The sequence below is a fragment of the Armigeres subalbatus genome, chromosome 2 (assembly GCF_024139115.2).
Source record: "Armigeres subalbatus isolate Guangzhou_Male chromosome 2, GZ_Asu_2, whole genome shotgun sequence".
NCBI lineage: Eukaryota > Metazoa > Arthropoda > Insecta > Diptera > Culicidae > Armigeres > Armigeres subalbatus.
Genome location: NC_085140.1, coordinates 253,927,365 through 253,999,453, shown reverse-complemented (window position 1 = coordinate 253,999,453; position 72,089 = coordinate 253,927,365). Strand labels below are relative to the sequence as shown.

The 72,089-nt window shown below is 39.2% G+C and overlaps 4 protein-coding genes across 6 annotated transcripts in view; 2 read left to right on the top strand and 2 right to left on the bottom strand.

Moving 5' to 3' along the window:
• The window catches only part of LOC134212089 (glycosyltransferase-like domain-containing protein 1-like), a 6,096-nt gene extending 3,818 nt beyond the window's left edge, over positions 1–2,278 (bottom strand). Inside the window, exons 1-3 of one of the 2 annotated variants that reach the window (XM_062689609.1) lie at positions 2,121–2,278; positions 1,955–2,046; positions 1,420–1,897 (exon numbers count right to left, since the gene is read on the bottom strand). In XM_062689609.1, the coding sequence (XP_062545593.1) occupies positions 1,420–1,897; positions 1,955–2,027 (551 nt within the window). In that variant the 5' untranslated portion in view covers positions 2,028–2,046; positions 2,121–2,278. Of the gene's footprint in view, positions 1–1,419; positions 1,898–1,954 lie in introns of both variants that reach the window. The other variant, XM_062689608.1, reaches the window with a different exon arrangement.
• A 12,886-nt stretch (positions 2,279–15,164) lies between these two features.
• LOC134216192 (RNA-binding protein with serine-rich domain 1-A-like) lies at positions 15,165–16,706 on the top strand. Its single transcript, XM_062695145.1, has 3 exons — positions 15,165–15,323; positions 15,378–15,494; positions 15,655–16,706. Coding segments are annotated over exons 1-3 (924 nt in total). The 5' UTR covers positions 15,165–15,321; the 3' UTR covers positions 16,460–16,706.
• A 9,626-nt stretch (positions 16,707–26,332) lies between these two features.
• Positions 26,333–49,088, bottom strand: LOC134212088 (importin-13). The gene is made up of 8 exons (XM_062689607.1): positions 48,543–49,088; positions 39,924–40,403; positions 38,159–39,670; positions 38,002–38,094; positions 27,317–27,455; positions 27,081–27,236; positions 26,842–27,013; positions 26,333–26,774 (listed from the first exon to the last, which is right to left on the bottom strand). The coding sequence occupies exons 1-8, from the start codon at positions 48,855–48,857 to the stop codon at positions 26,675–26,677; spliced, it is 2,967 nt and encodes a 988-aa protein (XP_062545591.1). The 5' UTR covers positions 48,858–49,088; the 3' UTR covers positions 26,333–26,674.
• Positions 49,089–49,718: 630 nt separating this feature from the next.
• Positions 49,719–60,732, top strand: LOC134212087 (syntenin-1-like). Of its 2 annotated transcripts, none has more exons than XM_062689606.1 (3): positions 49,719–49,997; positions 57,854–58,281; positions 59,873–60,732. In XM_062689606.1, exons 2-3 carry the CDS (start codon positions 57,862–57,864, stop codon positions 60,425–60,427), a joined length of 975 nt encoding a protein of 324 aa, XP_062545590.1. In that variant the 5' UTR covers positions 49,719–49,997; positions 57,854–57,861; the 3' UTR covers positions 60,428–60,732. The 2 variants fall into 2 exon arrangements, with proteins under 2 accessions (XP_062545590.1, XP_062545589.1); XM_062689605.1 differs by having other exon boundaries at positions 49,720–49,997; positions 57,850–58,281.
• Positions 60,733–72,089: the final 11,357 nt, after the last annotated feature.

Genomic DNA, 72,089 nt, shown 5'->3' with positions numbered 1-72,089 from the left:
CTGAACTGGAACGCGGTCTCGGCCGCTACCACTCAGATTGCCAGCATCTTGCAGCGCAATTGGCGCGCCGAGCAGCAGTCGGATAGCGCCGACTAGTGGGTAGCTAGTCTCGAGGGTGAGGTGCGGGTAGTAAGTTAAGTAGTAGAGGAACTAGTGGGTAGCTAGTTACGAGGTAGAGGAACTAGTGGGTAGCTAGTATGTGGGCGTGCGTAGTCGCACGGACCCCTCCCAGAAATAATGCCGCAAGACTGTTCCGGGGAGACTTAGGGTCTGTAAACAGGGTGGTTTGAGCGGGTCGGCAGTAGCTAAACCCCGTTCGCTGGTAGCCCACCGGTGTCTGGATGCAGATTTTCACCCTACCGAAAAAAACCTTGCTAGACGCTTGAAAAATTCACATTAATACACCTAGTGACAATGCCTTTCTCGATTCAATCCCTTGGTTTTGCTTTAGTGTGATACATATCATAAATAATTGCGTACATTACGGCTCTTGCATCTTGTTGCGAGCAAATCGGTTAAGAATTACTATATGAAAAAGTGGCTGAAGTTTTTCGGTTTTCGTGTGCACACACACACATACACACGGACAGACAGAAATTTGTTCAGCTCGACGACACTTCTATAAAAAGTTTGATTTTGGAGTGAAATGATAGCCTTTCGGTACAACTTTGTTGACGAGAGAGGCAAAAATGATAGGTGGGCATCGATGCCCACGTAGCGTCTTTTCGACGCGAAGTGCACGCGGCGGTAAAACGACGCATCGGGAAAAAGCGATAACGCTGTGTCGCCGCACCAATACACACGTGCGTTATTTTAACGCGGAGTGCACGTGACGTTGAAGAAACGCTGTGTGGGCATCGACCCTAAGGGCCGATGCCCACCTAGCGTTTTTTCAAGCTGCGTGCACGCCGCGTCCACGCAAGGTACCCAGCATCAAATGTAGTCGTGCACACGTTTACGTGTGCATTGCTCCATTTGATGCTGGGTACCTTGCGTGAACGCGGCGTGCACGTAGCGTAAAAAACCGCTACGTGGACATCGGCCCTAAGTAATAAGGAAAATAACGCGAATTAACACGGCTACGACTGGTTCACATCTGCTCAACAAAGCATCGTCTATTCGAGACAAACCGTCCCGAATCTGCAACAGATGCAATATAGGATTAATTCAGTACACCCCTATTAATTGGATGCCAACAATATGCTTCCCAAAGGCGTTAACTTTCTGATGATCTAAACAGCATGTTGAAAAATGAACTTCTGAAAAATGAATGTGAAATGTGCAACAAAATCATAACTAACGTTGTATACATATTATAATTTTCTAGGAAATATTTGATTAGAGATAAATATTTTTAAAGGTAAAATCTCTTGAAATAAAAAAAATAAAAAATACCTACAGTCTCATTAACCCACTTACTCGTTTTTGGTGAACACACGCTTTGGGATAGAGTGAAACGGTATCGGGAAGTAAAGAACTTCGCAGCGAGGCTCAAGCTTCTCCTTCAAGTTCTTCAGCTTCAAATCCGGTGCAATGTTTAGGAAGCTCTTAATATTATCCAAGAACGATATCTTATTGTACTGCGAGTTGAACACAATTTGGTCCGCACTCAGGCAGGTCATGATTTGATTCAAACCATATTGGCAATCTCTCTCCTTGATTTCACGCACCGGATAGTTTAGCTGGTTCTCGTGAAAATAGACTATCTTTCGACAGATGGCCAAATCCGGACGCAGGCCAATCAGCTCAGCCAGATTCAGCACGGAGCTGGTGAAGAGCGTTTTATATTGGTGTTCCCTGGGAATGGTCTCGGAGAAATAGAGTGCCCCGATACGGGAACGCCAATGCCACTTTTTGGCCGTCAATGTGAACAAATCATACTCCGCTGGGTGGAACTCTGTAAGGAAGGGCGCTTGAAACGATGTAATATAAAGTACGTTAAATTTTAGCTTACGTTGAAGAAATGTGTCGAGCAACTGTTTGTGCGAGCCTCCGAAGAAAGGTTCAATAATTAGCACCTTAGCCATTGATTACCTATTAGCGTTACTAATTAAATCACGATACACAAGTATTTACAAATCATTCGGTTTAACTTCCAATTCTTCTAAATAACTACTCACATTAACTAGTAGATTTGTGCAGGATTATAATAGATTTTGGAATAGATTCCAAGGAATCTACGTGCACCTCAAAAGAGCTTCCGTTTTTGCAACAGAAAATAATATTTTGACAACCCGATCCGGTGCGGGGCTGACAGCGATGATGACGATGACTGTTTCCCTTCCCATCATTACCATCTGTGAAAATTTTTTTTATTCAGATCTGTCTCAATTGGATAATTAAACTCAAATTAAACTAAAAAGTGACAGTTCAATAATTATCGAATAACCCTGCTGGATGAGCAGGATTACTTTTGACAGATCTCGCGTAACATTTGAAAAGGGCCTACAGCCAAAACGTAAACATTGAGAAAATGCTGTTCGAAAAAATGCATCACAATTTCTATTCCTATTTCCCAGGTTTATGTTATTTTAAGCAGCAAAAACTCCCAAAAGCACATAATAAACACTATCTATCCATCCATAACCTTAATTACATCGAAAACATGCAAAAATGTGTCGAAATCGTTAAAATAAAATTTTAAGTCTATTTTTATATTTTTCTCCGGAATAGGCCCTCTTGATAAGTCATTCTGCATTTGCTTGTCATTCATAGACCCTTTGTTTATGGCATTTTTTGAAAGTAAACACGGGATAAGGCTTTTCGGGAGGAAATGTTCTCTCTCCGAGGTCGGGCCGATGACGGTTCGGAAAAATACCCGTTATCGGCCCGAAATTGGAGAAGGCTTATCCCAGACAGAAAAAACGAGTAGCTTGGTTGTTTTTAGGGTGGACCTACACATATTTTGAAAATAACACGTTGTAGGCCAAATCAAAAATTAGTTTTTTCTAAGTAATTTAATTGAAGATGCGGAATATTCTTATACTATTAGTAGCTATTAGAGGATACTATCGAAGGGTGTTAAAATTGAATTTGTTTACTTTTCATTGTAGGCCCTAATCAATTGTTAAGCGAGAGATATCGAATCATTTTCCATCGATGTCTTATTGGAATTGCTGGGTAGCACGCAGCCATTCTTATGGCCGGGTGATTTTAAAATTTTTGAACTGTCAGTTTTAAGTAAAATTAAATTTAATTCGGGAAATGAGACAGAGCCTCAATAAGAAAAATAATCATCATATAGGGCACTGCACGGAAGAATCTCTTTCTCTTTCGTTCTTCATGAAATTTGACGTTTACTGGCCTTGTTGGTTTCAGATTTCTTTGCAGCGAAAAAGAGACAAAGCAGTCCGTGCAGTGCCCTATCCAGTATTTTACGTGCGGTAATGGCCGCCACAATTTAACTCACATTTTGGTAGGATGCATTCGATTTGACGTTTGGCTTGTGTCGTATGACACCGCAGCGATCATCATCATCATGAATTCATCATTAAGATGATGAAAATTTATCGTTTTGTGTCATACGACACAAGCCAAACTTCAAACTGTTTCCACCCTACCAAAAACTGAGTTGGATTGTGGCGGCCATTAGCGCTCGTAAAATGCTGGATAGGGCACTGCACATAAACATTACACTAATAAAACGCGACGCGAGACAAGACATAACACTTATCGTTTTTACACTCGTTGTTCCGAGTGTAAAAACGATAAGTGTTATGTCTTGTCTCGCGTCGCGTTTTATTAGTGTCGTGTTGTTTTTACGTTATATGTTTATACGCTATAGCATAGACCAGAGACGTTGTTTATAGATAGAGACCCGCAAACAGTGAAGCCGAAAGTACCAAACGAACCGTCAAATGCGGTACCAAACGAGCAAAGTAAACAAACATTACCAATCGGTACTAAATGCAAGATAGGTATTGTAATCAACATTATAGAAATTATGAAAAAGTTTGAAAAGTTCAGTAAATGAAGCTGTTTTCAGAGTTCTTATAGCAAATTTATATATGGTATTTAATTATATTTATTGATGAATATAAGGAAATGGTGCTAAAGAACACAAAATATGTAGTTGGAGCAAACGAAATAACTGCTCACACTGAGAGTCACTTCAAGTTCTCACATTTTTTTATGTTGCCGATCGCACAGATTTTTTTTGTCTGCTGGCCGTGAAGCCAGAATTGCTTTTATTCTCTCCGCGTGTCTCTATATAATACCATCGTCTCTGGCATAAACCATAAAAACCAAAAGCACATAAACATCCCTTGCTCTTTCGTTCTTCATAAGTTTTGACGTTTACTGGCCTTGTTGTTTTCTAATTTCTTTGTAGTGAGAAAGAGACAAAGCAGTCCGTGCAGTGCCCTATAGGGTGGCGCTTTTTCCCGTCAAACATTCACTGCCAAAAATATATATCCAGCTTTCCACGTTCGGTAATGGCGGCTTGTCGGTGTATAAAAATCAACCGTTCACTGTACTGTTTGACACTAGCTGGAGGAAAGCTCACTGGCGTTCGTGGGTGAGGGGAAGGGAAAAAAGGCCTCTTCGCCAGTGAGTTTTCCTCCAGCTAGTGTCAAATAGTACAGTGACCGATTGATTTTTAACCACCGACAAGCCGCCATTACCGAGCGTGGAAAGCTGGATATATATTGACGATTAAAGGTTGCATGAAGAAGAAGAAGCCGAAGGATGATATTTGAAAAATATTGCGTGGGGAAGCATACGGGAAGGTTTTTAAAACTCTTCTCAAAAATTCTAGGAGCAATTTAATTAAAAACGGTTAGCAGTACGGGGTTGGACTTTCCTTCTACTGCATAATAAACGCAATTTTTCGATTTCAAATTTTATTTTATGATATCATACTTGATACACAGTAAAAGAAAAGTCCAACCGCGTACTGCTTTCCGTTTTTAATTAAATCGCTTCTAGAATTTTTGAGAAGAGTTTTAAAAAATGTTCCGTATGCTTCCCCGTGCAATATTTTTCTAATATCATCCTTCGACTTCTTCTTCTTCATGCAACCTTTAATCGCCAATATATATGTATATATATATATATACTAGAGTATACTCTATTAAGCTGAAAACCGGAATACGGGACTAGCGAAGTTGGATTTTTCTCGCAATCCGTACGTTAAACCTAACTCTGTTGTCACAAGGCTGCCGCCTCTTCTACGCAGACGATTCAAAAATCTATTACGTTATAAAAAACCTGACAGACTGCAATGAACTGCAAAATATGTTGTTTATTTTTGGGGACTGGTGCTCAAGAAATCTCAAGGACTTAAGTATTGAAAAATGCAACATCATTTCATATCACCGGAAAACGCACCAATCATCTTCGACTATGTCCTGTCTGGATGATCGCTCACTCGCGTTCAGCACATTAAGGATCTTGGCGTTATCCTGGATAGCGGACTTACATACAGACCTCACTACGATGACATCCCGCATAATTATGAACCATAATTAGACCATCTCCAATATCATTCCTGACCATAAATAACGATACTTCTACTGTTTAGATTGCTATTTATAAGTATGATAAACTGACCACATCATAAATGGTTCATACAGTATGTTATATTGTGTTTTACTAATGACACACTGATGGTATTCGTACCATGGTACAAGTTGTACCACAGGTGTGTCGCCTTGTACCATGCTGGTACAACGTGGAAAACCATGGTACAATATGTACTAGGGTATATAACCGTGGTATACCACGGTCCTTGTACCACCAGTGTGTCTTTAGTATTTGGTTAATCAACCATGTGGGTAATGGGCGGTTAAGTATCTGCAAATAAATTTCACGTAGCATTTACCTGAAAAGACACGTAGATATTTTCCACCTATTTTTTCAGGTGAATTCTACGTGAATCAGAATGTCAATCTCAATTTATATGACGCAGGTAAAATGTACCTGATTTTCACGTAACATTTATGGAACATTACCAAGGTAGATTTTACGTGATTTTCAGGTGAATTAGATTGAATAGTCTAGTAGATTTAAATACAATTCATGACTTTCTTGGACTCTTTAATGCTTAATTTGCATTTATTTAAATAAAAACATTTTCCAAGCATTAATAACTACAGAGAACGCAATGCACAACATTTTTACAAAATATTTCAAGTTTAATTAGTTTTAATAAAGATCTAACTGTAGTCTTCACTGCTTGGATCAAGGCTAGGATACTGCTTACATAATTATATTGATGTTGTATATTCACTTTTATTGACTAATTTCAAGCGTAATCCTGGAAAAAATATATCGGCATTTCTTTGTTCTTCATAACGATGGTTGCGTCATTTCCTCTGCGAAAATCTATTTGGGTGAAATCCTCGGTGCGATGAACTCATATAAATTGCCTTTCTCCATTCTGAAATAATGTTTTATTTATAGCAATAATTCCACAAAACATTAATTCCTATGATTAAATTTTACTTACATGAGCAGAACGATATTGTGCAAGAGTAAATACCAAGTCGCCTGGCAATATTTAAACTGATGTCGCCATATTGTATCATACACGGGTCTTGGCAGGTCGTGGCCAAGGTGGTGACAATGATTTTATTTACCATCATGTCAAATATAATTCACCAAAATTTCACGTAGATTTCACCTGAAATTATGGTAGAGGTCACCTTTATATTGGTGAACTCTACGTTCATCACATGATGTCTATCATATACATGTGCTCAAGAGTTTACCTGAATAATCAGGTAGAATGTACGTACACGATCGGTTCAGTGATATAATCACTGTACGAAAAAGGGCATTTTCCAATACATTTTTATCGCTGCACAATATGTAATATGGTCCAGCTACAATCTTTTTTCTCAATCTCTTTCTCCAATAAAACAGTATGGTATGTAATGTGGATATGCACGGAAGCTTGAGAATACCCATTTAATGGGGTTCATTGACCCATTTTTTTAAATTGTTCTGATATGTCAGAAAATGGGTATTTTTTCGAATCCAGAAAAAGGGTGTTTTATCCCCAATAATTAAGATTGCGCGTCGACCTTTATAATGGGTAAATGGTACCCGCAGAACTATTTGGTTAGCATAGTCGCAATTTTTGTTTTCTCTCGGTTTCTTCTTTCTAATCGGAAGATTTAAGTTTTTTTTCAATTCTTCTTCTCATCTTCTTCTCATTGGCATTACATCCCCACACTGGGACAGAGCCGCCTCGCAGCTTAGTGTTCATTAAGCACTTCCACAGTTATTAACTGCGAGGTTTCTAAGCCAAGTTACCATTTTTGCATTCGTATATCATGAGGCTAACACGATGATACTTTTATGCCCAGGGAAGTCGAGACAATTTCCAATCCGAAAATTGCCTAGACCGGCACCGGGAATCGAACCCAGCCACCCTCAGCATGGTCTTGCTTTGTAGCCGCGCGTCTTACCGCACGGCTAAGGAGGGCCCACAATTACCCACAATTTTTCAATTATCGATGGAAAAACAAAGCATTTCAGATAGAAATTTATTGAAAAAATAAGATTTCTATCACCAATAGCAACGATGCGTCATATTCACGTATACGAAACGAGGTAAGTTCCAGATATTTGTAATCCGAAATAACCTATTATTTGTGATGTAATGTGAATGTAATTTATGTTCCTTCTGATCTTGTTTTCAAATAGTGAACGGATTCACGGACCGACTGTGACGGAAGCAGCAGAAACCGTCGGAAGCAGCAGCTTTCAGATTACACTAATAGTTTCTGTAATGCTTTCCAGACATCGTAACAGTGCTTCCCGCTGCTGCCGTTCCACAAGATGGAATATAACCACAAAAGGGAAGAATTCGGTGCGAAGCCGGTGTATATTGATCATCCCATTCAAATAAATTTAGACGATTTCATCAGTGGCTGGTGCTTGGATGAAGAAAAAATGTACACGAGGATCTTCGAAGCGACCAACTTTTCGTTCCTCGGGACCAATCATTTTTGCATGATTTGGAAGCGGGTGTAGAATGTGTTTTCGTTTTTCAAAAAACGGTGGAAATTAGTATAATAAATACATGTAATAATTTATGATAAGAGACTCTTTATTCGATTTTGATTTAATTAATGCTTTTTTCCTAAATTTATTTTTTTGTTTATAATCAATGAGGATTTTTTACCCATTTTCAATCAAAATACCAGGAGTGAAAATTACCCATTATGTGAAGTTCGAAGAGTTTACCCATTAATGGGTAAACGCGATTTACCCATTAAATGAGTTATGCCGCTTTTCTTTGAAATGGGTACGAAAATACCCATTAATGGGTACTTGAAGATGTCCGTGTGGTAGAATGATACATGAAAAAAATCGACGGGCCGTTTCTCTTATCTTCAATTGCCAAAAACAGCTAGCGATATTTTTTCAGTAATTTAATGAAAACACGACAAATATGTTGCATGATAATTATGTTTTATTAGGAAAATCATATGTATAAATCATAGTACTTTTCTCGACTTTTCCCAAGACACTTTTTAAATTATTTCCGTGTTTTTATTTGGAAATGAACGATAGCAACAGTTGTCCTATAGGTTGCCGGAAGTTCAAAATCTGGTTTCCACGGTGGAAGACGCGGCAGTTTTCTCGGTATACTTGGACAGCACCGCTCGCCATCCGAAGATACAGCGGCCCGGAATATTCAGGCACTTTGACGGGGTAATATCCGCGTCCACCAAATTCGTTCAACGACAACTTTTTGCGGCAAACTTGCAAAACTTTACTGACCTGGTTGCCCGCGTAGTTGCCACGCACGACCAGCACTTGGAGGTTGCCTCCAATCAGACGGGGCAATTCTTAATCAGTTCCTTGGAAAAAACCTCAACATCAGCTTACTGCCGCTTGCGGAATTTGCGACGTTAAGGTATACCATTTTGGTACCTGGAGAACGCATCCATTCCATCCCTGTAAAAAAAACAAGCAAAGAACATCAAGATCAACAATTTTTATACATAAACATTTAATTTATACTGCATGGATGAATTTGATTATATACTTACCATTTGGTGATGCAACAAATAAAATAAAATATTACACAACAGATCACTATCGTAGAGACTGTCTGGTTAAGGCAACCCGCAATCTTCAGTACTAAACAAAACATGACCGTGGTACCTACGTCTGTCCATATCACACAAAAAAAAATCGTTGGTAAAATTAAAAGAAACGTTGGTAAAATTGATAAAATGAGCTAGTGATTTTCAGTAGAAAGTATAAGACTGTTGAATCCACAATTGCAAAAGTGTCACTTATGCAGGAGCTTTAACAAGAGCCGAACTCTCAAAATAACATATTTCTCTCAAAACTAAATGTGTACCAAACTTTCCAAACAACATTTTCCTCTCAAAGCTAAATGTACATTCTACATTAGAAATAACTAGTGTACTGTCAAAACAGCAAGCTGTGTTCATTCTCAATTTTACGAGTATATTTACAATTTTAATTTCCCACAATAATTTAAAAACAAATAAAATTGTTTTTTTTTCATTTATTTTATTCATCACTTTATATTTTGCTTATTTATTGGATGGGTTAATGGTTCCTGGCTATGGTCAAGCTGTTCAAGCATTGTTTGATGCTGTTTGCGATCATCCGTTCAAGCTTTTGTATTCGATCCGCAGACGAAAATCCTGAGGAATAAAATTAGCATAATTTAACAAAATGAACACAAAAATTCAAACAAGTAAGCCTTACCGCTTTTATCGTCGGATCCATTTTATATTTGCGCCGAGTGACCGCAGTTGACCCGAGCTCAAACCAACGTGCATTTCCACTGTACATGGGATTCATTCTATACCAGCAGGAACATTCTCCGACGTACCTACACTTCAACATTTCGGCTGCCTTCTTGTGATGCAGCAGTAATAATATTGAGCCCGTCCTTCCACTTCGAATGCAGACATGACCGGTCGTTGGTCCGATTCCACAGGAATCTCCGTATCCCTGTCATCGTGTATTCCGCCATAAAGTTACACTTCTCGTACAATATAGAATAAAAAATGGCGGTACCCCGTTTGGCATAATGCCATATGGCATAATGCCGTTTGGCATAACGCCGTTTGGTTTAATGGTCATTTGGCATAATGGCCGTTCGGCATAATGGCCATTTGGCATAATTTGTATGCGGTGTCAAATTGAGGGCCGTTTTGCATAATGGTCATTTGGCATAAGGGGAGATCCATAAAGTACGTCACGCAAGAATCGGCTGGTCACAGATGAATTGCAGTAACCTATGTGAAACATGTGCTGCTAGGGTTTTCAAGGGACCATCGCAGTAATCCATAGCATATTTTATAATATGGCATAACTTATCGTTATCGAGTCAGAACATCGTCTCTTGAAGGGTTCAGTGTATATCCCGCTGAAGATTATTCACTTCAACACCTTATCATTCTCATTTCCTATAATTTACCCTTCTTTGAAACGCGAGCAGTTCTTTGTTTATTTCAATGGAATTCATGAACTGACCATTTCTTGAAAGCCTTGATAGAAAAACTTTCATTCACTTTTTCTGTAATTTACCCTTCTTTATTGCGTATGAATTGTTGCAAACGGCAATTATTTTGGAACCGTATATAAATTATGCCAAATGACCTTTATGCCAAACGGCCCTCATTTTGACACCGCATACACATTATGCCAAATGGTCGTTATGTCAAACGGCCCTTATGCGAAATGGCCATTATGCCAAATGGCCTTCAATTTGACACCGCATATATATTATGCCAAATGGCCATTATGCCAAACGGCCCTTATGTCAAATGGCCATTATGCCAAACGGCGTTATGCCAAACGGCATTATGCCATATGGCATTATGCCAAACGGGGTACCGCCTAAAAAATAACATCCGCCAAATTCAAACGGTGTGAGAAATCGATTCACTCGCGTTTCTTCGACAGTTCTTACCGGTTGCCAACCAATAATAATCAGCTATCTCACAGATAACAGACATTGAAGCTAGAACAAATTTTATTGAAAATCCTGTGTAAACTTTTAAATTGATATACGTTGGCCCACTACTACCATCTACTCAACTGATTGCGGCAGTACCTAAGGATGCAGCTGAATTACAACCGTCGAACGCAGCCAATGCATTTGACAGCCGCAATCGGGCTGCGTTTTCAATAACAATGATCCTTGCGCCATCTCCAATCGATTGCCAAACGCGGTCCCAATTTAAAATACATTTGAACTAACGGTTGCGAATGTTTACACACGTATGGGATGCCAGCCTCAACATCTGTTATCTGTGGTATCTGAAATCATGTTGCCAGAAGCCTTTGTATATGTAATAAAATATTGAGGTAAATGACTAAATTGTTGTTGTTTAGTTTAACTACATGCACTGTGAAAATCAAAGTTTTAAATTCTGGAAATATAATTCAGATTTACCATTTGTCTTTCAAGCTTAATGTTTTCGCATTCAAAATTACCAAAACTTGGCTGTTGTCGAAATAAAAGTCGAAAATATTTAAATGCACAATTTTATTTCTCTCTGTGTATGAACTATAACCACAGATGTGCTATAACTAGATACGTAATAGCCTATTCAGATTACGCCATTAATGACATAATAATTGGCGTTTCAGGGTAAATACGCTTTATGATGTCATTATTTACGTAATATTCCATACATTTTGCGCTGTCAAAAGATACCCGCTAAAAAGAGTCATGAAGAATTTATTACGAACAATTATTACGAGAGAGCTTTCGTTCGGAGAAATTCGGAGAAATTCAACAAAACAAAAATGGCAAGCGTCACGTTCTCTTTGCCAGAGAGAAAATTCTCTCTGTTTTCATTTCGTTTCGTAGTTGACAGTCATGCTCTTTCTGTCGCAGCAGGGTCGAATGCATGTTCGATGGAAATCTTCTGAGCGCTGAAGAATAACTCGGATTGTGATGGTTTTGTGGAAAGCATTTTATATGATGAAAAATAATGATGATAATTATTTATTCTCCACTTATTCAACATGAATTGTTTAAAAAACAGATGCTCACTAGAATTAACATGAAGTATTTAACTTAAACCTAGATTTAATAGAACAAATCGAATAAATTTTCAAAGTTCAAGGGCCAATGCGGAAGACAATTTAAAACGTAGGAATGGTTGTAAAACGAATATATGTGATGAATAAACATGATCTCATAAATTGTTTTAATTCTGCTCCTTGAATGGCTTAATATACTTTGGATTTCAACATTTTTCACGTGGGACAACTGTACGATTTGAATGGGATGTATATATAAAGTAGAATAACCTTAAATAAAACATGCATTGGTAATGCATTAATTCATCCAAAATCCAGTTTAAATTATATCACATTCACACGATTCGATTTTGTTAGAAGCTGTATCATTGATTGTCGAGTAGAACGCAATGGTTCAGTTTCCATTTTTGAAAAAAAATTAAATTGCTGAGTTGCCCTTCATACATGGAGATACTGGTGGAAATACATTTTAGTTCGATAATATTTCTTGAAAATTGGTCCAATCGTCCATTTTTTATTTATTTGTGAGAATTCCCAAAAGTATCTAAATTTTTCTATCAAATCTCCGTTCGATCATAGTACAGAATCAAAATACTTTTTAAACTTAAAAATAAATTGAGGAATAGTCTGATTCCCCGAAGAACGGCGCACCCAACTAATGAATGAAGCTTCGCTCATTATCCTTAATGAGAGCTTCAAATATTCTTCGAAAATTCCTTTTCATATTTTTTTTTATATTTTTTTTTCGTAGAAACTTTGTTCAGAAAAATGTTCAATTGTCGCCACACAAATGCTTGATTTCGCAAATTAAATTTTAAAACTCTCCTTGAATTCAACCCTGTATTAGCGTGCAAATGAGGAAAAATGGAAACGTCAAGATATATTATCTTGCTGCAGTCTGAACACCTCGTAATAATTGGATACCCTCTCACTTAACAAAGTCATAAATAGCCCAATCTGAATAGGCTATAAGAGTAAAATCAGCAGTGATTCAAATCGTTCGGGGCTGTCAGTTTGAATATGAATCTGAAACATTGAATTTCTCAGAGTAAAATCAGCAGTGATTCAAATCGTTCGGGGCTGTCAGTTTGAATATGAATCTGAAACATTGAATTTCTCAGCAGCTGTTCTAGATTCAGTTTTTATACCAGTCAACTGTCAAAAAAATAAAACTGGTATAACGCTCCGTTCTATTTTCTGCAGATTTGAACCACGATTGAATCACGAGATTCAAATATTTTTCAATTGTTTTGGTGTATGGATGCGTCATTTTATCTATGGATCAATCCACTTTGCAATTCCGACGCCTTTCTTGGCAGTAACATAATGATTTCAATTAATTGAAAATTTGAAAAACATTAATAGAACACTGCTGGGGAAACCAGCGAGTTTGTTCTATTTTGCTCCAGATGCAAACTAGAATAGTGGTCGAAAATTTAGAATCAAACTGAATCACTCCTGATTTCACCCTAAATTTTCCCAGCAGCTGTTCTAGATTCAGTTTTTATACCAGTCAACTGTCAAAAAAATAAAACTGGTATAACGCTCCGTTCTATTTTCTGCAGATTTGAACCACGATTGAATCACGAGATTCAAATATTTTTCAATTGTTTTGGTGTATGGATGCGTCATTTTATCTATGGATCAATCCACTTTGCAATTCCGACGCCTTTCTTGGCAGTAACATAATGATTTCAATTAATTGAAAATTTGAAAAACATTAATAGAACACTGCTGGGGAAACCAGCGAGTTTGTTCTATTTTGCTCCAGATGCAAACTAGAATAGTGGTCGAAAATTTAGAATCAAACTGAATCACTCTTGATTTCACCCTAACTATCTCAAGTTACGCACACTTAATACAAGAAAAGAACGCTTGCTTTAATTTTATCATTCAACCATATGGTTTTTAAGTGTATGTGTGGAATCACAATTATAATAAATTAGCTTCAAAGGATACAGGTTTATATCATAGCTACATTTAGTATTGTTACTATATCTGTTGATGACTAATCACAATTGATTATCATTTTCTTTCTAAATAAAATCAAACATGGATTATAAGAAAATGTAAAGAAACAATATGTTGAGAAATTATTGTATATGGTGTTGCAGATTTAAAATGGAGTATGGTATTGGTTCTAGACAAAGTTACAATCACATGTTGAGTCGATTATTATATAGTAACCATATAGCTTGATTCATATGAATAATAATTACAGTAATGCGGATGGTTTTTATTTATGCGGGAATGCATTCTAATGTATTTCTATGGTTTCATTTACAATATAATCTATTGCCAATTTAATGTTATCAATAGTAGTGTTACAATAAATTGTATTGTTATTCTACTATATTTTTTATTCGGGATTACCTTCGTATTCGCGAATTGGAATATAGCAGCCCCGTGGCAAGAGATGCTTCTCAGCGTAGCGAACATCTTTATGAATATGTCCAGCATACATTTTGAAAAGCACTTCTCCCGAATCGTTCCTTTATAACCAACTGGATTTTATTCAAAATATTGTTGGCTACACTTTTTCAATTTGTTCAAAAATAATACCGGCATGAAAATATAACCCTAAAACATCTTTCAGCACACCATTTATTTCATTTCAATTTCACTAATGAATGTTGTTCGATTTGTATCCCCGGACCGTTTCAACTGTGATGCCCAACACAGTATAAACAATAATAATATATTTTGTTTGATTCGGAGCGGGAGAACAAGTTACGAAAAATGATTTCGTGTAGCGCTTGATTTCACCTGTAGATTCTCTCCAATTCGTAAGTTTATTATATTTTATCATCAAATAACATAATTGCTATGGTCAAAGATGTAAATCTTGCAAATTATTTTGAAAACAATTTTTAGATTTAACCAAAACAAATAGTAAACAAAACACATGATGTTTATTTTCGTACAATAACAACGGACGGTAATGAGCTACCGTCCGTGGACATGGTGGCTATTGTCAAACCCCTTGTGATAGTATAGGACGCCAGGGGGTGGAATATAGTTTTAGCACATCAGACTTTAATCTTTTTATCATTTTGATTTTTATCCGTGTAAAAATCATGGCAGGTTTTGAAATGTTTGTCTAGAAATATAGTTTTCATGAACGGGTGTATACAAGGCTGCGTACTTTATTCAGCGTCCATCAACGAAAGAAAACGAAAAGAGAACGAATCTGACGTTGTTTGACAACCGCAAGAAATCGAAGTGTGAGCATTTTTTCCTATTTTCCACCATTGCCGGAAAATTTTCCTCTAATTTGCAGAAAAAGGCGTAGAATTTTGCATTCTTAGCAATTCTCAATAAGTGAAAATGTAAGTAACTGTGGTAGCTTTACAATTCCGATAACAAAACGATATTTTCCGCAGGGCTCGCTCGAAGAATCGATCCGAATCAGCCGACTCGGACAAGGCTGAGAAAAAACAGCGCGGCCGCGAAAAGGAACGTAAGAAGCGTAATTCGAGCAGCAGCGACAGCAGTGGAAGGTAAAACAAGCGGGTGTTTGATTTTTTAAATGTTACTAAACATTTTTAACAAAGCTAGAGTAATCCGTATTCGTATATCTACCTAGAGTTAAAATGTTTTTCGCTTAAGTTGTAGATATCCAATAAGTGTTTTCTTCCATACCTTGTTATGTTTTTTTAGTTCCTCGGACAGTAGCTCATCTCGCAGCAGTTCGGGATCCCGGTCGAGCTCATCGAGCAGCAGTTCTTCGTCGTCAAGCTCCTCATCTTCATCGAGCAGTGGAGCCGAGCGGTCCCGCGCCAAGCGCAAAACCGTGAGCAGATCTCGTTCACGTAGTGCCAGTCCGGCAAAGGAAACTGCCAAGGAAGTGAAGGCACCCAGACCGAAATCCAAGGAACGTAATGATCGTCGCAGCACGGAACGCGACAATGACAAAGAGAACAAACAAGCAAAGGCAACATCCCCGGAAAGAGGTGCTGTCAAGGACGGACGCAGTCGTAGATCTCGTTCGGGATCATCTAAAAGGCGAAGGAAGGAACGCTCGGTAACACCGAAAGCCACGAGAATACACGTGGGCCGATTGACGAGGAACGTTACGAAGGATCATGTTACGGAAATCTTCGGCACTTTCGGAGAGATACGCTCTGTAGATTTCCCGGTGGATCGTTTCCAGTTATTTGGGCGCGGTTTCTGTTACATTGATTATGCCAACTCGGACGGGGCAGAGAATGCCATTAAGCATATGGCCGGAGGACAAATCGATGGCCAAGAAGTTACGGCCACTGCTATTCTGGTCCCAAAAAGTCGTCCCCCAATGCGGCGTCCGTCGCCGATAATGCGGAACAATCGACCGCCACCGCGTTGGCGTGGATCACCCAGACGCTATCAGCGTAGATCTCCGATAAGGCGCAGCCCAAGACGCAGACGCTCTCGCAGCCCGGTCAGGCGACGCCGCCACAGTAACAGTTCTGATAGTTCCCGTTAGAGGCGTCTTGGGATGCGGATTATTTACCGGAATCATTGTGTGAGCACAGTCTGGTTTGTGAGTGTGTTGAAATCACTAACGTGAGAAAATAATTGAACTTTCTTAGATGGGTAAGCGATCCAACAAAATATGTCACTAAAGCAGGAGAAAAATCTGTCACACATTTGTAGTAATTCTATTGATTTAAGAACACATTAATGTATGGAAACATTTGATTTAATAAAGAATACTTAAATTCAAGCTAAAACCTTCATTGCTGAATACCTATTAGAGGTTAATTCATTTTGTTAAGGGGAACATTCCTAACGCAAAAGGCCCTCCTGGTTATGCCTTTTTGTATAAAGTCTGAACATTCATATGCAACGTCTTTTAGACACTGTCCGCTCCTTGGAATTCTCTCCGATGCGAACAAAGTGTGCTATCTCAAGGTCACCGAAGGTTGGTGCATTGGCGGATAGCGGATTCAGAACAGAACGATGCCACTTTCTGGTAATGTTGGTTATTGAGCTGTGAAAAAAAAGAAGAAGACGTAAGCTCGAATCGATGCAGCTCTTCGCACTGGGGACTTGGTGGTGTTAAGGATTTTACGACTGTGTTGAGCAGCGACGTCATCAATTCGGGAAAAATGCCTGTTCTTCAACTTCAGCATAATCAACGTACATAGCCCATACACTGGAAGCACTGATGATGATAAGGATGCATTCTACGCGCAGCTCGAACGTGAGTACGACAGTTGCCCAAGCCACGACGTTACAATCATCATAGGAGATTTGAAAGCTCAGGTTGGCCAGGAGGAGTTCAGACCGACTATTGGAATGTTCAGCGCCCACCGAATGACAAACTAAAACATGAGTAGCACCTACTTCCAACACAGACTCTAGTTATGGTACACTTGGAGATCAAAACACGAATCACAAATCGACCACGCTTTGATGGATGGACGGCACTTCTCCGACATTATCGACGTCAGGAACCATTGTGGCGCTAACATCGATTACGATCACTCTCTAGCGATGATTAAACTGTGCCCGAAGCTATCCACCATCAACAATTTATTTGTTTATTTGTTTACAGCATCAACAGGCTCTGTGTGGCCCCAATGATGGTCTTAAAATATAAAGTACATTTAGAAATCACAATCAATTCATAAGTCACAGAAGTAAAATTGCTATCTAGGAGTGTTAAAAAAAGTCAAAAACCTCCGACGTAACATATTACGCGATAAATGGAAGTCAAACAATGTTGCAACTCTGTTGAATACGCGTTGCAAGCCACTGATTGCCCCATGTAGTCCGTAATTCGTCCTTTGCAGTGGTGGTCCAAGCATTCCGCTATTGCGGAGTGTCCTTGGTCGAACATTCAAATCTATCTGCTCCAGAAAACCTTTGCAGTCGATTCGTCTCTGTATTATATCGGCGATCGTCATCGCCAGGGTGGTATCTCTCTTAGCACGAAGAAGTTCCAGATCGATCAACTGGCATCGACTCTCATAGCTCGGTAGGCAAAACGGATGAAGGGCAACTTCCGAAGTGCAAATCGCAGGAACGGAGACGAGCCAGCCTCGGGCTGAAAGTCTCCTTAATAAAGACACAAAAAAAATCGCAGGAACCGACGTTGGACCGATTCGATACGTTCAGCGCCATTGTTGTACCAAACTGCAGAGCAGTACTCTAGGGTGCAACGCACAAGAGAACAGTAGATGGCTTTCAATAAATGTCGGAAAAATTCTTGGCAATCCTAAATATTAGTCCCAATGTCTTAGAAGCTTTATTGACAGCGTACGAGATGTGCTGCTTAAGGTCACTCCTCACGGAATCTAAGTTTCAAAGTGCTCGCGTTTTCGATGACTAGATGGCTTTCGATGACTAGATGGACGTCATTGAAGTAGAGCAGGAATATTAGTGGCCCAAGATGGCTTCCTTGCGGTATTCCAGATGTTGCTTGGAAATTATTCGATTCGCAGTCAGTCGCCATCATTTGTCGGCCAGTCAAGTATGAGCGGAACTAGCACAATGAATCACTACCGATGCCGTACCTATATGACAGCGAGTTCGAACAGCTTAGAAACGGCGCTTTATGACGTGATTCCTCGGTAATTGTCTACGTTACGTTTGCTACCTTTCTTGAGCACCGGGAACATGTGAGCGATTTTCCAGCAAGATGGAAATATTCCACTAGACAGTGACAAATGAAAAATATCATGAAGAGGGCCAAGCAAACAAGAAATTTTGTTTTTTGAGGAAAGCAGACAGAATACCGTCAGGTCCTGGATTATAGGACGACTTGAGTTTTGTTGCGGCTCTAGATATAGCTTAAACGTCGACATCTAACACGCCTAATGTTTGGTTGCTTAATGGAACGTTGCTAGCTGCGAGTCTAACTTGGTCAGCACTAATACGCTCATCGCTGAAGACACTGGCAAATTTTTCAGCGAATAGCCCACAGAGCTCCGATGGGGTAGACGCTGTTTCACCGTTGTACTGCATTGAAGATGGCAGACCAGATTCTTTGCGCTGTTTGTTGATGTAACTCCAAAAAGATTTCGGCCGCTGCTTGAACTTACGCTCAATACTGTGCTGGTAACGCAAAAAGTTCTGACGTTTGACACGCTGGTATTCATGGATGAGCCTCAAGTACTGATCTCGCAGTGGTAATGTTCGATATTTGGTGAATTGCCTCGGAGCAGCTCTCTTAACTATCTTCAGTTTTCGTAATCCGCTTGTCTGCCAGGGAGGTCGCGAAATGTTATTCAGAATTCTCTTTGGAACGTGCCTATCGATGACGTACAACATGACATGTGAGTAGGCTAGAGCAGCTTCATCCACATCATGCGTATTCAGAACGTTTTCCCAATCGATACTCGATAATACATCTGTAATACTTAAGTGATCGGCTTTCTTAAAATCGTATGACACGGGCCCAGTACATTCGATGAAGTCGTGTACATGACTGTACTCGATGCTGATAAGTAGTGGAGTGTGATGAGCAGCATTTTAGACCAGTGCGCACACACTTAATTTTTTTTACCGGGATCTCAGCAAAAATCAGCAAATAATTTGCCGAAAATCAGCTAACAAACGCTATTTTTGCCGGAATATCAGTTATTTATTTTGCTGGCGCACGGCTGTGCGGATTTTTGCCGAGTTGCAGAAATAAAAACTGAATGTGCAAGGTGCTGGCAAGATGAGCGGTGCATTGTCCTGTCTGCTTACAAAGCATAGGTCCAAAGTGCGACCATTTCCATTCACAATGTCGTTAATTTGGCTAAGGGTGGATGAGCTGTAGTTATCCAAAAGGCTGACAGTGCCAACATGCAGGATCGAATGTTCTGGATCAGGGTAAAGGAAACCGCTGTGGGACTGCTTCCAAAAGACACCAGTCATGTTGAAATCGCTCAGGACAAGCACTTCGTCAGTCGGAGTGGCCGTTTCTAAGGCGGCGAAGACTGACTCGCAGTGAGTATCGATGAGTTGTATGTCACGGACCAGATCAGAAGGGATATATAACGAGCACAGGAACAGTCTTCGGTCACCCATGTTCGAGACTCCTCCAAGAATCGCTTTCAACTGGTTTTGCTTTGATTCCGGAACGCACGGCAATCAAGACACCGCCACCAGTAGACTTCCTGCTGTTGTGTTGATTCCGATCGCAACGAAATACTTCGTAATCGTGACCAAACATTTGGCTGGAAACCGGAGTCGAGCCATGTCTCTGTTATTGATAGAAATGTAACGTCTAAACAGGTACAGTGATTAGCAACGAATGAGTTTATTAATGTACAAAAATACAAAGCTCACTGAGTTGGTATTTGTATAACACCTAAAATCTTCCGGTCTTCATTCAGTTTCGGTCCAGGTAACGCTTTCGTCAGGATATCTGCTGCTTGTAGATTGGAAGCCACATGTTCTAGTTTTATCGCCTTCAATTCAATTTGTTCACGAACGAAATGGTGTCTGATATCGATGTGCTTTGTTCTCGCCGAATAACCCATCTCTTTCTCAGCCAAACAGATCGAGCTTTTGTTATCACACTTTATGACCAAGGCATCGTCGATGTTGTACAGCTCACGAAGAAATCCTCTCCACCAGACGGCTTCTTGAGTAATTGTTGAAAGAGCCATGTACTCTGCTTCAGTGGTCGATAGAGCCACCGTGGCTTGTCTCTTGGAACTCCATGAAACAGCTCCGCCACTTTGGAGAAGCACATATCCGCTTACCGACCGTCTCGTTTCTGGATCGTTTGCCCAATCAGCATCGCTGTATCCGAAAAACGTCGAATCTGCCTCCCGTCTGTACGTTAGCTTGCACTGTTTGGTACCTCGGAGATATCGTAAAATTCTTTTGGCTGCTGTCCAATGCGGAAGCCCTGGATCACTGCAAAACGAACTGATGAACTGCAAACGTGACTGATATCCGGCCTGGTGTACTGTGTGATAAGTTGAAGACGTTCAATCAGCCCACAAAATGGTACCCGCTTTATCTTCTCTCTCTCTCCCTTATTTTGAGGGCTCATCGTCTTCAGTAATCGCTGGTTCACATCCAGCGGAGTCGATACCGGGTTGCAATCACTCATATTAAACTTCTCGAGTAGCTCATCGATGTATCGTTCTTGATCGATCGAAATTGTGCAATTTGCCATGGTGACTCGCAACCCCAGAATCTGCTTTGCTGGCCCTAAGTCCTTCATCTGGAATTCGGCACACAACTGACGCTTCACATCGTCGACCAACCCTTGGTCGATGGAGAACAAAAGAAAGTCGTCGACGTATACTGCTATGATGATGATTTTATTGTTGGTCACCTTGTGGTATACACACGTATCGAACGTTGAACGCATCATTCCCATTTGTTCAGTTTCTTATCCAGTTTGATATTCCAAACTCTGCTTGCCTGCTTAAGCCCGTACAAAGCTTTCTTCAATCGGCAAACTTTCTTTGACGCCGTCTTGCACTGGAATCCCTCAGGTTGTTCCATAAATATCTCCTCGTCGTCCAGATCGCCTTGGAGAAATGCTGTCACAGCGTCCATTTGGTAAACGATGAGGTTCAATTGCGCGGCCAGCGCAAGCAGATGACGAATCGTGGCAAAACGAACAACAGGCGAGTAAGTTTCGCTGTAGTCCACTCCTTTCACCTGTGAGTAACCCTTTATCACCAGTCTTGCCTTGTATCGGTCGATAGTGCCGTCCGGGTTGGTTTTGATCTTGAATACCCATTTATTTTTCAAAGCCTTCCGTCCCTTTGGAAGATCCACAAGACACCATGTCTCGTTGGCACACAATGCGTGGTATTCGGATTCCATTGCTTCAATCCATCGATCACGATCCTCTCGTTCTAACGCTTCTTTCACTGTTTCAGGGTCCTTGGTTATCTGTGGAATAAATTCCGGCGAGAGATAGTTGCCTTGGATTGGGCGCTCCCAATCACTGTGCACAGTATCATGTTGCATTTCAACAGCTACTTCTTTTGAATGTGACGGGAGCGCGGTGCTATCCAAGCTCTCGAACAACAAATTACGTCCCCCATGGCTGCGTTGGCACTGTGAAATTGCGAAAACTTGAGGCAAGATACTGTATGTAACTTTAAAATCATCATACTTGCCTGGAAATCGGCGCTCCCTCCCGCTGCGCCTCATCTTAGGTTGTTGAGAAAAATGCGACGGGAGCGCAAGCGGCTGTTGCGAGTCTAGTGACTCTTCTAGTACACTACCCGCCGGCGAACAGTAATTCTCCCTTTCAGTGCGGCTTGCACCTTTATCGTAGTCGACTCCTCCATGGTGATCACCATCCATGATTTCTGGCTGATCAGTTTCCCAGAAAATCATTGGTTTATCGGTTTCTTCCGCAATCGATACCTTCGATCGCGAGCACTCATCAAGAATCACCACATCACGGCTCTCAAAAACTTGCTTGCTTTCAGGGTTGTACATTCGATAGGCCTTAGAACACTCCGAATAGCCAATCAGAATGCATGGTATTGACTTGGGGTCCCACTTCGCACGCTTGACCTTCGGAACATATGACATTGCTCTTGCTCCAAAGACACGTAGATTTGATAAGTCCGGTTTTCTTCCCGTAAATTTCTCAAAGGGGGTCATCGGGATGCCCTTCGTCGGCGAACGATTGATGAGGTAGACAGCTGTCGATGCTGCTTCTGCCCAAAACCGTTTGTCCATCTTTCCTTCGAACAGTAGACATCTAGCTCGCTCCTGAATCGTCCGGTTCATGCGTTCAGCTAGCCCGTTTTGCTCCGGATTGTGAGGCACTGTTGTCTCGTGACGAATGCCATGCGTTTTGAGAAATTCGACAACATGTTTACCAACATACTCTCCGCCGTTGTCAGTCCGCAGGCACTTCAATTTTCTTCCGGTCTGGGTTTCGGAATAGGTCTTGAACTCCTTGAACGCTTCAAACACGTCCTTCTTGGATTTCAGAAAATAGACGAAAGTCATTCGACTGGCATCATCGATAAAGGTGACGAAATACTTGTTCCCGCCAAGCGAAGGCTTCTCCATTGCTCCGCACACGTCCGAGTGAATCACCTCGAGGACCTCTCTCGCTTTGGGCCCGCTGGACTTGAATGGTGACCGTTGATGCTTCCCTTCGACACATGGAACACAGGTTGACATCTTTCCATTCAAAGTTTCCATTCCTATCACCATGGCAGGTAATCGCTTAACGCTGTCTACGTTTAAGTGGCCCAACCGTTGATGCCAAAGCTCCAGATTGGTGGCAGGACGTGCCACACATGCACTTGATTGACCAACCTGATTCAGTTATATGGAAATGCTAATATCATCTTCCAAACTTGGACGTACATGATCATGATAGCATTAGAGGCGAAAGTATAGAATTGATAGTTCCGTTAGGATACGGCAGGCATGAAGAATGTTTTTTATAGAAGTCGATTTGAAAGCGAGCGGAGGGCAATATTTGTGATGGCACATATCGCACGACCTTCCTTCTGCAAAACTTCTGTATAAAGGGGGGGGGGGAAGAATATCAGTGTGGAAGCTGATATATCTCCACTGGCAAAAGGAAGGTGGTTTGACTTGCTCATATGCCATCGCGTGCGGAAGGATTTGCTATCGACGAGTACTGTCTCCAAATTTCTAATATGACATCAGCATTTAGTCGAATAGGATTTTTATTGCACAGTTCTGTTTTCTCATTGCGTCCGTCTCGTCGCAACCAACTTGGCTGCCTCGGAGAGAACAAAGCAGAGAAAGGCACTGCTGCTGTACCGTCGACCAATAACAGCTGAATTGATGGATGCCCGACGGATGGTCGACGGTACAGCAGCAGTGCCTTTCTCTGCTTTGTTCTCTCCGAGGCAGCCAAGTTGGTTGCGACGAGACGGACGCAATGAGAAAACAGAACTGTGCAATAAAAATCCTATTCGACTAAATGCTGATGTCATATTAGAAATTTGGAGACAGTACTCGTCGATAGCAAATCCTTCCGCACGCGATGGCATATGAGCAAGTCAAACCACCTTCCTTTTGCCAGTGGAGATATATCAGCTTCCACACTGATATTCTTCCCTCCCCTTCATACGGGAGCTATGGCAGAAGGAAGGTCGTGCGATATGTGCCATCACAAATATTGCCTCCGCTCGCTTTCAAATCGACTTCTATAAAAACATTCTTCATGCCTGCCGTATCCTAACGGAACTATCAATTCTATACTTTCGCCTCTAATGCTATCATGATCATGTACGTCCAAGTTTGGAAGATGATATTAGCATTTCCATATCATTGTAAATCGTTTAACTTCACGTAGAAGTAACACACACGAAATCATTAATTTACTGATTCAGTTGGTATAAGCCATCCTTCTCACGCCCCGTAGCAATAACTTCTCCCGTAGACTCGTGTTTGACTTCACACACATCTTTGGTGAAATTGATGCAATAGCCTTTCTGACAGATGCGACTTACAGATAGAAGGTTCACTGCAAGGTCTGGAACACATAAAACGTTAGTGACATCTAGGCTACAGCACTCACCATCCACTTCAGCGTTTAGTTCGACATTGCCTACGGCCACAACCGCTATCTCGGATGCGTCTGCCACGTAGATAGACTGCGACACCTGCTTTGCGCCTACAAGAGCAGCCTTGTCCCTACACATATGGTTTCCAGCTCCAGAATCTAGTATCCATTCTACTACTGATCCATTCTGCTTCTTACATGCCAGCAGTGCCTTCTTCTTCGCGCCTCGGAAATTCTTTTCGTTCCTGAAACTCTGTTTCTGTGGGCATTCCGACGCGTAGTGCCCAAGTTTCTCGCACTTGAAACATTTCATGTTTGATTTGTTCTTTTTCTTGACCACTTGTTTCGGACACGACGTTGCCAGTACTCCACTTGATCCGCCAGCTCTAGAACCAGACTCGATCGACACGTCCTGCAGAATCTTCGATTTTACCCAATCTGCCGTCCACTTGACTCCTGACGCGTCCATGCCCATTACCATTGGCTCATATGTTTTCGGTAGTCCCATCATGAGAATCAACGACATCCACTCGTCGTCGAGCGGGAAACCAATTTCTTGAAGTTTTTGGCTCGTTGTCAAAATTTCGTCAACATACTCTTCAACGGATGAGCAGGCTTCAAGCTCCAATCTTATCAGCTTCCGCAGCAGGCTAATTTTCATGTACTTCCCGCTGTCCTGGAACGCCGTTCGGAGACTTGTCCAAGCTTGTTTGGCTGTTCGAGCGTTCTGAACCAGACTGTAATTGTACCTTTCGATACTCAGGCAAATCGTCGCTAAGGCACGGTCCGAGAGGTCGTCACTGATCTGAAAGTTGTCCGGAGAATTAATGGCACGCCAGGTTCCTTCCTTTATCATTACCATTCGCATTCCGAACGCCCACGCCGCATAGTCTTTCAGCTTCTCCAGAGATTGATGGGACACGCTGTTGAATGGAACTCTCTGCTCGCACACTCTTGCTTGCTGACTTCCTCCACCGTCCACATTCCTCTGGCTGCCAGAACCGTTGACTTGAGCAGAATCACGAACATTTTCAATCGCAACGTCGTCTTGAGGTGGTAATACTCCATCTCCTGTTCTTCTTACGGACATGTTTCAGAAAAAAAACTTCTTGATAAAAATTTTCACTTTCGGCTTGTTATCGGCCGGTTGCTAGGGGCTATCCTGGGCTCATAACCACATAGAAATGAAACTTCTGAACAGGTACGGTGATTAGCAACGAATGATTTTATTTATATACAGAAATACAACGCTATGATAACAGTTATTACTATAACGCCAAAGCAGAAACTGCAAATAGCGTGGCGGTGGTCGGTCGATGCTGGTGTTCAGACCACCTACGTTTTGATAGTAGATGGCAATGTCTGTTGCTTTCTCATCGCAGTTGTACACTGGAATTTGAGACACTCTTAGGCGTTGATCAGTACCTCGGTGCGACCTAGAGCGACTGAAGCGACCATATGTCGCCAATATATGCGCAGCGTTTCCGGAAGAGAGTGAGAGCTCTATGTGGCCCTCTTGAGGACTGTTGGAGTACAGTTAAAGCAGCTAAACGACGCAGCGTAGAGCAACGTCGGATATGCAGGACGAAGTCGACGGAACGATTGGTATACGACGTATACCGACGGAGAGTAAAGACAAATTCTGGGAGGTACAATTTTCAACAAATCCAATCAATTTGTTGGTTTTGTGGATGATCGGCCGACTATTTGAAAAGGTGGCAGAACCGTTGTACACCCGCCTCGAACGTGAGGCAACACAAGTTGGACTGGTGGTGAATGCGTCACTCCTGTTCGAACCAATCTGGGGTTTGGAAGTCCCTTTGATAAAGAAGACTAAGAAAAACTATTATGGATTTCGACTAACGCAATAAGAACATCCAAGACTACTGATAAAATACATTCATTATTCGCTTAGAACATTCATATCGAAGTAGGAAATTTCATTACGTATCACTTGTAGTTCTATCAGGAGGGAGACTCGAAGGAGCATGGGGGATTCGGCGAAACGAAGCATCGTTCGTTTGCACAACTGCTAATAGCTACACAAACTACTACGTCAGCACACTCAATAATACACATTGCTTTAGCGTTTCTCGACGTCACAATCTTCACGTCCTAAAAACCTAAAATCTAAAATCACAATCGAAAGAACCCAGCGGCGGTCCACGTTTACGGTTTCGTCACTTTTTTTTTGTCGCTGCCAAACGGTTTGGACCGTTCAACTTATTAGCTTGTCCGAAAGTCTATCTCCCATTCGACGGCATTCCGGCAGAGAGCGGCAAACTTACGGACATGTTCCTGTACTAGCCTTCGATTAACTTTTTCCCTAGAATGAAAACAGTCCTCGTTAACATCAAGATAGGAATTAGCTTGGTCATGGATTAGATACTTACTTGAGTACTTTTTTGATAAACAGATCTTTGTCAACCTGACTAACAAACAGAGTGGGGAAGTTTGGCTTTTCGAGAATTTTGATCCACCTGGTAAAATCGCTTGGGTACTTGTAATTGAGAGCTAGGAAGATATCGGCAAACACGTCCACGTGGGCACGCGGGGTATAGCCACCTACAATTCAAGTGTAACAGTATTAGACCATCTTTTCCTAATATAATTGAAGCAGAACCCAACTCACCTAAACAAAGAAAGGTATTGCTAAGGAGGTTCTCCCCCTGACCCACTACGGCGCTCATCATCAGTGGACAATTACGTGACTCTTTGATGAATATCGATAAAAACCCAACGCTCTTTTTGATAGGACCTGTTTCCGGCAGCATCATGCTTTTCATAGCTAAAAAATAAAAATAAAACATTTTCACATGACAAATTGGATTCGTTCTGGAGCACCAATCAAATCCCGTTACAACTCACCATACTCTATTAACCGCGGGCAGTCGGCCTGTGTTTCGCCGTAGCATTTGGACATTTTTTTGGTGATCCGTGTGTTGAACAAGAAAAAGGTTTCAATCAAATCCGCTACATCAGAGAGCTTTTGCTGATCGTCATATTGCTGCAAGACACAATAGAAATAGAAGAACGTTATAGTTACTCTAAGAATTGAATGTTCAACGCGCTGCCCTTTAACGCATAACTGTCCCGTGTTAGTTTTGGTGGATTTTAACTTTTTACCCTAGAGCAGTCTATTTTGATGTATAATTTTCGAAAACTTTCACAGATAAGTATCGAACTTTGTTTCCGAAAACATTGAAAACAACATAAAGTTTATTTGTCCCATTGCTGAATTTCTACGCATAATTGTCTCGCAATGATGATATTCATTATTATGGCACATTCTGTTAATCTATGAAGTAACGCTCATTGGAGTAGTTCTGCCTAGTTCTATAAAACTTAGCCTGTTCCAGTGGTTGATGGGGGCAAACTGAAAAAAATTCATTATATGCAACATAACCACTTCAACCACGCGGTCAATTCACTTCCATAGATGAAGTATGGAGAGACATATGTCAATCGCAGTACATAGTCATTTGCAAAATGCACTGAGCGAGACAATAGAGGTAATAAACTATAGTTATCGTTATCGTCCCCAAACATGTTGGGTACCTATCTGTCAAAACGTACTGATTTTCCCTTTGTTGACATTTAGTGCCCTATCCTCGCCAGCAAAAGATGTTTCGCCAGTGACGACAGCGACAATCTTCCTCTATAGTTTATTACCTCTATTAGCGAGACTGATATGCGTAGAAACCACCAAACGAATGCTGTATTTCTCGGCATTACTGTCCCGCCAAACTATTTTCATGGTCGCAAATTCTATTTGTGATCGGAAACTTAGAATGATTTCAATGAAATTAAGTTTTCTGAATGGTCCTGTAACGTAATATTCTTAAATTATTTACCGGTTCGGTTGACGTCAGCAATGAAAATTCGGGTTCAATTGCAAATGACATTTTCTCCATTGTCGTTTTTTGAATTTGGTAAAAGCATGCGTAGAACGGCAGCGCGGATTAGGTATAATATGAATAAGCTCATTGTATAATGAAGTGTCCAACATTCAACAGCCATTATCTGTTATTCTGTTATTATTAACGTAGCCTCTTACGGCACTCCGATACCGTAGCATTAAAACCATCACGCTTGCTAGCAGCCTGCACTTTCTGTAATTCCCCCTAGGGTTGTTTGAAAACATCCTTTAGACTTTTGAAGCTCAGCTTATCGTCGAGTATCGCCAACAATTGTGATGTCGCAGCCGCCGACTCTGACATTGACGGCTACGGCACCGACTTCCAGCACACTATCGCTTTTCACGTTCCATGGCAGTAAACCCAGGATTGAACCCTGTGGGACAACTGCGTGATGAGGGCGCTAGCCAAGCCTCCCTCTGTACCGTAGATCAGTACTTGATTCTGGAAGATACACGTACGGCGACAATCTTTTCAGGATTGCATTGGGTGGAGAGCTTTACAAACATCCGTTGCTTTGTTGGTTACTTTAACTTTATTCGTGTTTGTTGGATCCCCTTTAGAGCTGTCCTCTATCCCAGCTGGAGTAGTCACCTTTTTAATCTCAAGGTTATCTTTGCTGATACAGTGCCAGTTAGTCAATGCGGGGGTTCACACCTCGGTGTTTAGAGCTAGATCGGTTGGGAAAAGCTAGAAGGCTGGATTCGGACGACGTGCCCCAAGACCTGCCACGGCTTAACGGGACACGTAAGGCAGCTGCGGCGTTAGGCAATTTCAAGATGGTGTCCCTCGGCTTTACACAATAAGTGAAATGCAGGCCTCGGGATTCTCACTCATATGAACAAAAACCAAGGATTCATCAAATAGCGGAGTGAGATTTTTCTATGTTCTTCTTCGAGCAAGTATTCTCGCACAATATTGTTTCCGGATAATGGCCAGATCTCCTAATAACGCCTTCGAGTGCAATGTTGAACAATAATTCGACAGTGCATCACCCCACTTCAATCCGTCTGCGGTCACAAACGAGGTTGACACTTCGTCTGCGATCCGAATACTTGATTTCGAGCAATCCAGCGTTGTACGTATCAGTCTAATCAGTTTCGCCGGAAAACCATGTTCGGACATTATCTGCTACAGCTAATTTGTTTTCACTGAAATCAAGGAACAGATGGTTGTGGTAGTAGCGGATTGTGTTAAAATAACTCCTACTTCCTCTCTTTTACACAAAAAAATACCCCGAATCATGACCAGCTACCAACCGCGCCATGTCGGGGCCGAGCGAATATCCTTAGGACATCCGTCGAATATCTGAATTATCATGGGCTGTGTACTCACATGTATGCTCTGACAGAACGAGTAGCTCTAGTGATACATAGAAGATGTACCCAATATTCGAATTACTATCGTCTCGTTCTTTGTTTTGTTCTGTCAATCGAGTTCATATTCGTGTGCTAATGGGCGCCTACTATTCGAACGCCGATTGCTTCGATTTAGAAATTCAAATCTCATTCAAATAATCCATGCTTTCATTTCGTATCTCCGATTATTATTTTAACACAATCCGCTACTACCACAATGGTGAGTCTGCAAGAGCTGAACATCTGACCCGTCGTTGATCGGCCCGCATGAAAACCTGCCTGGTAAACGCCGACAAAGGACTCCTCATGCGGTCTCAGTCTGTTAAACAGGATACGCAATAAGATTTTGTACGCCGAGAGTGATCCCTAAGTAATTGGCACACTCTAGTATGTACCCTTTCTTATAGATTGGGCATATGAGGCCATCCAACCAGCCGGCAGGCAGTTCTTCATCCTCCCATATTTTCTGGATAATGTGGTGGATCGATTGATAAATATGCTCACTTCCGTGTTTGAAAAGCTCGACCTAGCCTTTTCTATACCTGGTCCAGCGTTGGTGGTTCCACAGCTTGACAGTCGCCGACCATTCTGCTCTTAATACACCTTCATTTTCATCTTTCAACAAATCTTCCAAGTGCTCCTTCAGGTACTGTTCGGCAAGTCCTTCAACTGACAAGCGTTGGATACTGGAACGTATCGTTCTGTTGTTTCGTGAATTCGTGACGCTGGAAAACGCACCCAATTGTTTGCAAGTACAAGGTAGTTATCCGAGTCGTCCGCCCATCAGCATGTGGTCTATCTGTGAGCAAGTGTCTCCAATAGGATGTTACCAGGTGTGTTTGCGGATATTCTTACGTGCGAAGTAGATACTGCTGATTGTCATCCCAAGTAACCAAAAGTTCCTTTAACCTTCTGTCTGTGCTCAAAAAAACTTACGTTGTCTGTCAAATTGACCCCAAATTGAAATTGCTATAACTTTTTTATTGTTTGGCCGATTTTGGATTTTCGGGGCTGTTTCGAAAGATAATTCAATCATCTTTCAGACTATTGGTGGGCGGGAACATCGCGGGGAGGGGTTTTAGTGAACAAGGGTACAAAAACAGTGATTTTTTATGATTATTTTACTTATATCCGAAAATCCTACCCATTTTGAACTGCACCTTTTTTTTAAAAAGATTATGCAGGAAGGCGTGTGCTTCGGCATGAGGCGTTGATAAGTTTAGAACTTGGTCGCCAGGTGGTGATATATTTGAATTCATTATTTTAGACTACTCAAGATATTCCGATATATAGAATTCTCCTCAGTGTAAATATTCTTATCGCACAAATTTAAAATTTGTTAAAATGGCGTCTTGAACAAAGGTCTTCCAGTGGGAATGGACTGTCTTGTGACGGAAGTAATAATTGGGAATTTTACAAATAGGCGGCAAATTGGCTGATCTTTGGTTACGCATGTAGACCCAAAAGCCTTAATTCCAGGGTTTTCTTGGATGACCTAAAACATATTCTGTGAACACATTTTATTATTTGCAGCATCGCTGGAGCAGGTTGAACACAAAGAAAACTTTTGATGAACTCTACCACAACATTCATGTTTGCCAAAAATGCTACAAACCAAAATACATCAGATCTCACATGGAACAATATACTCAAATATAACAGTTCACTAGCGCCGCATCTTGGAAGAAGTGCTCATTATATTGAGCACCGCTTTGTAGTCCTGGACATCCTGAACAATGTTGCCGAATACAACTTGGGTGTAGGTATGAGGGATCTCGAGCTAAAGTAATATTTCATATATGCAAGAATATTGCAAGTACACTAGCGCCGCCTAATTGTAAATTTCCTAATTATTTATTCCGTCACATGACAGTCCATTCCCACCAGACAAACTTTGTTAAAGACGTCATCTTTACAAATTTCAAATTTGTGCGATAAGAATATTTACAATGAGGAAAATTCCATATATCGGAATATTTTTTTTTTCTTTATTTGAGAGGCTTTCAGCCCTTGGCTGGTTCACCTCAGTATATCGGAATTACTATACTGCCGTCATACGTATATTTGTCCCATGTTTGCTGGGATTCCCTATATACAAGGGACAGTTATGCGTATAACGGCAGTATAGTAGTCTACTATAGTAGGCTTCGTGAAAGGCTGCGTACACGATGGCTTTTTGCAGTTGAAGAGAACCTGAGGGTGCTCAACGATCAGGGCGACTGGAAGCGATTGGCCCAGGATCGAGTCCAGTGGAGAAGGATACTCCATTCTGCGTAGTTTCATCGAACAGCTATAGCCCACCAATTATCAAGTAGATATTGCCGTTATACGCATAACTGTCCCATGTATATAGGGAATCCAAGCAAACATGGGACAAATATGCGTATAACGGCAATATAGAAGTCTAAAATAATGAATTCAAATATACCGCCACCTAGCGACCATGCTCTAAACTAATCAATGCCTCATGTGAAAGCACACGCCTTCCTGCATAACCTTTTGAAAAGGTGTAGTTCAAAACGGGTAGGATTTTCAAATATTAGTAAAATAAGCATGAAAATCACTGTTTTGTACCCTTTTTACGAAAATCCTCCCCGCGATGTACCTGCCCACCTATAGTCAATCTTTGGTAACGATTTGAAAGATGATTAAATTATCTTTCGAAACAGTCCCAAAAATCTAAAATCGGCCAAACATTAAAAAGGTATAGCATTTCAATTTAAATCAATTTGACCCCAGAGCACAGACAACGTAAGTTTTTTGAAAAAAAGTACACTGTAGCGAATATTTTCAAGATGTTTCAAGATTTTTTTTGCACCTAGAAGACAGATCTCGGCGAGTTTTACCAAACTACCAAAAATTAGGAGAATCGGTTGAAAACTAAAAAAATGGCAGCCACTCAAAACGGCCTGGGGTCATATTGACCCCAGAGCACAGACAAAAGGTTAAAGGTAAGTTTTTCGCTTAATCAGAATGACTGAACTGATTAAGCGAAAAAATTACTTTATAAAAATATTTTATTACTTGGGATCCCTCTAGCAGCAGCAAAGGTCACAAGACGCAGACCATTATCGTTGGTAAATAGCGTTTCCGTATGAAGGCTTTCCGTACCAATTCCGTACAATTTCTCATCCGATCTGCGCATTTGCATCCCCGATGACAATCTTTACATCGTGTGTTGTGCTCTCCGTAGGCCTTATCAAGGCTTTCATAGAACTCATCCTTCACGTCATCAGGCTTATCGTTCGTTGGGTCATAGATGCTGATCAGGCTATAGTTGAAGAATTTGCCCTTCATTCTCAACACGCAAATGCGGTCGCTTATCGGCTTCCACCGGATAACACGCTTAATCTGCTTCCCGATCACCACGAAGCCAACTCCTCGTTCTGCACTGTCTTGTGAATGAAGTGTTAGCTATGGGATCCACCAGCCGGAATTCACGTTCTCCAGTTCTGGGCCACCGTATTTCCTGGATTGCTGCCACACTTACGCCGAACTTCTGTAGCTCTCGAGCCAGGAGCCCAACACGTGCGGGTTCATTCAAAGTTCTCACGTTCCAAGATCCGAATTTCCAATCGTTGACCTTTGTTCGTTACCGAGTCTGTTGTCGTTGAATCAATCCGTCAGCAAATGAATTGAGCAAGTAGCAGGACTTGAACGATCTAAACATCTTCATTTGAACGAAAAAAAAATTAAACGTGTTCAATTGTTGGCAAGTTCATTCGGGACTTCCACATAAGGCTGAAAACTCATATAGCTGAACACAAAAGGTGAAAAAGTAAAAATTTGACATAAGGCTAAAATAACAAAAGACGTTATTAGAGGCACAAACTGAAATGAACCGAAACCATGCGACTAGTTTCTCCTTTATTTTTCCTTGTTAATTTATCACTCTACTTTCTTCCTTCTACCTTCTTTCTTATTCATTTTTCGTTCTTCCTTCTTCTTTTTTCCTACTTCTTTCTTTCGTCCTTTTTCCTTCTTCTATCTACCTTTTACCTTCTTCCTTTTCTTTTATTCTTGTTCCTTCTACTTTCTTCATCGAAAGTTGCTGGGCCAGTACCCTGAATTGTGTCCCAAAAAAGGATGAAGAGTGGCGTTTCGTTGGAGACTACCGCAGCCTGAACCGCGTAACCATTCCTGATAGGTACCCGATTCCTCATATTCACGACATCCTAAACAATTTTCAACGAAAGAAGTTTTTCACCACTCTGGATATGGTTCGATCGTATTACAATGTGCCTGTGGAAGAATGTGACATACCCAAAACAGCCGTAACCCCTTTTGGGTTGTTGAAATTTACAAGAATGCAGTTCGGGCTATGCAATGTCAGCCAATCGTTTCAACGCTTTATGCATATTCAATACTCATACTCGAGCAGCCCTGAGAAACGGAACGAACTCGAACCACTGCTTATCACCCTCAAGGATTAGTAGAACGATTTCACCGCAGCCGGAAGTCTGCAGTTATGTTCGTGCTCTGTAGCTGAAATGGTGTATGGGCAACCTCTTCGGGTTCCAGGCAAATTTTTCGAAAATACCACTGCTGAAACAAATCTATCCGATTTCATAAAATCGATCTGTGGAGAACATCAAACCAATAGGATGGGGCCAAAGATGCTGATTGAAAGAGATGGCGCCACAACATTTGTAGTAAACTGCCTATAACCGCATATCAGTCCCTTATGAAAAAATAGCAAATCGAGAAAACGATCATTTAAAATATAACAAATATTTTCTTCAGCGTTGCTTGATTGAAATGCTTTTACAACATTTTTCACGCCAGTGTGGTGTAAAAATATGTATCTTTCACTATGCCTTGCATTATTAAAATGATTTTAGCTTATTGAAATAATCCATGGGACAGGATATGCGGTTACTTTGCCTGTTGAAATGAAAAGTAATCGCATATTCTGTCCCACTACGTTGAATTCTGTGGGAAATTACATCAAGAATTACAGATCGTGCATTTCGCATTACCGTCGTGTACATGCACCAAAACGATTGTAATTGCTATCGTACTTTCCTGTAATAGGAGTTCTAGCTAGTCTTTTATAGACAAATTATAAAAATGTTCACGTTTATCGTGAAATGAGAACACGTAAAACATGTGAATCGACAGAGCAAGCCAACCATCCTCTGGACATTAGTATATCCACAAAAGATAATGTGACATTGTCCCAACATAGACATAGAGTTTGCATAGACTTATGGTAGATCAAGTGTTTAGTAATCTTTTGGGAAATAATATCCAATGGGTTTCTACTCTGTTCAATCTCAATTTGGTATGACCGGGCCTTAAACATCATCCGCTGGCCGAGATAACAGTTCTAAGAATATTTGTCATAATAAAGACAGGAAAAAAAATCTTCCTGAACCAGAGTCAGTTAAAATTCATATTTATATGACATATTGTACGGTTACTTTCACAATGGGACTCAAATGCGATTACTTTTAAGACAAGAGACAAATAACACAGTTTTATTTAAAAGCATACTAATATAAAACAAAATATAACCATTAGTCATCAAAACTCAAAAACGATGAAAAGTGTTATGGGAAAGTTATGCGATTACAGGCAGTAAAATGAATTTTCTTGTATGGACAAATCACGCGTTCTCACTATTGTCAGATTTTCTGGATATGATACACTACGCGGCGTTTGTAGTGTTCCCAAATGGGTACTTGCACAAAACTTCACGCGGCGAATGACTGTCGAAAGGTACGGCCGCGCGGAACGATACACCGCAATACTATTCACCCATAAGAATCAACCTAAACGGGGTGCAGAAAGCGCGGCGGTACCTTTCATGAAGGGTTCGCCGCGTGCAATTTTGAAAAAATCAGGCAATAACTACGCATCACAGCGATATGTGACCTAGGTAGAAATGCTACAATTTGTTTACCTTTGTTGCATTTTGCAGCTCCAAACAGTAAATAAGATCTGATTACAGCTCCATACTGAACTCGAACGGTTTACTACAAATTTCTTCATGACTGCTCTCCACCTAGAGTGTACAAAAGTAACATTCATAACTTACGCCGTTCAACAACAGTTGTCACTGCTGTAGATACAAAACCACATTGATATAAATACGCAGCATCGCAATTTATACCAGCAGGTGTAGGGGCAGTAGGGGCAATATGAACATACGGGGCCATATGAGCCACCCTTATTTTGAGCTTATTGACAAGTTCTATCATGTAAAAGTTATACGATCTTTAAGAGGATGCTCCACATATGCATCAACGTGAAAACAGCATTAAAATTCAATTCAAACATGAAAATACACTTGAAAATGTAAATTTTCGCTGCATAGGCATAAGATTATAAGATTTGAAGTTTATAATTAAGGTTTTGACACAAAACTGATTAAAATACAGGTCAAAAATACACCACAATCCAAAGATATATAAAAATTGAATATTGTGCACACATGTTTGTATTGATACAAATCTGCATTTATCATAAAACAATATGGGCATACCTGCACAGAGCCAGATATCAGGCCTTAAAATGCGAACAAGTTCAAATTTCAGTAGTTAAATACAAGAATATTATCATATATGTAAGATTCATTACGGAAAAAAATACAACAGCGCATTACTGCGATTGAATCAGAAAAAATGACTATTGACCAATTGAAATGTGGCTGTTCAAACGGTTTAGAGTGACAAATCGGTTCAGTCCGCTGTTGTGCGGTTTTTTAATTTTATTTGGTATGGAATACTCACAGCTGTTGTAGGAATATCATATTCTTCCATATTACGCTGGGTGCTGCGGATAGAGTCGGTTTTTTGTTCTCAAGCGAGTAGCGGGATATTTTGAAATCAATCCCATAACCAGAATTATTTTGCAGTTCTGTGACTGTCAAACATTTCCCGCTCTTCGAATTTCTCTTTCCATGCTGCACGAAGGCGCTCAAATGCGTGAGACTCTACATGACTTTACGATGGTTAACATATATTCCTGCTCCAATCAACTGCTGAATTTCGTGAAATCTCGTAACGAGTGCTTTTTAGTTGCATTCCTACTAATTATCCACTCGAAATATAATGTGAATATATTTGTTACAAATAATGCAAAACTCATACTAAGTTTATTCTTATTTTTTCTCCAAATAAAAATAATACTTCTCAATATAAGATCTAAAACGAACATAACCACAATCTTTAATGTTTGGCTCCGGCACAATAGAAAATTTTGGCTTCAGTTTGACAACCAAATTGATTCTATCCGCACCACCCAGATATTACGATACTTTTTTCGCCTAAATAAACATTTTGGATGGGTGGCCCATACTGCCCCAAATGGTGGCTCATATTGCTCCGTAAAGTCGGGAACACACATTGAAATCAATCCATTTTCAAAAGTGCATTCCAACAATTTCCAAACGCATTTTTCGTCATTCATCGACGTTATATGAAAGATAACATTCTCTAGTATAAGTCAACTACATTTGAACGATGTTTTTTTTTAGCTTTTCAGCGCTTTTCGGAACGATTTCCTTAGGTGGCCCATATTGCCCCGATCACCCCTACTAGTGTTGTTGAAATGATTTGAAAGGGCGTCAATCGGAATTTTAGCTAGAATGCCACTGATCTTGTGCTATTGAGGGTGAGCATCATGCTAAGCAGCGTGTGTTTCTACCCAGTGACCTTAGACCGTTCAAAGGAAATTTTGTTAGAGTCGATCTCGTGAAAAAACCACTACAACACCCTTATAAAGGTCCATTCGAAGTGATTGAACGAGGCAATCTTCATGAAAGGAAAAGAACAAAGGATATCTGTCGATATATTAAAACCAGCGTATTCCTGTAAACAGCAAATTGAGGACTTCCCTGATTCGAATGCCAAAGTTACGTCTTCGGTCATCGAGTAAGATTTCTGTCATAACTTGTGGGGGGCAGTGTGGTGGCAATCCTTTATTCTTCATACTTAATTCCTTTCTCTTTATTCTTTATCCTTTATTCATTATTCACTATTCAACCACTCAACTTGGTTGGTATAACAACACGAAAGGTTAGGATTCATTTCATCCCATCAATTAGAGCCTTTCGATACTTTCAGACTGTCGATATTTCAGCCTTATGTGTTTTAGCATTTCGAAGGACACCTGTCCATTCAACTGAATTGATCTTTGTCAAAACGTAGCATTTAGGTCACAGTGTGCAATCGATCGTAAAAGGCAATAAAGTAGTAAAAACGGGTTAAATAAGGTCGCTCATTTTCCAAGTTTGACAACGAATGAAACATTCAATGACTTTTCTAAAAATTACCTTCATTTGGCCAAAATTGTATTCCATGATCGCGCTGAACAGTTGCTTCATACACTCCTTACTTTCGGGGTCATTGTAGAATATTAAAATAAACTGAAATGCACAATAAAAATCTATAATTAAACGATTCGACAATTCTAACGAAAAAAAAACTTACATTTCCGGCCATCTCGACGGCCGACGGCGCACATTTGTTGGCAAAGATGAGTAAGATTAGACAGCACATGTCGTTCAGCAATGGTTTGATGTCCTCCATCAAATTGGTAAGTGCTTGCTGCAGTGCTTTGCACAAAGTTTCCACGACGCTTTCATCGTGCAGCCACATGGTGCACAGCGTCTTTAGCAGACCCATGGTTTTCTCCAAAATAAGAAGAATCGGTTGCACCGGTGATGGTTGAGTCGACACAGGCCGGGTAATGGGTATGTCTTCTTCCTGGCCGGCTGGTTTCTTGGTGTTGAGTGAAGAGAACAGTTTGGCGATCATCTCCAGTCGGAGCACAATTCGACCTCTAGCCGCGTCACTAGTGTCCTGATTTTGTACATTCATCTGGAGCTCCTCGAAGCAGGGCGACACCATTAGGTCGAGGTATTGAAGAATGTGCTCATAGGCAATAACGCTCATTATGTTGCCCACAGTGTACATAAGTCGAATCATTTCGGAATTTTTTAGATGGTTACCCTGTAGAGCAGCCCGGCAGGCATCTAACAGGGGCAATGCAAACGGGGCCATTTCCTTTTGGCACTCGGAGGTGAGATCTTTGAGACCCAGAGTAGCCTGGGACGCTTGTGTCGAACTAAGCCCTCGCACGAGCAACTCGATGGCCGCCGGGAGGTATTTTGGGTGATCGCTGATCCAATCGCTAAAAGCTCCGGCTGTTTCCAATGCCATTCCGAGTAGTTTGTCGCTGTATTTCTCATAAGGGATTTCATTCAATACTTTGAGCAACTTTACTATTTGAGGGTACTCGGCATACTCTATTTTTTGTGCAATTGAACAGTATGCATGAATAGTTGCTTCGAGTAAGGGCCAGTTGTCGGTGTTTTGGGGATCGAAATTAAGATACGCGATAGATTCATCCAGTGCTTCGGACAGAACATCTAACATTAGATCATTCAGCACATCGTGGCACGAGAGCAACGTGTCCCCAATGTCCTGTCGATAGCATCTGAATGTTTCCAAATCATCGGAATTCCATTTGTGCAATGCTTTGTCGTTTGGCAGCTGGCTTTTCTTAATTAGAACTTTGACTATATGAACGTACACTGGTTTGATGGCCTCCCATCGCTTCACTTTCTTTTCGTCATTTGGCATAGATAGCACTTCATCTTGTAACATGTACCAAAATTCCATCGCCAACGTACTACACGACTCGTCAACCGGATACGTTCCGGGTTTGTCAGTGCATTTAACAACTAGATCGACCGTCCTGCCGTACACCTTCGTCAGTTCTTCGTCGTCTGAAAGTATGCCAGCAAAAATGACCGATGTGTAACATTCCAGTGTCGACAGAAAAAGTGTATAAATCACAAAAGCTAGATTCTCGTTCTCGTTGTTTTCCTTCCATTCCACATCCAGAATCGGACTAAGCACATCCAAAAAGAGGCGCATGAATCGAATCACGGTCGTAGAATACTTATAGCCATTGCTATGTTGAGAGCTCATTATTTTCTGAAATAAAACAATATATGGAAAACAATTTTGATACCGTTAAAAATTTACTCATTAAAAACACTGCATAAATTCATTTCGTAAAATTTCGAGAAAACAAAAAAACTGTTTTTAAACAAATCGACAACATATCTTCGATTTCTTTAATAGAGGAGTTATAGGCAAAACTCAACGCCTTGAAATACTTGCAGTTTGAAAAAAAATGCTTATTAATTATACATATTGCTTATTAATTATAGCAAATCGTACATACCACTAGTGCCTTCACAGCTGTCTCTGCAAGATCGCTGTCCTCCTGTGAAAGGCATCCATCGTCCTTGGGTTCCTTCCAGTAGCAGTAGTGGATCAGCTTCAACAGAACCTGCACCATCGTTTCGCACCCATCCAAGCGAATATTGCCATACTTGAGCCACGTAACGAGGCTTTTTGTGGCATTGATTAGCGCACCGGTTTCGTTTTCATCGATTCGACCAGCACTCAACTTCTCGCTGAGATAATTAATAACCGTACCAGTAGCGAATTCTGCCTTTTTGTTCAATTCTTCCCGCACCATCGAACGGGGTATGCGCGTGTGCACCGAATCCGCTTCGTCCGGGATGCCTTCCAGTACCGACATAAGAATTTCCAGCTGCGTATTCTTGGACAAGTTTCCGAGCTGCTCGTTTAGGAACATCCCGGTAACTTCCTCAATCACAGTTGGATGTTCCAACATGTGCACGATGAAAACGCTCATCTGGAAAAAGAAAATAACAGCGATTTTTCGGGTGGAATCTAAAATTGAGAGGACATGGCATGATGGGCATGATCGCCACTCAGGGCAAGTTGAGCTAAAGTCTAGTTTACACATGCATAGCCAGTTAGTGACTGATTTTTTGCCCATTACTCAGACCTAAAATTCGACAAAATGAATCTTTCCCAAAATGTCCCAATCCCCGCAAAGCATTATTCGCCAGATATACTAAACTGACTTAAAAAAGGAATCGTACTCAGTATGGCTTTATTTAAAGCAAATGCGCTCTTCAACTGGAAATCATATTTTTTGTCTTATACCAAACACATGCCTCTAAAGAATCATATCCTTCATTTAGCTCATTAAAGGCAAATGCGTGCTTTCATTATTTGACTTATTGAGTATAGAACTGTAGATTCTCATTGGTTGCATATAAGGGGGCTACCCCAAATGGCATAATGCCGTTTGGCATAATTCCGTTTGGTATAATTCCTTTTGGCATACGAGTTGAATAGTCAGAGGCCATTTAGCATAACGACCGTTTGGCATAATAAAGAAAAATAGTCATAATGATTTTACAGGGTGTCTACTCATCTGTAAAAACAAAATTCCCTGATTTTTCCAGGTTTTTTCCAGATGTTTTACATTAATTTCCAGGCAAAAACAAACGTGCCATATATAGATTTTAGCAGCAAAATGATCAATTCAAAAAAGTAACTATTGCGAAAAATATTATTTTAAAGAATATTTTGGTGGCTTCACAAAACAATGTTATAAATTACTTAAGAAATTCGTCAAGGAATTCCTTCGCAAGTTCACCCAGCAATTGCCTTCAGCCATTCAATCAAAATTCCTTCAGGAATCACATAGGAAATTCCTTCAGGTATTCCTTTGAAAATTTCTCCATAAATCGGAAAATCTGGATTTTAATAATTGCTTTAGAACTTCCTCCAGGATTTAATTTGAAAATTTCTTTGCTAAAACTTTAGAAAACATCTTAAGAAATTGTTTCGAAAATTCCTTTGGGATGCATTTGGCAATTCCTCTTCGATTTTTTTTCCTTCAGATGTTTGTTGGAAAATGTCTTGTGAAAATCCCTCGGAAATACCTTTATAAAATACTTTGCAGATTTCTTTAGATATTCTCCTGATTTTTTTGGAAACTTGGTTAAGAATACTATCGGAAATCTCTTTGAATTTTATTTCAGTTGTTTTTTTAAACTTAAGAAAACTCCTTAAGGAAATGTTCCGGAAATATGTTTGGGAATTTCTTTCAGAACTTCTTACGAAAACTCCTTTAGGAAATGTGCTGATGCAAAAATATGAGATTACTGGGTCTATGACGTTAGGCATAATAGCTTCTTTATGTCGTGGGCTGTTTTTGGGGCATTTTATGCTTAACATCCTTTATGACTAACGTACTCATGCCTAACGTCCTTAGGGGAAGGTGGGTAGACTTGATCCCCGGGGAGACTTGATCACCCCCTGTTTTATCGAGAACTAAAGTAGTTTTGTTCTAGCGTATTTTTTATCATCATCAAAGTTTTGAGATATTAGGATTTGAAGTTATTGCCTCAATATGGGGACACTTGATCCCCCATTATTCTTCCATACAAAAATTTTGTGTATAAATCTGTTCTTAGGCTTTTTTGTACATTTGACGGATTTGATGAAGGGTTGGCAGGAAAAATTACTTGTCATAAGACGAGTTAATACAATCCCATTGAATTCCACCACTTAATTGTCTTATGACAAGTGAAGACATTCCACTAAAAAGCTCAAAATAATTTTCTTATCAGGAAAAATTATTTATTGTGTAGATCTCAGAGAAAGCGGATCAAGTCTCCCCAAATTTTAAAATAGCATGTCCTGTTGAATTCAGTAACAAAAATCGTTCATGTATACGCACAGCAACTCGATAATTCCGCGTATTTTGAAGGGAAAATATTCAAAAAAATCTAAAGGCACCTTTCTAATTTAATCAAACGAAGTTCTTGGAGAGGGATCAATTTCCCCCGAATATTTTCAAAGTCGATTTTTGACAGCTCTCCAAAAAATCGATTGTGTATCAATAACAACAATAATTTAAGGACTGTCATACATCAGAAAAGTTAAATACTATATTTCTTAGAGGGTCTGTGTGGAAATCGTGTATGTTTTTTTTTATTTTTGGTTGTAATATATCGGAAATCAGAAAAGGGGATCAAGTCTACCCAGTCTCCCCTATACCTGTTCGCGTGACCAAGATCTAGTTTGCTTGGACCTTGCAGCCAAGGGTCCGGTACAATAAGTGTCAAAAGGCCAAGTTATAGCCATTTATGATCATAAATATCATGATAAACAACTACCTGACGCCATCCCCACACATTCAATTTTCTTTCTCCGCTTCTACACGATATTTTTTTGTGATAAATAATTTAATTGTAATCTGAATAGGCTATTAAGCTTATTGAACCATATTTTGACAGAATAATTTGTTACAGCGCCACTATGGTTCTATTACTGCTTTACTGTAAAAATTTTTACTAAAAACCTTCGTAAAATGCTTCGGAAATTTATTTAAAATTTCTTGGGAATTGTTAGGAACTCATTCAGAAGTATCTTAAGGAAAACTTAGAAAACAGCTGGAGGAGTTTTTCCGGATATTTTGCTTTGAAGAATTCTTTGGAAATACTTCGAGAATACATTTAGAAACTCCTTTGAAAAATCCATTCGGGAATCCTTCGGCTATTCTTTCAAGGATTCCTTGAGCAAAAATCCTTCACAAATTACTCTACACTTTTTTTTTAAATCCCTTCAGGTTCCCTTTCGGGAATTTCTTAATGGAACCATACGAAAAATCGTCCGGATATTCGTTTTGAAATTTCTCCGGGAATTCTTTTCGATTTTTATCTTGGAATTTTGTCCAGAAATAATTTAGAAAATTGCTAATGATTCTTATGGACACTCTTTTAGTGATTTCTTTGAATAATTCCTTGGAAAACTGATCCCGAAATTCCTTTGGAAGTTCCTCCAGGAATTTCTTTGAAAAATCCTAACTAGTTTAGTATTTTTTGATATATTCTTTAAATGAAGAAATGTGCTAATTTGCCTTATTCCTTAAAAATGTGATCTTTTAAAGTTTTTTTATACAAATACGTGCTTTGAATGGGGGAATGATCTACTCATTAGAATTCTTCCAACCAAATACTTGCATGCTTTCTCGTTATATGGAGAAATCGAGTGCTTTAAAAAATGGAATCATCAGCTCATTTATCTTATTCCGATCGTACATGCCCGTTTGAAATCATTCAGAGACTGAGTGAAATTGTATTGACGTCTCTTTTTTTTTAACGGAAATCTTACTCATTTTTCGTAAAAAGTGGAAAAATTTACGAAAAATGAGGGATCAACTACTTGTTTGCCGTATTCCGGGCAAATGCGTACTTTTAAAGGAGTCATCTACTCTTTTGCTTCATCCCGGGCAAATGCATACTTTTAAAGAAGGATTAATCTATTCTGTTCTTACACGGATTTTTTTTACACGGCCGTGTAAAAAAAATCACATGCAAAATTTTTGCAAAGTTGCTTCATTTTGCATGATTTGTCGAGAAACCATAAAAATTTTTTTAAACGGATTTTCAGATTTTAAACTGAAAACTCTTTTTACACGGAACGCATCCCCCGTGAAGGCCCTCCTTAGCCGTGCGGTAAGACGCGCGGCTACAAAGCGAGACCATGCTGAGGGTGGCTGGGTTAGATTCCCGATGTCGGTCTAGACAATTTTCGGATTGGAAATTGTCTCGACTTCCCTAGGCATAAAAGTATCATCGTGTTAGCCTCATGATATTCGAATGCAAAAATGGTAACCTGGCTTAGAAACCTCGCAGTTAATAACTGTTGAAGTGCTTAATGAACACTAAGCTGCGAGGCGGCTCTGTCCCAGTGTGGTGATGTAATGCCAATAAGAAGAAGAAGAAGCATCCCCCGTGTAAAAAAAATAATCGGGTGTACTTTAAAAAAGGGGTTATTTACTCGTTGGCCTTATTCCGGGCAAATGGGTACTTTTAAAGAAACAGTCATCTACTCTTTTGCATTTTTCCGGGAAAAAATCATACTTTTAAAGATGAAGTCATCTACTCTTTTGCCTTATTCCGGGCAAATTTTTTATTTTTCATTTTGCAGCGTTTGTTGGGGCAATGAAAGCGCAAGTCAATCCAAAGCCGATAATACAGAGAGTAATGGCAGAAGAGTCCTTGCAGACCACTTGAACGCCATGGGGTAGGATAAGGATGGGGTGAAGTGAGGTTCGGATTTGGAATCGACTCAACACTGATGCAGAATGTAATTGAATGCAAACTAATCAATGATCAAAGGCTAAAATGATAATTTCAAAAATTCTAGTACAACGTTTTCTAGTTTTTAAAAGCAATGTCTTCTGTTTTTGTCTTGGAAACAGCTGATGTGGTTTGAAAGGTCACTTAGTCATATAGGGGAACAAGGGGCAATATGGACACCCTAAGGTTTAAATCAATATTAGGTGATTTAAATTGAATATAATTCGGATTTCTAGCAATTACATGATACTATTACTCGTTAACTACCAGTTCTGTTTGGAATCGTATTGAAAATGAGGCAATTTCAATCAAATATGACGATTTTGTAATAGTTCATTTTTCACTACTCTCGGGAAGGTAGCGGGGCAGATTGGACACCCCCATGGGGCAGTATGGACACCCTTATAAAATATGAAGAAAACTATCTTACTCGTGATTATATGCCATCGTAACCTATTTTATGGATCATCCAACAAAAATATTACCCAATTGTTCATCTTCCTGTCATGTTTTTGTATGAGACACCTAAAATTGTGTTTGGATCATCAACATCCTGTGGTGCGCGGATTTAAAACATCCGAAAATCTATTTCCCTCTTCTTGAGCGAGGTCATATATGGTCGTTTTCTATTTTATTTCCATGGTGAATAGAAGAAGATTGATTACGTAACGCAAAAATTTGCCACTTTCAGCTGGCCTCATACATGTATGTCGAACTTTTTGTATGAAGCATATGATTTTTTTATATGGATCTTCACACTTATTGCAAGACCCCGTCCCAATCGTCTCTTTTCTAAGCATTGCATAATCTATGCATGCCCTTATCCCTACTGGCATCGCCAATCCTTCCAATGGGTTGTACCGATCAACTTGCCAAAGAGATTGCCAAATCCCTACAAAACACTTCCTTTTTTGTTGCACTTTCAGCGATTTCTATGGTATATATATGCTTCTGTGGTATATATGTCATGTACTGGAACTTTTTAGCGATTTATAATTCCGCACCATGATAAAACAAAAATAACACGATATGAAAGCCTAGTTCGATGAGTTTGAGGTTATGTTTTTAAGTTTTAAGGTGTCAGTTCTACCCCCATATAGAGTGTTCAGTTTGCCCCAACAGGTGAACATATTTCAAAACTCTTGAAAAATTTGGAAAAATCAAGGAAACTTGTCACAAATACATGTCAGAGCACTGTAAATAACAGAATTTTGCTATGGGATGACCAATAATTGAGAAATCATCTTCTATAGTAACGTAAAGCTTATTTTATAGGAGGTGAAACTTATAATTTTTAATCGTTTGGAAGACATTCTAACTTTTTGTCAAATTTATGAGCTAAGAAGATAAAACAATGACTTCTACGCTATAAATTAGTTGTTTATGAAAGGATTGTGGAGTTCGCTGCATTGAAAGTAGAAAAATGATTGAATTACCAAGAATATTGGGGGTGTCCAATCTGCCCCGGGTGTTCATAATGCCCCCTGGTCCCTAGTCTCCCTAGTCCAATTATAAGTTATTTAATTTGTTAGCTTGTTGTGACCACATTGAAAATATAAAAAAATATTGCGTAGGGGAACAGGTGGTAAAATGAACACGTTAAGGACTTGCGTTGAATTCAATCATAAAACGAGGATAATTAGCTAGTTTTACCACTTGGTCCAACAATTTAACTCATATTATTATTGCACTGAACATTTTTTTTTGCTAATAAACATTGTTTTATATAGTTTTTCTTCGAAATTTCGTATGCACAAAAATAGTGCGGGTAAAATGAACACTGCCTGGTGGTAAAATGAACATCGCTTCCCTTTTGGAAAATTAAATTTTCTTTTTTTAACTTTAGCACTGTATACATTCATTCAAAGTTTTATCTTGGTTATTTGATATGAATTGTTTCTTGAACCTCCGCTTCACAATTGCACAATTTATCTTAAATTTGTGAAAGTTTGATACAAGTGTTCATTTTACCCCCATACATGCCTTGTGATAAATAACTCTTCCTCTAACTATGCAAACCAATAATTTTACTATTTATCCCTGCAACATCTTTGTGAAGGTTGTCCTATTCGTCGCTGTACTAAGAACAGGTTTGAATCAATGTTATTATGAATTTATTAAGAATTAAAGCTTGCGAAAAAATAATTGAAAATTACATCAGACCCTATTTTTACAGCCTCGTTTGATATTTTGGATAGTAATAGGTGCGGTCTCAAAACCAAAATATTAGCTCAGGTACCTTATTTTGTTTCGAGGAAAATGTGTTTTAATATAAATATAGCCTACTGTTCATTTTACCACCTCCTCCCATATTGGTGTTCTATTTTATAACTTTTATTTATGCAGAATGAAAATTAATTAACTTTGTTTGTTCTGGGTGTAGGTTATGCATTCGTCAAATCACTTTGTCACGGGAAATGACGAGCACAGAGGAACAGACGTCTCACTTAGAACAATATGCAATCAAAATCATCGTCACGGAATCATTATCGCCCAATTCTAAATTCACTGTGTTTGGACAAGCGGCAACCAGATGGCGGTAGTGTGTAAACGTCAAGCACAAGCAAAATCGATGAAAGCGCCATCAGTGGCCGATTGACCACCCACAAAAAATTGAATTCACCGTTAAAAAGGTGAACGATGGAACATGTGTTGAGTGAGACGTCTGTTTATCTGTGATCTAGCTGTCTCTCTTAGGGCACCAAGAGAGAACGTGCATTATTTTAATTTGTTAATTGTTACATGTTGATTGAGTATCTTTATGTTGTTATAAAATAAGTCTCGCTTAACTTTTCAAAAGGACCTAAGTAACATTTTTTTCATGAATTAATTTGAGTACTGCTTTCATGTTGTTTAGTTGATTGCGCTATTCAAATTAATTCATGAAAAAAATGTTACTTAGGTCTTTTTGAAAAGTTAAGCGAGAAGTGTAACGTGGGGCTTGTTACACTGGCGCCCAACGTGGGTGCCCAAATCGGATAAGAATCCTGTACAAAGGCTCAACTATGAATACAACAAACTAATTGCTGTAGACAAAAAGCGCAATACGCAATAAAAATATACATGCGGGATTTGGCTGATGGACCAAAATCTCATATGAAACCTCGGCATTTCCCGTAGTGGGCACCACCTAGCCGTCTCTCTTAGGGCACCAAGAGAGAACGTGCATTATTTTAATTTGTTATTTGTTACATATTGATTGTTTGTTTCATTATGTTTATATAAAATAATTGTAACGTGGGGCTTGTTACAAAGAGCGTACTTTGAAGTCATAATTGAATACTTTATAGTCAAAAGAGCATACTTCAAAGCCTTTTGTGTGTAAACTTTTTTAGCAGTGCAAAGTATTACGAGATTACACGTTTATAGGTGGTGTGTTTCGCATAAGGAACATAGCTGAAAAATAGTTTACCTTGCCATACTCTACCAAAATGAAATTGTATCCTCAAATCGAGTGACAAAAAAGTAGAACCAAATTATCATTCTTACAATGGCCGATGCTCAAAAACGGCACTGGTCGATCTTATCCCGTGACCCATCTTGCCACCTTTACTCTACATTTGTTATAGGTTATTCACAAGCCTAAGAATCATTTGATACGATTCGAATAAAATTGGCCAAAATGGGTGTTAGGCGAGGCTTTATGTTCCAACTGGAACTTGGTCTGCATCTCAACTCAACTCATTAAAAATTGCCATATACACTACCGCTAGATCTCTGAAAGCTTAAATAATTAATACGTGACTCGTCAACAGCCCTGTTAATTATTATTGTTTTTGGGAGCTGCATCAAACAAGATATTTTCCGGGCACAAAACTCCAACTTACCGATATGCAAAGCTGGCTGAGAACGATCTTTGGGCCATTTCCGAACAGAACTATACTCTCCAGTAGCTTCTGTTTGAACTCACTGTGTGCCTCCTTCGGAACTTCGGCCCAGTGTTTGGTCAGCTTCGAGTGAAGTGTGATTGCCCCAAAGAATTGTATCTCCGACGGTTTGTTCAGCTGCATGAGCTCCCAGCAGAAGGACCACGCCTGGGGACTTTCCTGAATTTGCTGCAACCACTGGTGAGTGTCCTCCTGCTGGCGGGTTCCGCTCCGGTAGAAAGCGAGAACGGCCTCTTCGATCGTACGAACGTCCATGTTTGGGTCTACGATGGAGGGTGGAAAATCGTTTGATGTGGAAGTTAAAACCTTAGTCCGTCCGCTCAAAATGTGCCAAAGCCACTACACCAACAAATTCACTTCGTTCTATTTGTTCATCTTTGCTTTTGCAGCGGATTCCAAACGAAATTTTACGAAAAAAGCAGCCGACGCAAAAACCCGCACCGCACAATTTTTTTCCTGTCGACGAATGAAAACGGAAAAGAAAATTTTGACAGTTTACCGGCTGATTGATGTGTGGGGTAAAACGGGATCACTCATCGTACTTCGCAGGCATGACCACATGGCTGCGTACCATAACATACTCCGGGAGTTGCCAAATTTCCAGAATTTTCCCAAGTTAAGACTACTCATAATATGAGCAGAATTTGCTTCGACTTCGTGAATTATATTATAATAGTCGAAGCAAATTCTGCTCTTCCCTACTATGGGAAACCGGAAACCCCATAAGGCTATCTGACGTTTTATCATCTTTTCTCTTGCACGCGCACGGAAGGATAGATTTGTTTTCATACGGAAACGCTTCGGAAGCGTTTCCGTATGAAAACAAACCATATCCCGGCTGTGCGCGTGCAAGAGAAAGATGATAAACGTCAGATAGCCTTATTGCTATCTGTCAGAGTTTGAATGAAACATGGCCGCCATCTCCTCCTCTAGAGATCTCTGTTGTTCTACTGTAAAAACCCATACAGAACTGTCATTGGTTGTGTGAAGAATTTTGCTTCGACTTCGCGAATTGAATTTGGCAACCCTGGTATAACCCGGCAATGAAAAATATATGGCGTTAGATTTCGCTGTTGTAATGTTCCTAAACAAGTTTTGTTTATTTGGGGATTTTAATTAATCAACAGAAAAAAATCTGTGCAAGTCGCAGTATGAATCATTCTATTTATTAACGTGAAATAGTTGCGTGTAGTAGATTATTTCGTGCATTGTGCATTGCAGCTTTAAATTGTGAAACAATTCACGATTACTAATATTCTAGAATTCTCGTGCCGTTTCTCAATCTCAATAGTGATAGTGTAGATAATTTTTTGTCGAACAAAATTGTCCAGGAGATTCCTCGATTTTCCGAAAATCGCCAATCAACAAAGGGATTCTTTGTAGTCTGATATTTAGGTGAGTAAAACAGAAGTCGAATTTTTGCATCTAGTAATTGTAATATTAAAACATTTTTCGGGTAACTGATGAATATCATGTTTGGCCTTGAATGGTCAAAGCGGCTTCTCATGGCAAACATCGGCTTTATTTTGCTTTGTTTTTCAACATTTTAACACAACTAGCAGAACAAGTAGGTACTTAAGTTTCATATAAAGCTGTATTAAAACGCAACAGGAAATGTTTCTCCTTTGGAATTCGTAATAATTTCATGAAAGGCATGGTTCTACATATATACACAAGTCTATCACGGACTCGGAACGACTCGTTGTCTGAATCAAAAGGGTTATTTTAAATATCAAGAGCAATTAGTGCAAAAAATCTTCCATACTGCTTCCTTCTGATGTTTCGAAAGATGGCGATGTGATCCAGGATATGTTCTCCTATTTCACCAGCAAATCTCGGTGACGAAAGAAACATGTTTAGAGAGGGGAGGGGTTGGGGTTGTCGGAAGTGTGCCGGTCCATACAAAATTTTTAGATACTTGATACAAAAAGTTTGACATAGGGGGGTGCTGAGAATGGCAAATTTTTGCGTTACGTAATTAATGGATCTTTTTCATCATTTGTGGAATAATTTACATGGATCGTCAGTCGTCCTCTTAATCGTTCTCCTAATCCAGTTCCTCCCCTAAGAGCATGGTGTACTTCATGAAACGTTATTTGAGATCTTAGCTGAATCTAAGTAATTTTAATATTCCACCATCTCTTTCACCACGAATGACTAAGCGTTAGAGACATGGTCAGTAAATGCACTGGAAAAACCACTAGGCACTAGGCAGAATGATTCATGCACAGAAAGGTTTGATATTATACACCTAGTTCATCAGCATTAGATAAAATCCTCGAAGCGGTTCTCCACAATGTTAATCTGGCGGCATTTGTGTTATACTGTTATCATTTCACAATTCATATGCACTATTCGAATACCTCACTAAACTGATAATGTCAATCACAATATACTCTACAGATAACATAATAGTGATCATTGTCCTTCCTCATTCTGAGCGAATGGTTCAATAGGTTGTTTGCAATTTTAAATAACTTGGCTTTTCTTGGTGCAAATCGAACTCGATTATCTAAGCTCAAAAAATCATTTTTACTAATGAGATTTGTCATTAGTAAAACTATTTACATACTTGCCCCCAACAACGGGCTGAGCGGATTTCTATAGAGTGTGAATCAACAACACTGCTGCGCCAAAGGCTTGCTTGGCTAAAGTATTTGATGAGTGTGATTGCTCTACGCATGCGGTCGCGTGTACTCAGACGACTATAATGACGGTGGAAGATTACAATTAATTACATATTATTCGGCAACTCGGCCGAACGAAAATCTTTTTTATTTATTAATTTATTTTATTTATCTGTTTAACAAAAATCAGAAGGGTTATGTACAAGACACAACCGCCCAACGTAAACTACCTATGGCAGTTTTGTTCATCGAGGATTGTAGTGCCATGATGTATTAATATTTTTAGAAAATTCATTTGATTACTTATGTTACTGGTTTCGAACAAAACTAGCGTAAGATATGAAAATTGTTGGATACGATTGTTTAAAAAATTTACTATGAAAACCCAAATTTATTCCTCAGTGGTAATGATGCCTTTTTTTGGAACCGAAATGCCAACGTTTGGGTTTTGAAGCATTTGAATTTTGAATGCTTGAATTTTGAGAACTTTCAAAACAATCTCTAACAAATCCGAGGACCCCACTTGTCATAAGACGAGTTTGTACAATCCCGTCGAGTCGAGTCAAGTACGAGACACTGAAGACGACCTTACTGTTGAGGTCGAAATACGTATCTGTCAAGGTACAATTAAGTGGTGAAATTAAATGGGATTGTACAAACTCGTCTTATGACAAGTGAAGACATTCCACTAAAAAGCTCAAAATAATTTTCTTAACAATTCGATTCAGTAGAAGCAGAAGAAGATTACCCTCTCCCCCCTTGACTTTGCGGAGACCAGTAGACCTTGACCTTGGGTAGACCATAATTTTTAATAAATATGTGTAACGGCCTCGTCTCTGCATAAACATGCCCCTATCTGCATCACACCATGCACTACATTACGCATTTTTGTTACATTTGTTTCGATCGCGGTCACTGGTCTGGCTCCATTGTTCTACTTTTTGTGTGAAACACCGCACAAAAAGCAGCGTCCAAAAGCCAACCGCACTGAACGGCGACGGCCGAAACGAGACTCTTGCGGACAAGAAACGTTCATAACCCAAAGTTTCAATATAACTGACAAATTGGTAGAGAATTTCCAAGTCGATTGATACCTATATAAATCTGAAAAATCCATCGGAAGACAAAGGCGCTATTAAAGTTCGAAATCTTACATGATTTCGTGACGGTCTCGAATTTGAAAATTTTCATTTGTCACCCTGTATCCGAGCCTTCCCCTTAGGGTCTGTCTCATTCGGATAATTAAACCGCAGACAGACGTTCAAGTTCGACTCACTAACTTGTGTAAAAAACATAAGGCTATCTGACGTTTATCTTCTTTCTCTTGCACGCGCACAGACGGGATAGGGTTTGTTTTCATACGGAAACGCTTCCGAAGCGTTTCCGTATGAAAACAAATCCTATCCTTTCCTTGCGCGTGCAAGAGAAAGATGATTAAACGTCAGATAGCCTTATAGCCGTCGGATTGCCAAGTAGCGCCACATGTCAAAACAGCAAACGTTATTTGCTGTTTTGCTTTGATTTTAAATTTCGTCAAAATCTTTTAGTTTCTTGATCGGATCTGCTCGATGGGATTCTTAATAAAAATGCAAGATAATATATCTTGACGTTTCCATATTTCCTCATTTGCACGCTAATACAGGGTTGAATTCAAGGAGAGTTTTAAAATTTAATTTGCGAAATCAAGCATTTGTGTGGCGACAATCGAACATTTTTTTCTGAACAAAGTTTCTACGAAAAAAATATTTAAAAAAATATGAAAAGGGATTTTCGAAGAATATTTGAAGCTCTCATTAAGGATAATGAGCGAAGCTACATTCATTAGTTGGGTGCGCCGTTCTTCGGGGAATCAGACTATTCCTCAATTTATTTTTAAGTTTAAAAAGTATTTTGATTCTGTACTATGATCGAACGGAGATTTGATAGAAAAATTTAGATACTTTTGGGAATTCTCACAAATAAATAAAATAAGGACGATTGGACCAATTTTCAAGAAATATTATCGAACTAAAATGTATTTCCACCAGTATCTCCATGTATGAAGGGCAACTCAGCAATTTTTTTTTTTTCAAAAATGGAAACTCAATCATTGCGTTCTACTCGACAATCAATGATACAGCTTCTAACAAAATCGAATCGTGTGAATGGGATATAATTTAAACTGGATTTTGGATGAAAAATGTTGAAATCCAAAGTATATTAAGCCATTCAAGGAGCAGAATTGAAACAATTTATGAAATCATGTTTATTCATCAAATATATTCGTTTTACAACCATTCCTACGTTTTAAATTGTCATCCGCATTGGCCCTTGAACTTTGAAAATTTATTCGATTTGTTCTATTAAATCTAGGTTTAAGTTAAATACTTCATGTTAATTCTAGAGAGCATCTGTTTTTTAAACAATTCATGTTGAATAAGTGGAGAATAAATAATTATCATCATTATTTTTCATCATATAAAATGCTTTCCACAAAACCACAATCCGAGTTATTCTTCAGCGCTCAGAAGATTTCCATCTAAACATGCATTCGACCCTGCTGCGACAGAAAGAGCATGACTGTCAACTACGAAACGAAATGAAAACAGAGAGAATTTTATCTCTGGCAAAGAGAGCGTGACGCTTGTCAGTTTTGTTTTGTTGAATTTCTCCCTGCATCCCAGTTAGAACGAAAGCTCTCTCGTAATAATTGTTCGTAATAAATTCTTTATGACTCTTTTTAGCGGGTATCTTTTGACAGCGCAAAATGTATGGAATATTACGTAAATAATGACATCATAAAGCGTATTTACCCTGAAACGCCAATTATTATGTCATTAATGGCGTAATCTGAATAGGCTATAATAATGAAAAATGGCTGGAGGGTCCACTATTGGATGGGGTCCACTATTGGGCACTTTACCCTATATAAATCGCAAAAAACCATCGGAAGACAAAGGCGCTATTGAAGCTCGAAACCTTACATGATTTCGTGACGGTCGCGGAGTTGGAAATGTTCTTTTGTCAGCCTGTATCCGAGCCTTCCCTTAGACGTAGTCTACGTCAAAAAAAAAAAGATTTTTGTACGGCCGAGTTGCCGAATAATATGCAATTAATAGTAATTAAATTGAAATCATAGATAAGAGAAGATCTATCAATTATATCCAGTGACGAGAAATGTCATTTTGATGTCATGGGTCTAATTTGTTGCTAACTTTTTTCCCAGATTATTTAACGTTGTGTTTATATATTAAACATGTACCGGTACCCCTTAAAGGATCCTAAAACTTCTTCTAATATGTCGTTGCTCTTAATCTGAAATTAGCAGCGCGAGAATCGAATTAGTTTCAAATGACATTATTGTCATGACATTCCGTGACATTTTTAAATTTCGTGCTCAAACCTCACTTTATGTATTTAGAACAATCGTCTGTTGAAAAAGTTCTAAGATCCTTTAAGCACTACAGGCTGATAAAAAAATCCGAATTGTAAATAACTTTTGAAAAAACTAGTAATAGCAATCTAATGACATTTTTTTGAAATTTCCCGTCACTGATTGTCAGATGTCACGCTTAAATTGACAATCTTTAAACCGCTCCTCGTAAATCACATTTGCTGTATAATAAACCTGAAATAAATCATCACACGATACACGCTCCTTCTTCTGAGCGTGACGAAAATTTATTGACGTTCTCTAATTCAGCTTCCAGATAGGGGAAATGACGGCTTTGGCAGGTTTTGTTCTATTATTGACAGAGGGTGTTTTTGTTGACCAAATTTTATGAAATTGGGCCACAATATTCTTTGATATGCAAAGCCAAACTTAAGCATAATTGGTTATAGAAAACCCCCTGACAATAATAGAACAAAACATGCCTCAGCCGTCATTTCCCCTAATCAATTCTGACCGGGCTTTTACATTCCAATCAGAAAGTTGAATCAATATTTTTCCCAAAACATATTCTATTAGGATTGCTCCTAAACATTTACATTTTTCAATCCGACTTGTTTATCGAATAAATATATGATATTCTATTAAAAGGTCTTATTCTAACATAAACCATTTATTTGCAATGTTGTGAAATGAAAACTCATATGTGAATATGTACATTATGTGGAAGATTAGGAAAATGTATTGGAGGTAACCACTTTCCCTTCGATGAGACTCGAACCCATGACCACCCATGCCCCTACAGTACGCTAGACTGGTGCTTTAACCAACTAAGACACGAAGGACCTCCGTCGGCCTTCGCAACCTAGCGGCTACTGAACGAGCTCGAGATTCCCAAATTGGACGCATAATCAAATCACTTGCAATCCATTTCTCAAGCCAACACTTCCACATATGTATAGTACACTTTCACACTAGAGGAGCATGAGTATTTAGAATGTCTGGCGGCTATACACATTCTTCATCAGCAACTGTACTGATCAAGTGAGGTTGTGTATGCTATTTGTCATTTCTCCACGATCTCTGCATTCTTTTCTTCCACTTTCTCACTTTCTTTGTATTCTCTTTTTACTTTTTTTTGCAACTTTTTTACATTTTCTGTACATTCTCTACTTCCACTTTTTCTACATTCTCTACTTCCACTTTTTCTACATTCTCTCTTTCCACGTTCTCTACATTCTCTCTACTTTCTTCACTTTTTCTGCATTCTCTCTTTTTGCTTTTCCACGTTCTCTGCATTCTCTTTTTCCACGTTCTTCATTTTCTTGTAATTCTCTGCTTCTTTACTTTTTCTCCAATTTCACTGAATTCTCCCTTTCCATTTTATCTAGATTCTCTCTTCTCACTTTTTCGGCATTCTCTCTTTTTATTTTCCGCTTTCTCCATTTTCTTTTCTTCTTTTTACTTTCTCTGCATTCTCGCTGTCTACTTTCTCTGCGTTCTTTTTCCACTTTCTCTGCATTTTCTTTCCATTTTACCTAATTCCTCTACTTTTCTCCATCTCCTTTGAATTCTCTTTTTTCACTTTGCATTCTTTCTTTCAATTTTATCTGCATTCTCTTTTCACCACTTGCTCTGTATTCTCTATTTCCACCTTCGTTATATACTTTCTTTTCATTTTTTTTGGATTTTCTTTCCATTTTCTCTATATTCTCTACTTTAAACTTTCAACTTTCTCTATATTCTCTCTTTAAACTTTCCCACTTTTTCTGAAATTCTCTTTTTACACTTTGTCCACTTTCTCTACATTCTCTCTTTCCACTTTCTCTTCATATCTTCTTTCTACTCCTTTCTACTACCATTTCTTTGCTTTCTTACTGTCCTATTTCATTGATTTCACTGAATTCTCTCTTTCCATTTTCTCTAAATTCTTTTTTCTCACGTTCTCGGCATTCTCTCTTATAACTTTCTCTACATTTTTTTCCATTTTCTCCACAATTCTATTTCCACTTTCTTGCATTTTCCACTTTTCTGTATCCTCTATTTCCACTTTTTCTCTTTGCATTTTCCACGTTCTCTGCATTCTCTATTCCCGCTTTCTCCACTTTCTATATTCTCGCTGTCCACTTTCTTTGCAATCTCTTCTTTCCATTTTTTCACTTTCACTGCATTCTCTTTCCATTTTTTCTGCATTCTCTTTCAATTTTGCTAATCTCTCTGCTTTCACCTTCTCTGAATTCTCTTTTTTCACTTTCTTCGCATTCTTTCTTTCAATTCTATTTGCATTCTCTCTCTTCACTTTCTCTACGCACTTTCTTTTCGTTTTTTCTGCATTCTCTACTTTCACTTTAACACTTCCTCTACATTCTCTCTTTGAACTTTCTGCACTTTTTCTGCATTCTCTTTTTCCTCTTTGTCAACTTTCTCTACATTCTCTCTTTCCACTTTTTCCACGTTCTCTGCATTCAATTTTTACAGTTTTTCTGCATTATCTCTCCAATTTTCCACGTTCTCTGTATTCTCTCTTTCCACGTTCTCTATTTTCTCTTCATTTCTTCTTTCTGCTGCATCTGCATTATCTTTTCCAACTTTCTCTGCATTCGTTTTTTCAACTTTCTCTATTTTCGCTTTATTATTCTTCTCTCAATTTTTCTTTATTCCTTCATTTCACTTCCTCTGCATTCTTGTTTTTCATTTTCTTCACTTTCTTTGAATTCTGTACTGTACTCTCCTCTGGATTCTTTTTTTCATTTTCTCTTCATTCTCTCATTCCACTTCCTCTACGTTTTCTATTTTCACTTTCTTTGTATTCTTTTTCTTTTTTCTCTAAATTGTCTCTTTCCATTTTCTCGGAATTCTCTTTTTCCACTCTACCCATTTGATCTGTATTTTATCTTTCCTCTTGCTTTGCATTCTCTTTCCACGTTCTCTGCATTCTCGCCATCGATGCATGATTGGTCAAAGGATATGTACACTGGGGTTATTTTTTACACGATTTCTTATGTGGATTTCGAAATTTACGCGGTTTTCGCGATCCCCGCGGATTAAAAAAAATCGTTTTTTACGCCGTTTTTTATGGTTGGAAAACTCGACAAAACAGAGAAAAAACATTTTCGAAGAAGTCGTTTTTTACCCGGTTTTTGAGATTAACGCAAATTTTAAAATTACCGCGGTACGTATTCCCCGCGTAAAAACCGACTCCAGTGTAGTACCTAATTGCAATTACAAACTTATTTTTCTATATTTCTAGCCAGATCTCATCATGTCGCTGTATCCATCACTCGAGGACATGCAGGTGGACAAAATTATGCAATCGCAGAATGCGGCCATCTCGAATGCCGTCGCTCAACAGCAAAGTGCCCCGTTTCATGATCCTCCGCCAGCCTACTCGGCAAATCCGTACGCTCAGCTTCTGCCTGGCTCCGTTGGTAGCAGTGAACCAGAGAATGGCAAGAAATCGGAATTTATTTACCCAGATCTGGCAGACTATCTGGGCTTGGAGCTTAGTCGCGAGGTCATAGCCGCCAACATGCCTGAATATTTGAACCGCGACACCCGGATGGCCGCCTATCAGCCGGAAGTGTCTGCCGTAGTGACGGTGAACAATTCTAACATGGTTGCACCTGTTTCAGGGGGATCTGTAGGATTGAAGCGCGGGCAGGTTACCAACGGAATTCGTGAGGTAAATATTAATTTAAATTTTAATTCATAACAAGGATTAGTTCGAGAAAAAGGACCCATTTACATCGCACCTCGGATATACCCTCTCTTCATATGCGAAGCGAGCCTTCAAACTAGTTATCCTGCAAAATAAAGGTTCCCCCAAACACACGCGACGCGACAGTCGCGACGTGATTTTATCGCTTGGTGGCAGCGATTCTGTCGCCGCGTGTATGGAAGCGTAAATAGAACATTGCCTGCTGTGACCCAACGATAGAATCACGGCGACTAGTTGTCGCCGTCGCGGCGATAAAATCGCTTAGGTCTGGGGGAGCCTTAAACAGTAACAACTGTTGTATTGGGAATTGGGAGACGATTATTTTACTATGCCTTTATAGTAGGCTATCGTACTCACCTGAGGTATAGACTTACTTTCTTACACGATGGAGGGCGTAAATATTACGTCATCTGAGATAATGTCAACGAGACGCCTTATAGCCTATTTAGATTACGCCAGTTATGTTAATAAATATGATGGTAAAGAGTAATTCCAATCCTCATACGTTCAACTCGATGATTATCTTAACAAATGGCGTAATCTGAATATTAGGCCTAATGGAGTACATTCAATGACCACTCAGTCACTGACAATATCCTTATGAGTTGTGTTTAGAGTGATCAGAATGACTTCCGTTGTTCGAGGGGGGACATTCAAATTTTTGTGTAACAGAATATTTTATAATTATTAAAATCGGGCTTGGTAGTCATATGGCTACTGCTTCTGCCTCATACGCAGGAGGTCATGGGTTCAATCCCAGGTCCGTTTCATTCTCCTACTTTGTATCTTTCTCTATATTTCTCATGTTCCAGCAATCGCTAGAACTGGAAATGAGCTTCTACACCGTTTCTGTTTCCCTATCCTAAACCTTAAAAAATTGACTATTCTAGCAATAACTGCTAGAATTGGAAATGAACGAAAAAAAAAGTTCGTTTCCAACATCCAATTAGAAAATTACATCAATTGCTTTCTCCTATCTATCATGTGGCGACTCGTTAACCAAGACGAACATCTGCCCCTCGAACCTAAACCAAAAATTCCAATAAATTCCGCATAAACTCGTGGCAAGTGCAGAGGTATATTCGGCTTGCAGTGGGGGCGAGTGATTGCATCATCATTTCCTCCCCCATCCCTACATTGACTTGCATTCTGACGTGGCAGGCGCCAGTGTGACCTAACAAATGAGATCACCAGTACTTGTACATTGAGGATGAGTGCTAGTCCCAAGCAAACATCTGTGTGCAAGAACAACTGGTCTGGTCATAATGGAGTAGCAACTACGCGCAGTGAATCAAGTTCAAGTTCAAGTTCAACAGAACATTTTATAATTATTTAAAAAAAGCGAACAAAAAGTAGTGGGCGCAGCAAGGTCTAAAAAACAAATACAAGGGTTTGATTTGGTCAATAACCCTGACTCATCAGCAGACTTGATCCCCGAGGTGTATTTACATTCAATTTTCAATTGTTGAGAATCTTGCTAGCACTTCTTGAGCACAAAACTTGAATGTTTTCTACTCCGGAGATTATCATGAGATTCGTTTTATATTTATTACAGTTGATTCTCTGCAAGGGTGCTGATAAGAAGGTTGGACTGCGCGCACAAGCCATCAATAAAGGGGTCTTTGTTTGTGTGGTGGTAAAAAATAGCCCCGCTGCATTGGCGGGACTTCGGTTTGGAGATCAGATCCTGCAGGTGAACGGAACCTTGGTAGCTGGTTACTCGGTCGATGATGTCCATAAATTGTTGAAAAAGAGCGACAAAAACAATATTTCGTTAGTTGTTCGTGATCGTCCGTTCGAACGCGCTGTTACTTTGCATAAAGACTCTGCCGGATCCGTTGGATTCCAGTTCAACAATGGTAAGATCACTGCCATTGTAAAGGATTCCTCCGCTGCCCGTAACGGACTTTTGATTGAGCATCAGTTGCTGGAAATTAATGGCCAAAATGTAATCGGAATGAAGGATAAGGAAATTTCCCAATTGATTGCGGCAGGTGGTCAAATCATCACCTTGACGGTAATACCAACGATTATCTACGATGTCATGATGAAGAAACTGTCAACATCATTTATTAGGGGCAAAATGGACCACTCGCTGCCTGATTTCTAAAATTTAAAACTAAACCAGTAATTTCGCTGTTGCCAAACAAGTCCTGTTATTCAGTTCTGTATTGTTTATTGATAACAGCACGCATATTTACTTCCTGTTCAATCAATATTGTAATCATAATTTCATTCCCTGGATAGAATGAAACAATGAAGGAATTGCGCACAGTGTAGTTTGTTAGTTTTGCACTATCCTTCAAGTAATCTTTACAAAATCGTACATGCTAGTTACATGTCAATAGTTGCGATTGCTGCAATGAATTTTTATATTATATACATATATTAAACAGTAATATTAATAAACAGTCATTATTGTACCTTTATTTATCTACATAAATAAAATAATCCGAAATCCTCCACGTACCGTCCGCCATTTGCACCACACTATACTGCCATGAATCGCATACTTGTCCCATATGAATAGGAAACCCAGCAAAGATGGGGCAGATATGCGATTCACGGCAGTATAGATGGGTCGCAGTAGAGGTGTGCCGCGCCACGCCGCCGCCACCGACTGTTTTTAACACGCCGCCGCCGGAAACATTTTTGCATCGGCGCGCCGCTGATCTATATTTTTCCACGCCGATTCAAATTTAAAGAAGTCCGCAAAGTCCGTGGAAATTTCGAAGATTCAATCGAATAATCCAAATAATCCCTTAAACTTCAACTCGACTATTACCCAAATATCTATCAGCTAATCAGTTTGTGCCGAATATATTTCATGTTTTATCGTTTATGCAGCTTTCATAAATGTGCTTATTCTACGAGTCGAGTGACGTGAGGTGAGTCGAATTTAGCAATTCTCACGTGAGGTGACCATGTTATTCAAATGGGGCTATACGACTCTTCTCACGTCATTCGAGCAATCTCACGTCACACCACTCGTAGAATAAGCCCAATAGTCATAAAACAGCTCTGTCTGAATTAGCTACCCAGCTTATCGGTTAAGAGCTCATGTATGCAATTGTGGTGCTTGTTAGCAACTTCCCATATTCACCGTAATAGCATTCACATTAAAAACGTTCTCGCTCTTGTTATAACACTAACACGTTGTGTTAGCTGATTATTTTTAGGACTACGTGCCAATTTATAAGAGACTGATTATTTTTTGAATTCATGTCAACTGATCGACCTTTTCCAGGCTTTCTAGTATCGTTATATAATCGCCCATATTCGGGTTCATGATTTACTCCTTAGGTGACCGAGGAATAAGCTCGGTATAAAAATGTGGACCTCGAAAGCTGGAATTGATCGTCTTCACAATTCCTGTTTACATTATGCTAATTTCGCGCTAGTATTGTCGGACAGTGCATTGTCCGCTAGAACTAGCCTATATGTAAACGGGCCAAAAAGCTTCACCACTTCCGACACCATGTTTTCACTTGGTCGTGGTCCTCGCCCTCAACTGCAGGGCTGTCAGATGATTTTTTCGTAAATCTGTATTGGCATGCGTAAAAAATCTGTATTGTCTGTATTTGAGGGAAAATAGACTTTTTTTTTATAAACTATCAAAATAGCGATTCTGATGATTGTAATGTGATGTAGTTAGATAACATTTTCATTGATTTCTTTAAAACCAGGTAAATCCCAGAAATCTGTTGAAATCTTTAAAGGGGGCTCCTTGTAATCATGTAGATGCATCACATCACTTAAATATTCTTGGTTATTATGATTCACGTTAAAAGTTCAATCTTTTCCGAAATTCATGTCGTTTTTTGAATGCCGCATCTCAATTATTATTCTATCCCAGCAAACATTTTATCATGATTCCACAAGTCTCGGGTACTTATTCAAAAGGACGTATGTGATTTTATAAACAAAGATTCAAACGTCGTTTTGTCCAATCTGATAGCACTCCCACACAAACCATCAAACAGACAGGTAGGGGAAGCCTTCGGCTACCTGTTGCTGGTTTTGGTTTGCGTGGGAGTGCCATCAGTTTGGACAAATGGACTTTGGAATCTTTGTTTACAAAATCACATACGACCTTTTGAATAAGTACCCGAGAAGTGATGTTTTTCGGATATTTTTTGCTGGCCATTTCAATATTCCACCGAAATTAATTTGAAAACAATGACTTTTGTCAATGCTTAAATATCGATTACTAAACCCGATTACGCAACAATTGCTATATTCTGCCATTTATGCATGCCAAATAAACTGGTCCTCATAACACAGGTAGGAATATATTTCTTATGTAGTCCATAAATATGTTTTAAACCTCTTCCAAGTAACCATGAAGCCATATATGCTTGCAAAAATTAATGCTTGATGGTTACATGCGTTTTGCCTTTCTCGTACAACTAAGTTGTACCGAAAGGCTATCATTTCACTCCGAAAACGAACTTTTTATAGAAGCCTCTGAGACCCATAGTATTATATACCAATCGACTCAGCTCGACGAGCTGAGCACATGTCTGTCTGTCCGTGTGTATGTATGTGTGTATGTGTGTGCACAAAAGCTATAAAAAACATTAGACAACTTTTCGTATAGTAATCCTTAACCGATTTTCTCGCAACAAGTTTCATTCGACAGGGGACAAAGCCTTGTTGATCACTATTGAATTTTATAACGATCGGTCATTGCGTTTCAAAGTTATGAAGAAAATGGTACATCGGACCATATAAACCCCATATAAGGTTGGTGTCTTAACTAAATGCGAGATAGGCACCACCAACGCTAGGTGGATTAATCTGGTTTTTTATTTACTTTTACCAATATTTGGTCGGGGCTCTGCCAAATTGCACCAAGCGCCAACAAACATAGTTAACCGTTTTCTGTCCAAGCTTTCGTTTAGCAGATTTATTTGATCGGAAATCCCTCAACCCCATAGCTTAGGATATCCGATAAAAAATGTTCGTATGAATTGATATGAAATGATTTCCCTTTTGCTTGTTTGGACAAAATATCACAAGGCAGTCAAAAAGCCGTTTAGCGCGGTTTGGTAAGCACCCAACCATTTATAGCAAGGATAGATTTGAAAGCATCGAAGTAATCTTTATATGAACCACAACGGAGAGCTACCAAAATATTAATCAAAGCAATCGTGGCAATTCGCCGTCAGTCAAATATGTATTATCAATTCAGTGCAAAACCGAATTATAGCCGCTAACGAAGTTGGATTTTTCTCACAATCCATACGTTAAACCTAACTTCGGAAGTGGTGCGCTGTTTTCATTTGGTGATTTGCTATACAGCGCACCACTTCCGAAATTAGGTTTAACGTATGGATTGTGAGAAAAATCCAATTTCGATAGCGGCTATAATTCGATTTTCTACTGAATTTATTACATGTGGTGAAACATCAAAGACAGGAGTGATAGTTTTCCAGCAAACCGTATGTGCTTTTTATAGGGATGATAACATTTATTGTCGCGCTCTTCTTAAATGCTCAACTCTTCGCGGTGATAACGCGCAAGCAAAGATTGCGCAACAGCGCGCCCATAACCTTTTACACAGGGTGTGAGTCTGTGCTGTTTAATTTAATAAGCCGTCGAATGGGGTTGCCATAGTTGAACAGCCGCCGTGTGTAAAGTAAATGGGCGCGCTCCAGCGCAATTCAACGGAGACTGATTGGGATGATCACGATCTGAGTGTTGATCTTGGGATGCATAATAAAATAACTAAGGCTGTGAACCATTCCACCGATTCGTTTAACTTTTAGTTAAAATTTGACAGTTCGATGGTTATTTTCACATCGTGGTTAAAATTTTACTCCGAAGCCGACCCATTTGAGTTTTGACAGATTGAAAGTTATTTGGAGCGAAATGGATTTGGCGCCAATTTTTTCGCGAACAAAGTTTAACTATCGAACTGTCAAATCTAACCATGCTCCGGAGGAGGGTTATTTTTAACCACGGCGAAATAACCATCGAACTGTCAAATTTTAACTAAAAGTTAAACGAATCGGTGTAATGGTTCACAGCCTAAAAATCTGTACAAAACTATTGTTTTTGAAAAATCTGTGTAAAATCTGTAATCTGTATCAAGTCTGTATTGACGTTGAAAAATCTGTAAAATATAGATAAGGGGTCGTTCAAAAATGATGTCACAAGTTTTAGGGGGGGAGGGGGCCTAAGATTTTGTGACAGTACTTGTACTAGGTATACAGAAAAGCGTGACAGAGGGGGGGGATGTCTAGAAATCCCAAAAAGTAGTGGACGTCATATTTGAATCGCCCCTAAATCTGTATATATGGCAGCCCTGCTCAACTGTCTGAGGCAAGACTGCCAGCTTTATTATTTTGCAAGAATCAAATACAGTGTAAATTAACCCTTAAAGGCGCAAGGCGATTTTTTTAGAAATCGTCGAAAGTATTTTTAGCGTAAACTACCATTAAAATTATTAACATTAAACGTATTTTCGGTTTGTTGTTTTAAAACAACATTGCGCATTTTTCAAGACAAAATTTTCAAAACGACTTATCTGCTTTTGTAAACAAAGATTCAAACGACGATTTGACGAATCTGATAGCTCTCCCACGCAAACCAACACCATCAATAGGTAGGTGAAGGTTTCCGCTACCTGTTGGTGGTGTTAGTTTGCGTGGGAGAGCTATCAGATTCGTCAAATCGTCGTTTGAATCTTTGTTTACAAAAGCAGATAAGTCGTTTTGAAAATTTTGTCTTGATTTATGAAAAACGACACTAGCGCACAGTGGCACTTTTTGATGATGCTAGCGCTGATTCTGCACGGGATAAAGGCGACATTCCAAAGTTATTTCAAAATGAACAGTAAAAAGTTATCACAACATGGACTTAACTACGAGCGTCTTCTTTTTTTTACGATTCTTCTTTTCGCTCGAAAAAATGACATCCGCTGCGGGCCGATGAACATTTGAGTGAACTCGGAGCTTTTAGTTCACCGGATGTTCACGTTGATGTTCATTTTTTGTAAACATTGCCCTCAGATGAGGTTTTCTTCTTACTGAAAATCGACGCGTGACGTCATCGTGGTTTAGTCCATAGCGAGTGCAGCTTCAACGTCTGTTCTCTTTCTCTGTGATATATTATAAATTCAGTAGAAAACCGAATTATAGCCGCTATCGAAATTGGATTTTTCTCATAATCCATACGTTAAACCTAATTTCGGAAGTGGTGCGCTGTAAAGCAAATCACCAAAATGAAAACAGCGCACTACTTCCGAAGTTAGGTTTAACGTATGGATTGTGAGAAAAATCCAACTTCGTTAGCGGCTATAATTCGGATTTGCACTGAATTGATATTGTCTATCCGGAATAAATTTATACCGCTTTTTATACCGAAGTTGGATTTTTCTCCAGATACAGACAACTTTCCCAACTTCGGAAGTAGTGCGCTGGTTTCGCCTAAAGATGCGCTAAACAACGCATCAATTAGTTTGACAAATAAAACTTCGGAAGAAAGTTCGGTTCGGAAGTCCCGACTTCCGAATTCTAACTTGGTGCTACGCCGACAATAATATATCTCTCGTCGACGAGATCTGGGTCTGCTATAAAAGCTATCGTTTGTGAACGCTCCCTTTATAAATAGTTTTCAGCTTTTGGCGCGAACGCAAATTGGGTACCCCCTCGAACGAAGGTGTCTTGTCAACCGTCAACGTCAACAACGTCGTCATCAGCGATGCCAGATCTACGGAAATTTCCGTAGATTTACGGAATTGAGTGCTTTCTACGGATCTACGGATCCGTAGGTAAAAACTACGGAAATTTGAAAATTTCTGCGGAAATCTACGGATTTTTTAAAAAGTGCACTTTTAATTTCAATTGGAGTATCTGTGATTTTTAATTTATTAATGATTTTTACCTCATTTAATTCTAACTACCTAGTGCTATAAATATAGAACACACAGATGAGAAAATGAAATTTTCCTGGAGGAAATCCTGACGTAATTCTCGAAGAAATATCTGGAGAAACTAGGCATTCCATTAGACCTTCCATCGTAAATTCTTTCAAAAATCCCTTCAGGAATTCATCCGGAAGTTATACAAGGAATTCTTTTAGAAACTTCATCCAAAATTTCTTTAGCAATTTTCTTAGAAATTCCTTTAGAAATACTTTTAGAAAATCCGTTCGGGTTTTTCTTTGGAAAATCTTTCTAAAAATCATTTGTAAATTCCTTCAGAAATACTTTCGAGAGCTCCACCAGGAGTTTCAAATAATTTCCATTGAACATTCTTCCATCCTTTCAACATCCTTTGTGAATTTCTCCAGAAGATTCTTCGAAAGATTCTTCGGGAAATCCTCTGAAAATTCTAAGAAATCCATATAAAACTCCCTAAGGTTTTCTAAAATAAATATGCTGGAATTTTCAAATTATTAGACTTTCAAATGAATATCTGGCAGAATTTCCCAAGAATACTCAGGATTTATTTTTGGAGTAATTTCGTGAGGGTTCTCCAAAGAAATCTCTAGAGGAAAACTCTCAGCTGAATATCCAAAGAATTCTTGAAGAAATTTAACCTTCCAGGATTCGCATCGTTGTAAAAAGTACAACACCTCCGAAAAAAGCTCGCGTGTCGTTTACAACAGAGGCGGAACTGCGTGACCGATCCAGGACCATGCGAGTCCCGGAAGGTTAAGAATTTCGAAAATTGTTTTACAAAAATCCTTTAGAAATTCCTTTTGTAATTCGTTCGGATATTCATAGAATTTCGTCTTAACATTCCTAAAAAAAATCATTTCGATTTGGAGGGAATTCAGCTGGATAAATTTTAGAAAAAAATTAATTTTCGCTGTAGCGATTGCTCTGGGAATTAATGAAATTATTTCTTAAGGAATTCCTGTAGGAATTTCTGAAAATGTTACAAAAGGACTTTTTGGAAGATTTCCGTTAAAAATCCTTAGGACTTCTGAACGAATTTCCAGAAAAATTCCTTGCAGAATTTGGTTTTCCTATAGAAATTTCCGAAGAAATTTTTCGGAAGTTAGTGAGTTTCCGATAACAATTTCTGAATTCATTTGCGGAGAATTTTCCAAAAGAAGTCCTGTTGGAATTTTAAAATGAATTCCTGAAATAATTTTTAATGAAATACCTAAATTCCGAAGGAATTCCTGGCAGTGTTTCATATAGAATTATTTTAAATATTTCCTGGAAGACTTTCCGAAGCATTTCTAGATAAATTTATGAAATAACACCAGGATGAATATTCCAAGGTTTTTTCGAGGAATTTTTGCACCAAATATGGATTATAATGTCGATATTTTAGGAAATTTTCTTGGTTTCAGCGTCAAAATAGGGTTTTGTTTAACTTCTGTACTGGAAATGGACAAATCATGAATTAACCAATTACGTCAAAATTGCTGATGAACGAACATTATCACAACTCTGGCACCGCCAGTATGTATTTACAATGGTCAAGATGATCTCCTAAGTGATGAAAACTTCATCATTTGCCTAAACTGAAGAGAGATCTGCATAAATTTGAGAAAACTAAACTACCAGTTACATAGCCCAACTGGATTCACTCCAACAGGTGTAATCAGATTTTTTTTTACCGATTTTGTCACATACCCTGTTTTATCACCCCAAAATTCACCAGGGGGTGATAAAATCGGGATATTACTGTACTGTTAAAAATATGTATCAAGCATGTTATCGATAATTCAGTAATCTGCCTTCGATCATTTAGTATTTTGTCAATAACTCATTCTGCCTTTCTATGCATAATTGTCCCAAGTTAGTTTTTGAAGATTTTGACTTTTTATCACAGAGTGCCCTAATTTGATGTGTTTTTTCCAGAAAACACTCGAAAATATGGAACTTTGTTCGAAAATTCAGTGAAAACAACGTCAAGTCGATTTGTCCCATTGTTGAATTTCTACGAATATTTGTTTCGTGGGGAACAAATTGATTATTATGGCAGAATATGTTATGTTATGAATTGTTGCTTATAGAAATGGTATTCAATGGTTAGATTTCGCCTAGCCTAACCACTTGTAGTAGCGATCGAAGTCGGCAAAACGGATTTTTATTCTAAGTGGTAGCACTGTGATCTAACAACATCAACCACGTGGGGTTACGGCAGGTATTTCCGTCCATCGTCGTAGGGGCTAAAACCAACGAAAGCAACGTACATTTGCTTGAACTCCACTATGGCAGAACGTTTCTCCGGAGCTTACGATTAGGTACGTATGAGTTTTACAAAAAAGCGTCTCTTTTATTGGTTTTCGAGACTATGACGAACAGACGAAAATACCTGCCGTGTCCCTGGGTAGTACAAATTTATACATTAAGCATGGAAAATGATGTGTCGATCGATGTAGTCATTGACGAAATCAATCACTCAGCGGGACAAATATGCTTAGAAATCCACAAACAAGGGTTAAATTTATCGGCATAACTATCCCGCTAAACTATTTTCATGAATACCGTCGAAAATTATGTTTCTGAACTGAAAACTTGAATGAAGTCATTAGAATAGAGCTCTCCCAATAGCGTAGTGATGACATCTTTTTACATTATCTACTCGTATGAGGTCCAGATTAAAAATTGTAGTTTTGTTCGAAATGCGATTTGCTCAGATGCATTTTTTGAATTTGGTACAAGTATGCGTAGAACGACAGTTGACAAACTACTAAATGATCGAACGCAGATTACTAGAAGATCGATAACATCCTTGATATGTATAGCAACTGCCAATTGCCTTCATGACGAGTGTGGAAATCTATACAGGACACCGTGCCTAGTAATCTCTTTCATTTTTGGATTTTCATGAAAATTAGGATATAACCAGTAACTATAAATGTTGAAGTTTAGTGGTCTTATTGTTATCTTGTATTGTGGATGAGCGCCGAAACGGGGCTGGTCAAAATTTTTGAGTTAATCTACGGAATTGATGTTGAAGCAATCTGGCATCGCTGGTCGTCATCACGTCTTTGTTTTGTTTACGCCGGCAAGCTCGAGTGCGAAAGTATTAAACAAAAAGTAAAGACGTTTTTCAGTTCAAAATATTAGTAAAATATAAGAAAATAGTGTCAGCTGTGTTAAAAAAGTTCCATTAATTTCTACATTAGAGCATCCAAGACGATCAATGTTCAGCTGGTCTATAGACCGTGTAACTTAAAATTGCTAGCAAGTAAGTACAAAAAATATCAACACTATAGATAGTGGAATATATAGATGAGCGAAGATAAATCCTCTGTCTCCAAACGAACTGTCAAACGTGTCTCCAAACGAGCATGACGTCACGATTTCAATGGAAACGTTAAGGGCTGTGACGTCATATGCGCGTGTGCACGGGCAAAAAAATCGACTCAGCCATGCTTTCGCTCATCTATAGATTCTACTATCTATAATCAACACTAAAAACATCAACAAAATATATAAACTAAAAACCAAAAGTACCCAATCGTGGGTTGTTTTCACTCAACAAAATCGTACTTTGGGTTAAAAACACAAATTTGAGTAAACATGACTTTTCTGTATACACGCCCGTTTCAAATTACTCAGAGACTGAGTGAAATTGTATTGCCGTTTCTTTTTTTCTCACGGAAATCTTACTATTTTGTAAAATTTGAGTAGTTCCACTTTTTACGAAAAATGAATAGAAATTCATTTTTATGTATATAGATTATTATTAGTGTGCGAGACATCGTGCAGTGTTAATGGAGATGTCATGAAAAATCTGCACTGTCAATAATTCAAGCATATTTATATGTGTCAAACATAAATTTTGGCTGTAGTATTTCCCTTATAATGGCTTTGTGAATTTATATAGCATATGTGGAAACACACATAACCCTTATTGATTAATAACCTTTATGTGGATTCTTCTATTTATATACACGCTAATCTGAAACAACCCAGTGGCCGGGTCATTTGTACCCGGATTTTTTCGATGTTAGCAGTTGTCAAAATCTGGGTATGCAGGGGCGACTCGTCCATACGTTCTACCTGTTCATGGAACAGGTAACCATTTGTAGGTCAGAAGTAAGAAATTAATATCTTGGCAATTAATTATAAAATATAAATAATTTACTCAGTAAATTTTCTAAACAAAGCTTCACGTAATATTTCCAATGATTTTAACATCTAAACATCTAAAGAAACAAAATATTTCGTAGGCAGATCAAGTTAACGCCACATGCTTGGCGTACAGTCAAATTGCAGTTAAATGTGTGTTTCTCTGAAAAACCACACCCCATCACATAGAAAGCTTTTGCCAGTCGTACGATCTATAACACCCCCCTGGCGTCCTATACTATCACAAGGGGTTTGACAATAGCTACCATGTCCACGGACGGTAGCTCATTACCGTCCGTTGTTATTGTACGAAAATAAACAACATGGTTTTGTTTACTATTTGTTTTGGTTAAATCTGAAAATTGTTTTCAAAATAATTTGCAAGAATTACATCTTTGACCATGGGAATTATGTTATTTGATGATAAAATATAATAAACTTACGAATTGGAGTGAATCGACAGGTGAAATCGAACGCTACACGAAATCATATTTCGTAACTTGTTCTCCCGCTCCGAATCAAACAAAAGATGTTATTATTGTTTATACTGTGGTGAGCATCACAGTTGAAATGGTCCGGGGATGCAAATCGAACAACATTCATTAGTGAAATTGAAATGAAATAAATGGTATGCGGAAAGATGTTTTAGGATTATATTTAAATGCCCATAAAAGCTGGTATTATTTTCGATCAAAATAAAAATGTGTAGCCACCAATATTGTAGATAAGATCTAGTTGCTTGTAAACGCACGATTCGGGAGAAGTACTTTTCAAAATGTATGCTGGACATATTCATGAAGATGTTCGCTACGCTGAGAAGCATCTCTTGCCACGGGGTTGATCTATAATGAGGAACCAACAGCAGCGCTGCCAGAAGTCAAATTTAAAGTTTTGCGCCATGACAAATGATTTGAAATAATTTCCTCCTTGGTATGCTCACTCGTTCTCCGCGCGCAGAGAACCAGCGTGAGCGTTGCCAGCTTTCTCCGTTTTCTCACATCATCCTCTTTCGCATGCGAAGCAAGCACGTTTAGATGCAAGTTCTGCTATGCACGCAGGAGTCAAACCCGTTTGACGCGCTGCAAGAACAATCAACGACGCGACGCACCTTCGGTTATAGTACGTTCAGATTATGAGCTATATCACTTGATATAGCGAATCTTGACATGAGATGCCATAAGCATTATTTCCAGTGAAAACTAGATGTATAAACACTGATGTCAAGATGCTCTATATCAAGTGATATAGCTCATAATCTGAACGTACTATTAGACTCGATCGTAGTGTCGGGCTGTGCTTTGCCGAAAGGCGCACCGTGCACGCTTTCGGCGCCGATGATTGGAAACAGTTTGTTTTTCTTTTTTCTCGTGATGAATATGCAATGCATCAAGAACAATATTAAATTAATGTTTGCGTTTTCAAAAGAGACATTAAATAATGCTTTTTTACGAATACTCAAAATCAATCAACATAGAGAAAAAGGTATAGTTTTCACTAAATTTGAAAAATTAATATCTGGAACACATTTCAGCTTCTAAATGTGACTCATTGGTCGTCACAATCTGGGGTCGCATCAAACAATAATTCTCGGGTACTTATTCAAAAGGACGTATGTGATTTTGTAAACAAAGATTCAAACGTCGATTTGTACAATCTGATAGCACTCCCACGCAAACCAGCAGCACCAACAGGTAGCCGAAGGCTTCCCCTACCTTTCTGTGGT

Excerpts from the sequence above, each read along its gene's own strand:
- LOC134216192 (XM_062695145.1), top strand. Across the intron at positions 15,495-15,654 it reads AGCAGCGACAGCAGTGGAAG|TTCCTCGGACAGTAGCTCAT; the intron begins GTAAAACAAGCG and ends ATGTTTTTTTAG.
- LOC134212088 (XM_062689607.1), bottom strand. The coding sequence starts at position 48,857 with ATGGACGTTCGTACGATCGAAGAGGCCGTTCTCGCTTTCTACCGGAGC. Across the intron at positions 38,095-38,158 it reads CCGTCGAGATGGCCGGAAAT|TTTATTTTAATATTCTACAA; the intron begins GTAAGTTTTTTT and ends TGTGCATTTCAG. Across the intron at positions 27,014-27,080 it reads CAATACCTTTCTTTGTTTAG|GTGGCTATACCCCGCGTGCC; the intron begins GTGAGTTGGGTT and ends CTTGAATTGTAG.
- LOC134212087 (XM_062689606.1), top strand. The coding sequence starts at position 57,862 with ATGTCGCTGTATCCATCACTCGAGGACATGCAGGTGGACAAAATTATG. Across the intron at positions 58,282-59,872 it reads TTACCAACGGAATTCGTGAG|TTGATTCTCTGCAAGGGTGC; the intron begins GTAAATATTAAT and ends TATTTATTACAG.